The 64,200-nt window shown below is 42.4% G+C and overlaps 1 protein-coding gene across 1 annotated transcript; it reads left to right on the forward strand.

Moving 5' to 3' along the window:
* The first annotated feature begins 17,195 nt into the window (after window positions 1–17,195).
* On the forward strand, window positions 17,196–58,634 carry RAB20 (RAB20, member RAS oncogene family). Its single transcript, XM_050951570.1, has 2 exons — window positions 17,196–17,528; window positions 57,461–58,634. The coding sequence occupies exons 1-2, from the start codon at window positions 17,360–17,362 to the stop codon at window positions 57,991–57,993; spliced, it is 702 nt and encodes a 233-aa protein (XP_050807527.1). The 5' UTR covers window positions 17,196–17,359; the 3' UTR covers window positions 57,994–58,634.
* The last annotated feature ends 5,566 nt before the right edge of the window (window positions 58,635–64,200 follow it).

Here is a 64,200-nt window from a genome sequence, read left to right on the forward strand (position 1 = left end):
TTCCTTTACCTGGGATAGATACAGAAAAGCCTGCATTTTATGTATCTTTTATCATTCAAATTGATTTGTAAAACCTCCTATTATTCTGAAGCAATTTTCATAGTGCTCTCTTTCTCCATGCTAATCCTTTACAGAACAATCCTATTTAACAGCTACTTTCCATGGGAGTGACATAAGGCTACCACTCATGTCCATGGCCATTCATACTGATTAATGAGCCTTTGGACCAAACATGACACTGACTTTACATCCTCAGCAATTTCACTGACTTCAGTGAGGTTCGAATAAGTGTAAGTCTGCCTAGAATTGGGTTCAATTTTTTTAATGCTTTGAAGATGTAAAGTCCCACATAAATGCTAAATATTATTAATTATTATTAAATGGAAAAAGAAAATTGATAAGCAACTAGAGTCCTGTTTCCCTGCCCCACCCCCGCCTTTGCATTCCAAATGGAAGAAAGAATACAAACTTCAAATAGTCTTGTCAGCGCTGTCGCCAGCACAGAAGCAAGCAAGGCAATTATCTCAGCAACTTATTTTTTAATAAGGGCAACACATTCATAACAGGTTTCCTTTCAGGACATCTTTCCAGGCTTCCAAGACATCCAGTAGCATCAGCACCCTGGAATGGTGTCAAAACAGTAGCATGTTTCACAGCAACTCAGAAGTAAATTGTTATGAAAAAATAGCATGAGCAATCATGACTTGAAGTTGCATCAAATTTTCTCACGGAGGAGCTACATAAAGGATATTTTTACTATAATGGGGGGAAAATGTGGAATTCCTGTTTCAGCAAGGGATCAGCTGTAAATGTTTGGCTACTTTTGTCTTAACAGATTTTTTAAAGTGGGTTTTCACCTTAAACTTAGAAAAAGATCATATATGTATAGGTATAAAGGGAACATTTTTTAACTGGTTAAGGGCCAGATTCTGCCACACTTACTCAAGCTGAGTAGCACTTTACTCTGTAAATAGCTCACTGATGTCAATATGGCTACTTGTGGAGTAAAGTACTAGTATACATGAGCAATAGTGGAAGAACTGGTTAAGAAAGAAAGGGTAAAAGCAAAGCAGAGAGGTTTTCTAAAATTTGTTACCAGTGCAGTTCTACATCCTCAAACTGAAAAGGAAGAAAGAGAGAGAAATATGTTCCTGGGAACATTTTTGTTTAATATGCTGCAATTTGGACGACTCAAAAAAACAGGACATTCCGAATGTAACATCATCATGTAGACCACTCTGCATGTATCACAGTATCACAACAGGTCAGATGCAACGATGTTAGTCTTACATTATGCTTGGAATTAGTACAATAAACCTCAGGTTTTTTAGCAGGTTTTTTCTAATGTGTGTGTATGTATGTACAGTTTCTCTCTGCCTGTCTAGTATATTCTTTTGGCAATTAATCCAAGTGGTACTGATTAGTCTTTGTTCAAAATCTGAAATACCACTTCTCTTCTTCTGAAATACCACTCATCTTCCAGAACTCTGTATATAATATGGACAGTAACTAGGAATTTCTCTTCCACATTTCAGGGGGAAAAATATAAGGATTTGTGTATGGCAGAACTAAAACCACTGTAACATATTACAGTCACAGGATCATTGTATTTGCTTTGAAGATAAATCTAGAATAAGGCATGAAAAATTTCCACCATCTTTTTCTCATCTGAGGACTAGGCCTACTAGTTCAAGTCAAAAGTACCAATTCTGCGACCACTTCCCAAAAGCCAAGCCTATTTCATTGATGTTTGCACAATTGCACTCCCTCCTAAATCATTCACCCTCACCAATAAATCAGTTATGCCCCCTCTCACACATCATTAAGCCACCACCACTACCTCTGTTTACTCCAATAACTCAGTTATACCTCCTCAATTAAATTCTGCACCTTGTTTAGGGACCACTACTATCTGGTGCAGAGATGGTCCAAAGGCAGACTCATTAATAGCCCTGGATTTTTCAGGAAAAAGGCATTGTGATCAACTGTAAGTCACTGTGGTCAGTTTACATTTTGAAGGTTCTAAAGTTGTCTTTGAATTGAAAAGGGACAGACATTTCTTTTATTTAAAAATGAAAATTATCATTGACATTTACAGGGTTCTGAAATGCCGAGGGCACATAGCTGCTGGCTTGGCATATTGCAGACATGGACAATGCTTGTTGGAGGGAATGAAGGAGAAAATAATGGGGATCTGAATGAATTTTCCTACCCTGAAAAAAACACTGGAAGTGTGGCCAGTCTAGGCACACTGCTACATGCAGACCACAATTGGATTCCTGTCTGGACTTCAGCTCTTACTCCTAGCCCAGGACTAACCTGTGTGATTCAGCAGAGACCTTTCCGGTTGATAAGGAACAATATTGAGAAGCTTGGCTCCACAGGAATTTCCTCAGCTGGAAAGATGATGGTTGCAGCTCCAGAGCCTTGATCGAGATTTAAAATTGGAAAAAAGAAAAAAGAATAGTTCCTCAAGGTTTTGACAGGAATGATTTCAGGAGGGGGGCAGGGCTACTTGAAAGTGCAGTTCTACTTTGAAAAATGACTCTGTAAACATGGCATCTTAGGATATGTCTACACTACGGGATTATTCCGATTTTACAGAAACCATTTTTCTGGAAACAGATTAAAGTCGAATGCACACGGCCACACTAAGCACATTAATTCGGTGGTGTGCGTCCATGTACCAAGGCTAGCGCCAATTTCCGGAGCTTTGCACTGTGGGTAGCTATTCCATAGCTATCTCATAGTTCCCGCAGTCTCCCCCGCCCATTGGAATTCTGGGTTGAGATCCCAATGCAAAAACAGTGTCGCAAGTGATTCTGGGTAAATGTCGTCACTCAATCCTCCCTCCGTGAAAGCAACGGCAGACAATCATTTTGCGCCCTTTTCCCTGGATTGCCAGGGCAGACGCCATAGCATAGCAACCATGGAGCCCAGTCAGCCTTTTTTCCCTCTCACCGTATGTCTACTGGATGTTACTAACAGACGCGGTACTGCAGCGCTACACAGCAGCATCCCCTTGCCTTTTGCAAGTTAGCAAAGACAGTTACCAATCACACTGTACTGTCTGCTGCTTTGCAAGTTGACAATGACAGTTACCAGTTATACTGTACTGTCTGCTGCTGTCATGGGTGCTCCTGGCCGGCCTCGGTGAGGTTGGCCAGGGGCGCATGGACAAAAATGGGACTGACTCCCCAGGTCATTCCTTTCTTTAAGTTTTGTCTAAAGGGAGAATCAGTCCTGCCTAGACTATCAGGCAAGCCTACTAAAGAACCAGAGAGGCAAATGGCCGCTCCGCATCAGAGCCCCAGACATCCCGCAGAAATGATGAGCTGCATGCCATTCTAGGGGGTGCCCCTGCAACACCACCACCTGTTACCTCCCTTCTCCCCTACCCTCCTGGGCTACCGTGGCAGTTATCCCCCCATTTGTGTGATGAAGTAATAAAGAATGCATGAATTTGAAACAACACTGACTTTACTGCCTCTGCAAGCAGAGATCAAAGGGGGGAGGGGAGGGCAGCCTCCAGCTACTATGATATTCCAGGCAGGACTGAATCTCCATTAGACAGCACTTAAAGAAGAGAATGACCTGGAAGTCATTCCCATTTTTGCCCAGGCGCCCCTGGCCGACCTCACCGAGGCCAGCCAGGAGCACTCACAGGATGAGAGTGATGGATATCAGTCATAATGTACCGTCTGCTGTCCGCAAGGCAAGGGAAGGGGATACTGCTGTGTAGCGCTGCAGCTCCGCGTCTGCCAGTAGCATCCAGTAGACATACGGTGACATTGAAAAAAGGCAAGAAAGGATTTTTTTCCCTTTGCTTTCAGGCGGGGGAGTGGGCGACAACATATACCCTGAACCACCCGTGACAATGTTTTTGACCCTTCAGGCTTTAGGAGCTCAGCCAAGAATTCAAACGGTTTTCAGAAAGTGCGGGAACTGTGGGATAGCTATGGTCGTCAGTCGCCCCTCCCTCCGTGAGTGTCCATTTCATTCTTTGGCTTTCTGGTATGCCTGTGTCAGCTCCTTAAGTTTCAGCACTGTGTTGAGTCCCTGTTGTGGCCTCTGTCCATTATAGCCTGGGAGATTTTTTTTCAAACGTTTTGGCATTTTGTCTATTGGAAGGGAGTTCTGATAGAACAGATCCATCTCCCCATACAAAGATCAGATTCAGTATCTCCTGTACGGTCCATGTAGGAACTCTTTTTTGATTCTGGGGACTGCATGGTCACCTGTGCTGATCAGCATTCCACACTGGGCATATAGGAAATGAAATTCAAAAATTCGCAGGACTGTCTACCTAGCCAGTGCATCCGAGCTCAGATTGCTGTCCAGAGCAGTCACAATGGTGCACTGTGGGATAGGTCCCGGAGGCCAATACCATTGAATTGCGGCCACACTAACCCTAATTCGAAATGGCAATACCGATTTCAGTGCTACTCCCCTCGTCGGGGAGGAGTACAGGTATCGATATTATGAGCCCTTTATATCGAATTAAAGTGCTTCGTTGTGCGGACGGGTGCAGTGTTAATTTGGTTTAATGCTGCTAAATTAGAAATAAACTCATAGTGTAGACCAGGCCTTAGATTTCCAGGTTTATTTTCTCTTAATGATTTAGAGAGTGAATTTACAAATAAAATTATGGTTTGTCTAACTGCCAGTCTTGCACACTCAACCTGGGATTTAAAAGTCAAGCTGTGTTCTTTCTGGCTCATGCACCAGCAATGAAGCTTCTGCCATCAGAACTTAAGCCCAAACCTGCAATCAGATTCACGTGGTTGAACTCCTATATGCAACTAGAGCTCATGGGACTTGGCATAGGGGCAAAGATTTGCTGATAATGGCCCCAGTTGCAGGATTAGGATGTTAGTTAACCATTCTCCTGATGATATGTGAGCCAGGTCAGACTCTAGCTTACTCTCATATAATTAAATATGCTCTGCAGTGCCAGCAGGAGTAAAAAAAAAAAAAAAAAAAAAAAAAAAAAAAAAAAAAAAAAAATGTAGTGTAGGCACCAATCCTGCAACTTCTGTGAAGGCTGCTGTATCCACACAGAACCCAATAACTTCAGTGAACATCCATACAAAAATATTGAAAACATGTTTAAACTTTAACACCAATGGAAGCTGGAAAATTCACACGAAAGGCAGCTGTGTGGACCTTAACATATCCCATTGTACCTAACAAACACAGAGTCATCTGACATTCCTTTAAATACCATGAAAACTAGATGAGATAAGGAGGAAGCAAGAGCCCTACGAATTTCTTTGTTTTTGTTGTTTGTCAGGCTCCTAAAATGTGATTGCAGTTGCACGGGGGGGCTGGGGGGTGTCTCTGTAAAGCTCAATCTTCCTTACTGAGGCCATGTCTGCACTGCACTTTTGTTAGTAAAACTTTTGCCAGTCAGGGGTGTCAAAAATCCTTCCCGACCGACAAAAAGTTTTACCAACAAAAAGCGCCGCTGTGGACAGCACTTTGTTGGTGGGAGACACTCTCCTGACACCATTCGTTGGGGGTGGTTTTACTGTATCAGCAGGAGAGCTTTCTCCAGCCGACAAAGAGCAGCTACGTAGCATACGTTACAGCGGCATGGCTGAAGCAGAACAGCTGTGCCACTGTAAGGTGTGCAGTGTAGATATAGCCGTAGAGAGACGAGGTGGGGAAGGCAATATCTTTCATTGGATCAACTTCTGTTGGTGAGAGAGACAAGCTTTTGGGTTTACATAGAGCTCTTCTTCAGGTCACGCCACCCACCTTGTCTCTCTAATATCCTGGGACCCAAATGGCTTACAACAGCACTGCTTACTTAATTAACAGAACTGCTACTCTGTGTATTGAGTCATATCTGCTTACTTTAGTGATTAAGACACTGATCCAGCAATTTCTTTGATGTTGGTAGACTGCTCCATACCCCCAGAGCGCCATAAATTCTATGCAGCTGTTCTTCTGTGGTTCTTTTGCAGCCTAAATACTTTCTTTTAACATCTTTTTTTGGTAGTAATTACAGCAATCAGCCAAGAAAAGGTAGCAAAGAGCTGACTCGCTCATATACCGCAATTGTGGATGCAGCATAAGAAGCAGTGTTACTAACTCTTGTGATTTGACCACATCTCTGGATTTTTGGTGAATTTCTTATAGTCCCAGCTCCTGAAATCAAGAGAATGCTTGACAATTTCAGCTTTCACTTAAAAATGTAAGTTTTTAGTCCTCTTAGTTGTGAAAATGTGAAGCGAGTATACCCAAAAGGTTCAGGAATCAAATGTCAATAAAAAGAACTCCACATTTATTAAATCTATGATTTTTGTCAGCCAGTCACGTGATTTGGGGAGGGCCTGACATGATTTTTGAATGCTTGGGGCTGGCAGTACTGAGAACTTTAATAAAACAGGAAAAGTAGAGCAATTTGTACACAATGGGCAGGTATGTTGTGGGGAGAGAGTTGAGCCAGCAGCCCATTTATGACATCACTCCCTTGCTGTTTTTAGGGCCTGATCCAGCACCCATTGGATTCAGTAGGTGTCTTTCCATTTGCCTCTATGAATGACACAGTGATAAAATTAATTTTTTTTATTTAATATAAAATAGTTAGTTAAGCAATCGGGCATTACAATAGAATCACACACTGTACTGATATTCGCATTCTAAGATGAAATGATATTTGTAGGGATGATCAGTCCCTAAATGAACAGAGTGGGTATAACCCTTTCTCTAATGTTTCCTTGATGATGGATGGGTGTGTCTAATCTAAAATTAGCATGCCAGTCTTTTTATAATCTCATATAACAACACTCCTTAATTAACAATAAATCTACCTTTTCACCATCATTAAATATTTTCTACTTTTTCACTGGCTGTTTAAGATTAAACATCATCTTAATTAACATCTGCAGAAATATCATGCCAAGAACTATCAATACAGACCACATTTTCGTAAACATTAAAAACATATTTAAAACAATTGTAAAAAACAGGACCAAAACAGGTTTACAATATGACCTGGGATTTATGTCCTCACTTATCTCTCTAACTTGCTTCTGAGTTGTCTTACTTTACTTCACTCATATTTTACCAGGCCTCACTTGACTATTGTCAAGCCTATTTTTAGGAATTAAAATTTTGGGCCTACTTACATTACAACACATTTCTATATAACATAAGCAAGCCTCACCTTTATAGGCTACAGTCTCCACCTTTGACCAAAAAGTCAATTGCTATACAAAGAGAGACAGGACATTTGCGGAGACTTGTTTAGTAATGAACTTGTGAAGGGGTTTTCATGTTAAAGATTCAACAGTGAAATTCTTAAGTGCTTTGGGAGCCCTCCAGTTGCAAGGTTGCCAATTCTCACAATATTTGTTGTTTTTCTTAAAGACCCAGCTCCTGGAGTCGAGTGATTTTGTGGGAGTCTCAGCTCTCATTAAAAAGAAAAAAAGTAAACTTGTATTCTTCGTGGTAGCGAAAAAAAGTTTGAAAATGTAATAGAGGTGCAGAAGTATACCCTAAAGATTCAGATTTTGAAACCAGAAGGCAAATGTAAAGAACCTAACATTTATTATTTTAAAAATCATGATTTTTAAGCTAATCTTATGATTTTTGAGCACTCTGGGTTGGCCACATGGCAGATGAAAGGTGCTCTACATAAATATAAGATCCACACTGGCAGTACAATGCTTATCATAGAATCACAGAACGTCAGGGTTGGAAAGGACCTCAGGATGTCATCTAGTCCAACTTTCCCCAACTAAATCATGTGCAACCATACATTAATAAACTAGTGTGTGCAAAGACCATATTGATGGGACTGAGCAAAACCCTAAAAAAGCAATCCGATATGTGCATAGACCATATGCACTGATTATCCTTATGGTAAAGGAGCCAGGATACACTCCCCTTGTAAACCAACTCATATCTGACATTTCTTGGGTCCGGATCACTACTGTGTAACTCCTCTCCCCAGATACAGGTCACCCACGACCTTGGGAAACTCTGTATTACAATAGCTTAGTTCCTTGAGTTTCTACATCTGAGAGCAATTTACAGGCTCTTGTTGTCTTCCAAAGTTTTTTCAGATGAGCTCGGTAATTGTTTTAATGGTCCTTATTTTGTTACACAGCATCCTGAGGTGCTGGGCATAGGGAGTAGAAGGGCAAACACACTGTGCTCTGCATGATGAACCTGATTTCCTGAAATCAACAGGAACTGAAGGTACTTAACACTTCACAGGATCGAGTCTTGTTTACCTGAGCAATGCTACCACACATTACTGTTTTTGTGGGGGACTTCCTTTTCCCCACGGTTACCACTTACCTCCACTGTTGTGTGTCCTCATAACCATCTTCATATAAAGCCAGCCATCCCTTCCCACGCCTACTCCATTGTTAATGGCTGATGATCACAGTGGAGTGAGAATGCTTTTAAATGACAGTAAAGGATGGAGAGTATAAAGTAACATATACTGCCTCAATCAGCCTGGAGTGCTAGTATCAAGGTCCAGCTGAACTGGATATTGGATTAGAGGGACCTACAATCTAATTTCATAGTGCCAAGGCTGTGGTTGGCATGATACGTGTGAAACATCTAAAGAGCTGAGTTACAGGGACTATTCACTGCCACTAAAAATTTGTTGATATCACTTCTCCCTGATCTGCCTGAATTGCGGTGTCAGGTTGAAATACATGGTCAGAAGTGCTGAGATATAGGTACACCTCTACCCCAATATAACGCTGTCCTCGGGAGCCAAAAAATCTTACCGCGTTATAGGTGAAACCACATTATATCGAACTTGCTTTGATCCACTGGAGTGTGCAGCCCCCTTGGAGCACTGCTTTACCACGTTATATCCGAATTCGTGTTATATTGGGTCGCGTTATGTCTGGGTAGAGGTGTATCAGTTTCACACAACCACAGAAGCTTCTTGCAGTTACAACATTTAACTGCTTGGCAGTATGCGATCTCTCCACCCAACATGGATATCAAAGGCATAGTATCATAGTTATATTGCCTATTATATTTTAATTTATTTGTTAACACAAAACATAAAATCCCCACTGTGGTTTCAAATGGCTATGGTGTTCCAACCACTTTCTGCTCTAACTTCTGAGCAGCACTGTAAAAAGTCTGTGTTAAACATCTGCACTACCCTACCCCAGAGGCATCTGCATTTCAGCAGTAGGTAAGTATCAGAGGGGTAGCGTTGTTAGTCTGGATCTGTAAAAGCAGCAAAGAGTCCTGTGGCACCTTATAGACTAACAGAAAATATTGGAGCACGAGCTTTCGTGGGTGCATGCATCCGACGAAGTGGGTATTCACCCACGAAAGCTCATGCTCCAATACATCTGCTAGTCTAAAAGGTGCCACAGGACTCTCTACAGCAGTAGGTACAAAGATCTCCATGTGCAGCAGAATCTTACTAATGCACAAAAAATATTCTCACAAAAAACCCCAAAACACATTGATTTCATTCCACTTAGCAGTCATGATTTAACAGCAGAGACATCAGTTAATCAGGACTCATGACTCTTACTTTTCAGTAGTTCTCATTATATAGGCAGTAAGTGAATAGAATAACATGCATGAGTAAGGATATGTGCTGCGGACCCCTTTACACATTCAAGATCTCAGAGTACAGGATCCTTGGGGAAGGCACCTTTGTTTTCTTACCTGTCTGCAAATAGCCTGTCACTTCAATGATATACAACTGTATTTTGTATACTGTGGTTTGAATAAAGGCAACACAAAAAGGACTTACTCAGTATGTACAAAACTAACAGTGGGTGGTATATTTTAAAGGGAACAGGTCCAGTTACAATCTAGTCCAACATTATTTGTCATTATTTAGCAAAAAAAAGGAGACGGAAGGAAGAAATCTGAAAAAGTGTGAAAGTTACTGTACAGGTTAAAAAGCATCCGTCCATGCAGACCTCAGTGATCTGAAGAGAGAAAAATTGGGGAATAAGGGGGATGACAGAGAAAGAAAGGAAGCAAAAGAGATTAAGACACAGCAAAGAAGGCAAATGTGAGAGAAGAATGGAAGAGTGAAAGGATACAAAATAATAGCAATACAGTACTCGGGTCCTACTTACCCCGGCTCTGCCAATGAATGACTCACAGTAAGTCATTTCCCTACTCTGCACCTCAGTTTCCCAATATGTAACACAGGAATGCTGACTTACATACTAGGGTGGGCATTAAGGTTTCACAGACCGCCTAATACAAATTAAAGGTTCTACTATACATAGACAGTAATGAGTAAGACTACAGTTTAGTCAAGGGTATTTTTAGTAAAAGTCATGGACAGGACACAGGAAATAAACCATTACCTGTCCATGATTTATACTAAAAATGCCTATGATTAAATCTTGGGAGTAGGGTGCTGGGGGGAGACACTGGGGAGCCACTTCTGGGTGTGTGTGTGTGCCGGGGCCACTGGAACCAGCTGCCGGCGGCCATAGCCCATGATTGGTCTGACCGGCGTGGACCGTGGCAGCTTTGGCTGGCTGGCTGGGGACCATGGCCCGGGGCCATGGACTGCAGCTGTTCCAGCTGGCCAGAGTTAGCTGCCCGGGGCTGCATCTGCTCTGGCTGGCCAGCTGGGCAGGGACTGCTGCCTGGGGCCATGGATCACGGCTGCTCCAGTCAGCTGGGTGGGGTCCTCTGCCGGGGGCTGCGGACCATGGCTGCTCTGGCCTGCCACCCAGAGACCACTGTTGGCGTGGGGGCTGCGGATTGTGGCTGCTCTGATTGTCCCGAGACTGCTGCCAGGGGCTCCTGGAGAAGTGGCCAGTCTGGCTGTCCCCAGGGCCACCTGAGCAGCTGGCCCCAGGGCCAGCTACTTGGGCAGCCCTGGGGTCAGCCACACTGGCCCCTGCAGAAGTCACGGAGGTCACAGAAAGTCATGGAATCCATGACTTCCATGACCTCTGTGACAGACATGGAGCCCTAGTAATGAGCCCTAGTAATGTAACTAGGAGAATGATCCTTGTTCCTTGACAGAACAAGGAGCAATGGTCTCAAGTTGCAGTGGGGGAGGTTTAGGTTGACTGTTAGGAAATTTTTTTTCACTGGGAGGGTGGTGAAGCACTGGAATGGGTTACCTAGGGAGGTGGTGGAATCTCCTTCCTTAGAGGTTTAAGGTCAGGCTTGACAAAGCCCTGGCTGGGAGGATTTAGTTGGGGATTGGTCCTGCTTTGAGCAGGAGGTTGGACTAGACGACCTCCTGAGGTCCCTTCCAACCCTGATATTCTATGTTCCCACTATCGTGGGGAACTTTCCTGGCTTATGCACTAACCCGGCAGAATTGGCTAAGGAAAGGATCTGAGTCCTCATTCCCGCTCCCTTTACCCAGAAGCCTGTCTGACCTTGAGGGCTCCCCTTCCACTCTCCTGTGTGGCAGAGTTCTTGTAATACCCAAAAGGCTGGGCTCAGGATTCTTGAGGGTTTGACCCCCCACTCTTGTTGTGGTCACTTAGGACAGGGGTACTCTCTCTGCTCTGGATGCTTCCCTGACCCACTGATCGTTGCATATAGTTCAAAGCAAATATGATTTATTAAACAGCAACTAATTAAAAAAACAAGGAAAAATGGGAAAGGTTAAAGGAAAAGAAACAACTCTGCTCTCTGGACATGTGTGAACCACAAATAGCCGTCTCTGGAATATAAGGGAAGTTCAGTCTTTTCCTCACACACTCTTGGTCTCCTGCCCAGGCCCTGGCTGTGCTCCAGGGATGCAGCGAGTCAGACACTTGCTCTGGCAGTGGCCACATGCCCTTAGGCTCCAGGGAGCAGGATGACTTCTTCCAATGTCAGCTCCCCTCCCCTCCCCTCCCCGTCAGACAGGGTTACGATCCCTCTCCAAGTCTGGACTGCAAGGCCTCTTGTCTGGTGGCATCTCCCTGACCTGGGCTCGCTGCCCAGGGTCCCCTCAATGTCCTTAGCTCAGGGGCTATCTACCCAATGGGACTCTGGGCTCAGTCAAGAAGATGCAGTTCTCAATCTGTGGATTTGAGTCTCCAGGGATAACATGCTTGTTAACAGCAAAAACGTTTTAAAATAAATAAATAAATAAAATATGGAGATGAGAAATAACAGCCCTCAACCCTATTGTCCCTCTTAAAATTTGTATACAAAGAGTCAACCCCTTACCTCTCTCTGAAAGTGCAAAGTTTCTAAAAGTTCAGTGAACAGAAGATTGTTGTGGGCAGAATAGATCTGGATAAGAAGTCTGGAGATAAATGTGAGAAGAGAGGGACAGGAAGTAGAAACAAAAGCAAAACTATTTGAGCAGCATATTCCAGAAGTATTGAGGTCTTTCTGAGCGTAGCCTTCATTGATTTGAGAACTACCATACCATTCTCTTACTAGAAGGGAAAACCTATAATGGCAGCAGGCTGTAAAAGAGACCCAGTTTGGGAATAAGAACCATTCAAGAAATATATGTTTGCTGATGATGTTTTAAAGAAATTCACACTAGTAACTGGTGGAAGTCACTTAAGCACTTGGATTCAGAAACTTGACTATAAGGTGGATAGGTGGATGAACCGTTGGACAATATATGCTAGGTGGACGGTTAGGATAGACTGTAAGGTGGATAGACTGTTGGACTACAAGATGAATAGAAAGCTGGCTAGATTGTTGGGCTCAATGGTTAGAGATCAATGGCTCTATGTCTAGTTGGCAACCAGTAATCAAGTGGAGTGCTCCTGGGGCCGGTTTTGTTCAACATCTTTATTAATGAGCTGAATGATGGGATGAATTGCACCCTCAGCAAGTTCGCAGATGGCACTAAACTAGGGGAAGAGGTACATATGCTGCAGGGTAGGGATAGGATCCAGAGTGACCTAGACAAAGTGGGGGATTAGGTCAAAAGAAATCTGATAAGGTTCAACAAGGACAAGTACAGAGGCCTGCACGTAGGAAGGAAGAATCCCATGCACTGCTACAGGCTTGGGACCAACTGGCTAAGCAAAAAAGGACTTGGTGATTACAGTGGACGAGAAGCTCAATATGAGTCAAAAATGTGCCCTTGTTGTCAAGAAGGCTAATGGCATATTGGGCTGCATTAGTAGGAGCACTGCCAGCAGATTGAGGGAAGTGATTATTCCCCTCTATTCGGCACTGGTGAGGCCACATCTGGAGTATTGCATCCAGTTTTGGGCCCCGCACTACAGAAAGGATGTGGACAAATTGGAGACAGTCCAGTGGAGGACAACCAAAATGATTAGGGGGATGGGGCACATGACTTATGAGGAGAGGCTGAGGGAATTGGGGTTATTTGGTCTGCAGAAGAGAAGAGTGAGGGTAGATTTGACAGCAGCCTTCAACTACCTGAAGGGAGGTTCCAAAGAGGATGGAGCTAGGCTGTTCTCAGTGGTGGCAGATGACAGAACAAGGAGCAATGGTCTCAAGTTGCAGTGGGGGAGGTTTAGGTTGGATATTAGGAAACACTATTTCACTAGGAGGGTGGTGAGGCACTGGAATGGGTTACCAAGGGAGGTGGTGGAATCTCCTTCCTTAGAGGTTTTTAAGGCCCAGCTTGACAAAGCCCTGGCTGGGATGATTTAGCTGGTGTTGGTCCCGCTTCGAGCAGGAGATTGGACAAGATAACCTCCTGAGGTCTCTTCCAAATCTATTATTCTATGATTCTATGAAGTGATAATCCCACTTTTAACAGCAGTAGCTTCTTCTGCTGGTGTAGAAGGAATATTTTCCTCCTTTGTACTAATTCATTCCAAATGGAGAAATTGTTTGGGACTTGAAAAAGCGGGAAAGCTTGTTTTTCCTTTTCCAGATTATGAACAAACAGGAAAATGAAGGTGAAGATGATTGAGTTAGCTGCAGAAGCCAATATTTTAAGTTTCTTATGTTGACCTGACTGATATAGTCAATTTAATTTGTTCTTAGATATTTCATTTAACTCTTTTAGTTAAAAACAATTTCAAAAAACTTTAATGTTTAACTAAATTTAAAAATTCATACGCTTGTTTTGTTAAAATATTATATGTTTGCTGTTGAAGAAAAAAGTCCAGAATATATAATGTTGTTGGTTTAGTTAAATAAAACAATTTAAATGTCTGTCTGGTGATGTTCTCCTCCTAATACAGCATAGCAAGAAAATCTTCCAAATATTAATGATTAACCTGTTGAACTGGAGATAGTTCACCTCTCAATGACTTCATAAATATCTGCTTCAATTACCTTTGGTAAATGAAATAACCAAACCACCATTCATTTTCTGATAGATCTGTAAAACTAACCTGAAAAGTTTTCAAAATAAATCACTTTAAAAATGTATCATGTGTACCTTCTAAAAATGAAACCTACATCTACCTCTGAGTTGTGAAGAATATGTATTAAGGTTATAACAACCAACAAGAATGCACTTTTATATAGAAATCCATGATTAAATCAAGTCTTACTGACTTAGTGATTTAAATCAAATCCACCCTGCCGCCTGCCCTATCAATCAGGCTGACCTGGAGCTTTGGCCTCTCCCCATTGCTCCTGGGGACTGTCAATCTCAGAGTCCTAATTTCTCATCAGTCCTTTTTTCTTTTGCTCCTGGAAAATGACCAACCAAAAAACTCCACTAAGTAAAGGCCAACAGTACCCTTATATTTGGGCAAGTTTGTGAGGAAGGTGCTCTATGTCCAAATGCATTTTCCAGAAGACACAAGACCCACAAACCAGAGCTTTGGAGTGGAGCCCGGAGCTGGAGTGCAGAGCAGCTCCAGAGCTGTGGAGCTGCAGGTTTTTTGCCTGGAGCTGGAGCTGAGGCAGAGCACAGCTCCAAAGCGCTTCCACAAACAGTTCAGTCCTCCTGCAAACAACATGAGAACTGAAGGGCCTCAGCTGTGTAAATCAGTGTCCAACTCCGGGGTTGTTGAAAATGGTTCAACTGCTAGTGGAGATGGGACAAAACCATTCTGAGCACTATTATGGAAAGCTCAATTGAGACCCTGTTCCACTAGTTCTGACTGGTGTTTCTGTGTATTAACACTGGAAATAGTTTTGTCATGTCCACACTAGCAGCTGAACCATGTTCAGGGGGGATCCTACTGCTGACAACCAGGCAGCTGTGGGTCATTTCCTTGTGTAGACAGACCCTATGTCTTTCTGAAAGAATCCAGATCATACAGAATGATGCCATAGAATTGTAACAAAGTATTAAAGTTCCTGTCTCAGCCTGAATCCTTGCTTATTTCATTATTTCAGATATAAGAAGTATAAAGGCAAGCTTTCCAAACAACTCATTAGTTTGCCATTGTGTATTCTGACTAGCTGGCAGATTCCTGTTAATCCATCACTAATACAAAATTAATAGCATGCTGCCTTGCACACTTTCCTTCTAGGTTGATTTAAAAAAATTCTCTGATTCCATTCTTCCCACACTTTCACCTTGGGGCTACCAGACAAAAAGCAACCACATTATGCTCCTTGGAAAAAGCACTTTGATTCATTGAATTACCCTTTCCAAAGACTAGAGCTGATAGAATCTGGGCAGGAAATGGGAACCAGGCGGGAAGGTTATTTTCTTTATAGCAACCTCTACTTCCATAATAATCAAAATGAAAACAAAAATCCCTTGCATATTTCACACACAGCCTCGAGTTACATTCCACATTAAGGACCTCCTGAATAAGTTTTTAATGTTCTTTAGCCCACCCTCCCTCTTCCTTAGGAATTGGTATGTCCGAGGGACACGTGTCTTCAGATTTTCAGTATTAGGGATGTAGCTAATGCATCTCGGGGGGAGTGGGGGGAACTGCAAGACTTAGAGTCTGGGGGCAGCATAAGCAAAGTTCCTTGGCAGTGATTTAAAAAAAACAAACAACCAGCCACAGAGCTATTTCCTTTTTAATAGGAAAGGTAAGTGAAAAGTCAAAACTTTCTGTAAATGTGAAATCGAATCTTCTAGCTAGAAGAATGCTAGCAATTTTCAACAAGAAACATGTGACTGTGTATGTGGGATCCCTTGCTATTAAAGGGGTGATTGTTTTGCTTTGTGTTAGGGAGAGAAAAATTAGCAACTAGCAAGTTACCTTTAAAAAATATTGTTGCTTCCTCCCACCCATGATTTAAAAAAAACCAAACATACCCTAAGATTCAAGACAATATTTATGATCTTTTGAAATGTGCTTTTGAAATTGCTTAACCCTAGGACTGCAAGAGAGATCATCAAAGATGATGAGCCAACCCCGTGGGTAAATTAGTGTAATGTAATTCCACTAATTTAAATGGTGCTAAGCCAATTTACACCAGCTGAGATCTGGCTAAATAGCTCTGAAAATTTAAAATTTGCTACTTGGAGGCCCATCTAAGAGTAACACAAAAATCTATTATTTAAATAAGGCAGAAGGCACCTCTTAAACTGATACCCACAACTCCTCCTGGAAATTCCTAATTCAAGCTAACTCTCTTTAGTTTCCACACTGTAGAGAAACAACAGGAGGAGGAATTTGGATAGGGTTAGCCTGATTTCCACTTTGCTAGCTGAAGTCTCGTGGCCTTTGAATTCAGAGCATGAATGAAAGGAAAAAGTTCCTCAGTTGTGTGAGCACAAGAAAAGGTCTGAAGCAGGTTACCCTCCCCCCTTTCTAATTTTAGCCTTTATTATTTAATGACTTAATGTGTGTAAAGCCTCTGAAAACCTCAGGGACAGATCTTATTAATTAAATGCCCCCATACTGTTTTTTCTACCCCTGCCTCAGCTCAGCACACAAGATAGCTTACTGCGTAGCTAATCGATACTTCTTTTCAGGCTCATTATTCAATGTGTGGCCTTATTTACTGCCCATCATCCAAACTCTGGCCTGAGCACAGAACTGTCAACTTCTTCATGGGTCTTTCTAGGGTGAACGTCCCAAGACACAGTGACCAGCGGAACACAGAGATCTACCTAGAAGGGGGCTAGAATCTGAAGTAGACTCCACGTACCGCCGCTGGGTATTGCTCCCTGTTTGGCTTCAGTGTCAGAGCCTCCTACTGCAGCCACCGTGGCGGGGTAGCCGAGGGGCCGCGGCAGAACCGGAGGAGGAGTAAATCTGGGCTGCGGGTAGCCCCACGTGGCTGGCTCGGCTGGATCCCTGCTCCGGCTCCTACTGCCTTCCTCTTCCGTCCTGCCCGGAGCCTGTCGGCGGGGGCAAGGCGAGGCGGGAGCCTCTTAACTTTCAGCTGCCCGGGCGGGGCGAGCCCGCCCCCTCGCTCGCGGCACCGCTCGGCCAGGCAGGGATCGGCCAGGCCAGCTGGCCGCAGGAGCTCGGAGAAGGAGAAGGGGCGGCCCGGGATGCGGGCGCAGAGTCGAGGCTGCTGAGCTGCGGGCCGTGCGCGGCGCTGCGCGGCGGAGGCTCCCCGCAGGATGAAGCCCGACGGGAAGGTGGTGCTGCTGGGGGACATGAACGTGGGCAAGACCTCCCTGCTGCACCGCTACATGGAGAGGCGCTTCCAGGACACGATCAGCACGGTCGGGGGCGCCTTCTACCTCAAGCAGTGGGGGCCCTACAACATCTCCATCTGGGACACGGCAGGTAACCCCCTTTCTGCGGGGCGGAGACGGCCGCGGGGGCCTGAGCGGAGTTAGGCTGCGCTGGGGAGCCCCGGCAGCCTGGCGACTCCGGGCTCTTGCAGTCTGTTGTGTGAACCAAACGGAAAAGTGAATCTCCCCCCCCCCCCGACACACTTTTTGGGGAGGGGGGGCATGGACTAGTGGCGGTGCGGGCGACTGGCAAGCAGCAGCACAACGTGTGTAGCCGGAGTTAGCTCAGCTCCGGCTGCGTTCAGGGACAAACGCCGGGGTGGCGTGGAGGTGGGTGCTGGTGCTGGTGGGTTGTGTTTCCGCAGAGCGCCCTTTGCTGGGATGGGAGAGCAGCGGCATTAAAGTCTGCCTGTGGTCAGTATTTGCAGGCTACCCGGCTGCTCCCGCACACCTGAGCTGGGCTGTCACATGCACAGTCAGAGGGGGAACTTTTTCATGCCGTTAAGTAAATGGGTCGATGGCTTAGTTGCATGAGTAGCTGTTTTACGTGTTATGTTGTTGTAACTTTAAAAACCACCTTAAAGGGGGCGGGGACATGTCTGTAACACAGTCTAGTACAGCAGTTTTCAAACTGTGAGTCGGGGCCCCAAGCAATTCCACTTTAATGGCATCACCAGGGCTGGCGTTAGACTTGCTGGGCCAAAGCCCAAGGGCTTCAGCTCTAGTTACAGGCCCCCCACTTTGGGTTGGTGCCCCCACCGAGGGCAGTGGGGCTTGGGTTTGGCTTTGGCTTTGTCCCGCCTCCCCCACCTGGGGCGGCAGGGCTCTGGCAGGCTCAGGGTTAGGTCCCCTCTCCTGGGGTCATGCAGTAATTTTTGTTGTCAGAAGGGGGTTGTGATGCAATGAAGTTTGAGAACCCCTGAGGTAGTAATTATTCTCCACTAAGTTCCAAGACTCCAAATGGGGGCACAACAGTGGGGAGAGGAACTGCTGTGTGCATTCTGTTGCCATGTTTAGTATGGTAGGACCCCTCCCCTGCTCCTGTGGTTTTGTAACAGGAATTATTTTTTCCTATATGTCTGATGTCTAGTCCATTTGGGCACTAAGGTAATATAAAAACTTAAAATAAGAAGTAAATCTAAAATGAGATGTATTTGTGATTGATTTATATGCATTTGTAAGGTGCTCGTTACTGATATTTTGGGCACTTTTTACAAAATTTAGATGAAAATTAGAGGGGGTGGTGAATATGCCCCATCTCCTCACTTTTGTCTAGCTGTAGTAGTGGTCAGAACACTTTTTTCCTGAAAGACCAGTGCCAGACACTTATCCATCCACCGTAAAAATTATGAAGACATTAAAATATTCGTAGCTAGTTAGAAGCTGGAGCAAATGTTTATGTTCTGCAGCATTCTTTCCAGGATCAGATATATGCACCCTACAGATAATAGTGGAGAGCTCTGGTTTGAAAAATGACACTCAAGTTCAGTGAACATTCTTGTATGTTTAATATTGAATCATTCTTCAGAACAGCTTGTGCAGGATTCAAGAACTTCTCACAATATCATCACTGAAGCAAGACCAAGGTTTTATATTTAACTGAATAGTGTCCAAGGAGGGAAAAAAATGAAAACCTCTAGTACTGTTCATGCTTGTAAAACTTTCCCAGAAATGGAGAACTACAATAGCATGCAATACCCTAGTTTCCATTTGGTGATGCTTAGGCATTAACAGGAAAGTCTAATGACTTTCTGCATGTTTCATCAATACCAGTGCAATGAATATACTGTCCAGTTGACATAGACTTGATTATTTCATCTAGTCCATCTAAAGTGGCTTTTGCTGAACTGTGTGTGAAGAGGAAACTACTGAAGTTTCTTAAGGAAAAATATTTATTTGGATAAGTGATCAAACAGAGTCTGATTTGTTTTCTACATTTGTGTTTCTAATTTTATGCAGCAAAATGCAGTTAAACAAAGATTATTTCCATACCAATAGCACGTATTTCAAGCTCCTTATCTCTCCTTTCTGGAGTTTACTCTTCTCCCCTGCCTTTCCTCCCTCCCCTACTCTCCCCCAAACCCCCCCACCCAAACAAAAAAAACCTTACGAAACTTAAGAGCCAGTTACTGAACTGACTTTCTTAATGTAGTAGTGGGGAGTATGTGGTGTTGGAGGTAGCTGATTGTCTCTGCTTTGACAGACGCATGTAAATACAGGTAATTGATAAGTGGGATTTGTTTCAACAGAAGAAATACTAGTTGTATTATAGCTTCAGTAAGGCTGGTCTCCAGTTATTTTTCTCAGTTGTCTTCTGCTTCCTTATCCTTGAGAGGAAATCTTTATTTAAAGAGATGAGAGTCAAATTTAATACCAGGAAGAAAAAGAAAATTGAGGGAATAGTAGGTAAAGGTGAAAGGATCCTCTTGGCCAGAGTTTCTCAAACAGGGGTCGCCGCTTGTGTAGGGAAAGCCCCTGGAAGCCACGATCTGCTGGACCTGTGGATGGGGCAGGTAAACATACCAGCTCGACCCACCGGGGGCTTTCCTTACACAAGCGGCGACCCCTGTTTGAGAAACCCTGCTCTTGGCAGTATCACGGCTCATGGCAAAAGTGGGAATTTCACACTTACACCTCATGTTAATATTTGAGTGCAAATAATGTACTGCATGTACCTATAGAATCTGTACCCTATCCCAGGGTTCTCAAAACAAATTTTTGGTGGCCTCAGAGTGTGGCCACCAACTCTTGCTGGTGGTCACTCTGACAATTTTTCCTAAAATACTTAATTAATTTTAGGAAAAACAAATAAATATACACATGTCTATGTCGAAATCATTTTAATTTATTTATGCAGGATTTTTTTTTCAGACTCAGTAGTAAAAGTGATGTGTAGTTATCTCTATTCATTATTGGACCTAAACAGAATAGAAACACAAATAAGGTGTTTTGCATGTTTTGTTTTTTTGGTTGATTTTGTTTTTTAGATGTGCTAGCTAGTAAATCTGCTACTGTAAAAAGTGATTTTGTATATTTGTTAATATCACTTTTCACAGGAGACTGACTCAGCCCGGACAAGCTGGGGGGACAAATTAAGCCCTAGGTGGGGAGGGAGGCAGGGAAGACCAGGAGCAATGTAGGAATGAGCCCAGGGCTGGAGTTTGAAGCCCTGCAGCTGGGGGATGGAGTCTGCCGCCACATGGCTAACGCCTGCCACCCACCACCACCACCCAGGGCCGAAACCTGAGCCCCACTGCCCCAAGGAAGGTGGGGAGCTCACACTGGTTGCCTGCTCCTACAGTGTTTGTGGCTCCAGGAGGGGGCAGGGACTAGCCACTGCTGGTGGCCTTGGGGAGGGACAGCTGCTTTGCTCCACTTCCCCCACATTGCAACCTAGGAGGCTGTGGCCACAAGAAAAGCCCCTTGTGGCCACATGTGAGAAACGCTGGACTATCCTAATATGTAGTTTAAAAAAACAAACTAACCAACCCAAGGAAGCTTTGAATTATGGAACAAGAGGGATGAGAAAGTAAATTGACTGATCACTCTGACTGCAAGAGTAACACAGATTTGAAAAGTACATACTGCTCCTACATCAAGTTAATCACTGATCTCTTGAGTCACTTAAAATATGTTTCATGTTGATCAGGCAAGCCTGCGCATCCTGCATTGTTACTAAAGCATACTTTGGCACAGAACTAATCATATATCTGTTTCCAGGAAAGAGTTGAATTTTCATGCCAGACAACAACTGATAACAGAACATTGAGTCAAACATCTAAAATGCGACACTATCAGTCTTATAGCACCTTCACAGCCTACTGAGTACAGGTACCTTGTTTTACTTGGAATCTTTAAAAGCTGTTGGCTAGAAATTTTGAAACTCTTTGAAAAATTCCAAGAATCAAAGGAAATTTTACTAAAAAATACACCAGTTCTTACCTCCTCTTGCTGTACTCAATAATCTCTTTGGCAGGTTCAGCCTGAGAGGTCATGGACCTAATTCAGCAGTTTCATAGACTTTAAGGTCAGAAGGTACCACAATGATCATCTAGTCTGACCTGCTGCACATTGCAGGCCACAGAAGCTTTTCCACCCACTCCTGTAATAGACCCATAATCTCTGGCTGAGTTACTGAAGTCCTCAAATCGTGTTTTAAAGACTTCACATTACAGAGAAACCACAATTTACATTTCAAGTGACCAAGGTCCCATGCTGTAGAGGAAGGGGAAACCTCTTTGCCAATCTGACTAGTGGGAAAATTCCTTTCCAACCCCAAATACAGTGATCTGTTAGACCCTGAGCATGTGGGCAAGACCCAGCAGCTAGAAACCTGGGAAAGAATTCTCTCTAGTAACTCAGAGCCCTCCCTATCTAGTGCCCTGTGTCTGGCCATTGAGGAGTCTTGCTACTGGCAGTTGCTAATGGGCCACATGCCATTGTATGCAGTCCCATCATACCATCCCCTCCATAATCTTATCAAGCTCAGTCTTGAAGCCAGTTAGGTTTCTTTGTCCCCACTGCTTTCCTTGGAAGGCTGTCCCAGAACTTCTAACCGTCAGAGAAGTGAAATCATCTAATTTCCAAGCCTGAAACCTGTCAATGGCCAGTTTATATCCATTTGTTTTTCTGTCCACATTGATGCTTAACTTAAATAATTCCTCTCTCTCCCTGGTATTTAGCCCTCTGATGCATTTTTAGAGAGCAATCCTATCTCCCCTCAGCTTTCTTTTGGTTAGGCTAAACACGCCAAGCTCTTTGACTCTCCTCTCATAAGGTAACTTTTCCATTCCTTGGATCGTCCTAGTAGCCCTTCTTGGCTCCTGTTCTAGTTTGAGATGGTCTTTCTTCAATGTGGAATACCAGAATTGCACACAGTATTCCAGATAAGGTCTCACCAATGCCCTGTATAATGGTACTAATACTACCCTATTTCTATTGGAAATACCTCGCCTGCCTGATGATAATGCAGTACTAGGATGCCTTTGTAACGGCCACATCATATTGGTGGCTCATAGTTATCCTATGATCAACCAATATACCCAAGTCTTTCTGCTCCTCTGTCTCTTCCAACTGATAAGTCTACAGTTCCCTAAATGCATGACTTTGCACTATTAAATTTCATCCTGTTTCTGTTTTCAAAGTCCTCCAGATCTTCTTGTATGATATTCTGGTCCTCCTCCATATTGGTAATACCTCCCAACTTTGTCATCTGCAAATTTTATTAGCACAGTCTTCCTTTTTGTGCTAAGGTCAGTAAAAAAAAATGATTGGTCCTAAGACTGATCCCTGAGGAACTCCACTAGTAACCTCCCTCCAGCCTCACGGTTAATCTTTCAGTATGTCCTGTTGTAGTCTCCCCTTTAACCAGTTCCTTATCCACCTTTCAATTCTCATATTAATCCCTATCTTATCCGAAGTAACTAATATTTTCCCATGTGGAACTGTATCAAATGCTTTGCTGAAACCCAGATGGAGTTGTCTTAAAAATCAGTTATCTTCTCAAGGAGAAGATCAGGTTGGTCTGGCTAGTGCGATGTATTTTTTGTAAACAGTTAGTCGGTCCCTATGCTTACCCTTAAGTGTTGTGCTGAATGATGATAAACTTAAGTACGTGCATAAATACTCTGCTAACAGCAGGTCAGGTCTTTCCGGGTGAGGCCCTGCTGCTCCAATCCCTCTCCAGTCCTTTGCACTCTCATTCTGACCTCAAAAAGATCAATTGCTAAGTTGAGTCCACACCTCTTATGTTTTTCTCTGTGCATGCACTTTAAGATGGGAGAACAGAAACTGAAAGAGAGCTTCAATTTTTCCTTTTTTTTTTTTTCATGTAGGATTTTTCAAAGCAAATAGTAAACTTAACCTGTTTCTGTTGAACTCGGATGGCTGCTAAAATAATTAGGCTTTGCTCTATGTAGGTAATGGAATATTTGAGTCTTAACAATACTAAAATGTCAAAGCACAAAATTACTTTACTATTAAAACCTAACTCCATGCATTACTTTTTAAAAAGACTGTTTAACTCATGAGAATTTTCTTCCTGAAGCTACTAACTAAAGTGTGAACTGTGTGTCTACAAAGTACTGCACTATTTAAAAGATAATAAATTGCTGGATTGGAACCTTATTTTCAAAACACGTAGGCCCAGATTTTTAAAAGTATTTAGGCACTGCAGTGCTCAGTAACATCTAACTGATTTAGGAGCCTAGGACCTTTTTAGAATGAGATTTAGGCTGCTAAACTAGGTCAGCATTGGAATGTTGAGTGCTGCAATTCCTTAAATACCTTTAAAAATCTGGGCTTTAAGCATATAGTCTATTGAGACCTCCTTGGTAGTTGGGGGGAGGGGCTGGAGCGGGAAATCAAAACCAAGCAACAGAGGTGAGATCCTCAGCAAAAGGATCTTTCTTTGACAAAATGGCTGTAGAATCAAAAGCTGGGGAATGAAGGATGTTTATGTAAAAAAATATAATATACATTTTTTTCTGGCAGCTGACATCAGTCAGGGAATAAAACAAGATCTTCTTGCTGTGAGTAAGCTGTGTGCTTGTTTGAGTTAGAGCCAATAGCCTTTCATCTTCTGCAGACTGGAGTTCAAATGCAGATTGAAATTCTGGTGGCCTTACAGGAGCCTGGCTTGGTGAAATGGAAAATTACCATCTGGTTTGTGCAATTAGTGTTTTAGAGGCTGCTAATTTCTTTGGGAAGTTTTGTCTCTATGCTAAGCTTAAATGACTTGCATTTGTACTGTTGACAGATTAAAGGAAAGTTCAGCAACAACAAAACTTCTCAGTGACTAGCTGTCTCTTCTAGATGTTTCCTCTAATGCTGGCTCCTTGTCAAAGTAACAGACTTGCAAGTTAATGGAAAGTATTTTACAAACTGTATTTGCTGAGGCAATAATAGTATTTTACAAAGGGAGCTGGCTAATTAATTTACCACCAGACAGTCATGTGTTTGCACAGGAATGACAAGGCGTGATGGTTAGAACTGCCCCTCCCCCAACCGTAAGCTGAGCTGTTTCTGCATGAGAACAGACTCCCCTGCAGCAAAAAATAATCAGCTATGAACCAGTTGTAATGCTTTCCTTCAGCTTCTGCAGATTTCTTCCATGATCGAGAGGGGGAATCATAAACATGCCCTCAATTGCAATGTATCCTCTTTCTTTTGGCAATAAAGCTGACTTTCCTCTGCAGAACGAGCTCACTGCATGTGAGCGCTCTCTCTTATGATGATCATGGGGATGGGAATTGGAGGCAAGAACAGGAAGTTTGCTTTTAAAAAAAAAATCCACAGAAACATGGTTTTTCTATGATTTATAAATCTTCTCATTTCAGAGATTTTTCTGCCCGGGCACAGTACAGACAGCGGGCTGGTCTATGCTACCACTGAAGATGCTGTAACTTACATCACTCAGGGGTGTGAAAAAGACGCCCCCCCAAGCAATGCAAGTTACATCGACTTAAGTGCTGTCCACAATGCTGCTATATCTGCAGGAAACACTTAAGGAATGGGATGGAAAATACTGTGTGATCTGCTGATCACCACATCTCAAGAGAGAAATTTCAGAATTAAAGGTGGTTCACAGCAAAGTATCCAAAAATGATTAGGGGCATGGAAGTTGTCTTCTATGAATAGATAGGAAACTTTTGCTTTCCCTGTCCCGTAACTTGAGGGCATTCAGTTAAATTAAAAGCTTGCAAATTCAGAACTGATGAAAGGAAATACTTTTGCATACTGTGTGTAATTAGAACGTGGAAACAAATTACAGCAGAAAGGTGTTGAGGCCAAGAATTTAGAAAGATCCAAAAAGGATTGGACGTTTGCATGGATAATGAGACTGTCCAGTTAATGCTAACACATTTTGTAAGCAATGCTAAACCTCATGTTTAAGAGTTTACGAGATCAGGAGGAGAGGTAATGTGGGGGCCATGTTACCCCACATCTGCCTACTTTGTGATTCTTACACTTTCCTATGAAGTATCTGGAATTGGTTACTGTGAGAGACAGGAGACTGCTTTAGATAGATCAGGGATCGGCAACCTCTGGCATGCGGCTTGCCAGGGTAAGTGCCCTGGTGGGCTGGGCCAGTTTGTTTACCTGCTATGTTGGCAGGTTCGGCCGATGGCGGCTCCCACTGCCTGCGGTTTGCCGTCCCAGGCCAGTGGAGTCAGCAGGTAGTGGCGCAGGCTGAGGGATGTGCTGACTGCAGCTTCCTGCCACCCCTATTGGCGTAGAACAGTGAACTGCGGCCAGTGGGAGCCGTGATCGGCTGAACCTGCCAACATGACAGGTAAACAAACTGGCCCGGCCCGCCAGGGTGCTTACCCTGGCAAGCTGCATGCCAGAGATTGCCGACCCCTGAGATAGATCATCTTGGATCCAGTATGGCAATTCCTGTTTTCCCAGCTCTGGATTTAAACTCTTTCCCAACTTTGAGTTTAAATCTATACTTGGTCTGAGGTATTTAAGAATACAGTGTTAAAAAAACCTACCAAACAAACAAAAAAGCCCCAGCACTGTTCTAGCATACACTCACTGAACTATTATGTTATTTCTCATGTATCTCTCTGACTTGTTCATGACTGAAACTTTCCAGAACCAGTAAGTCAATATTTCACAAAGGGGAACAGCTTAGTGGCTGCACACAGCTCAGCTTAGGTAATTGAAGACTTCTTGCTGGCTTTTTAATTTTGAGAGGAGGCAGGAGGAGATTTGTGGAGATACTATGAGACAATTATAGGGGTTAATTTTGTTTGAGATGTCCTCAAGAGAGAGGGGAAAAATACAGTTGTTCAATCTTTGGAGAACAATGTTTTAATTTGGAAACCTGCTGTTGAGTATAGATGAGTTTGAAAAAGTCTGAGGTTAACCTTGGATTGAGTGAAGATGTATAGTTCAAGACTTATTCTTTTTCTGTTTGAGTACCAAGCTGGGGTTGAGGAAGGCCTGGAAAAAATAGCATAGGGAAGCGGGTGCTATGTCTGCACTGTGCCCTTCCCCAAAATGAATAAAGTATTGAAAGAATGTGACTAATCTCACAATTTATAAATGGTCAATCAAATTTCAACTTGGTGTTTAATAATCTTGTACGCTTTCAGTAGTTAGTGGTGAATGATAAAGGGACTGTGTGTGTGTGTTGTGGGTTTGTTTGGTGTGGTCTCTTTTTTGTTTTTAACTATAGTGAAAACTTTTTGGTGGGGACAGGACTTGCGGGAGAGAAACAGATGGACTGTGAGATGTGCAATAAAGTATGGAGCCTTTCATTGCTAAAAGAACAGGAGTACTTGTGGCACCTTACAGGGTAACAAATTTATTTGAGCATAAGCTTTCGTGGGCTACAGCCCACTTCTTTGGATGCATAGAATGGATTGAGGGGAGATATATACACATACAGAGAGCATGAAAAGGTGGGAGTTGTTTTACCAACTCTGAGAGGCCAATTAAGTAAGAGAAAAAATCTTTTGAAGTGATAATCAAGATAGCCCAGGACAGACAGTTTGATAAGAAGTGTGAGAATACTTACTATCTTGATTATCACTTACTTAATTGGCCTCTCAGAGTTGGTAAAACAACTCCCACCTTTTCATGCTCTCTGTATGTGTATATATATCTCCTCAATATATGTTCCATTCTATGCATCCGAAGAAGTGGGCTGTAGCCCACGAAAGCTTTATGCTCAAATAAATTTGTTAGTCTCTAAGGTGTCACAAGTACTCCTGTTCTTTTTGCAGATACAGACTAACACGGCTGCTACTCTGAAACCTTTCATTTCAAAGTCACTGATTTATAATTTAGCTAAGTTTCATCACAAGCAGAACCTGATTGTTTCAGTAACTGTCCAATAGCCAATATGAAAAGGGTAAAAAATTGGCACCCTTGTTGGCATTCTCAGGAAGTGTGTCAAAGACTGATTTACCCTCCTTGGTAAGGTTGATATGTATTAATCGGGCAGTGTGGGGAAGCTTACACAGCTGTTGCCTGTACTGTATTTGTTCTGTTCAGGAATGCAAAATGTCAGCCTGCTGGAGCACCTTTCACAAAGATAAAACTCAGTTAAAATGTCTGTTGTAGCTTTGTAAGAAATTACCAGCTGTTGAGTGATATTTTTCTTTTGTTCCTGTGCGAACAATGCTTTTTCTACTTTAATATTCTCTCCATTCTTCTGTGTAGAAAACAGTGTATAGAACAGTGAATTTAGCAGTTAATCTGTAGCATAAAGAAGAGTATGTAAACCTGACTTCTCATTTTGTGTGCCCAATAGTCATTTTAATTTTCTAAGTTTTATGCTAATTGGATACCAATTCAAGAATGGATCCCAGATATTTACCTAAATGACTTGGCTATCCTATATATTCCCGTTGAACTAAAAGCAAAGTGTGGTGCATTCATTTTTATGTTCAACGGACGTGGTATTTTCCAGCAGTAGTTTCTTAGAGTACTCAGGAAAAACAAGTACTCTTCTTATTGCACATTGTATACTGTTCATGGTCAATGAGCCTCCCTCTTGAGGACAGCTCACTAATACAGTAATTAGTTAGTCTCCTAGGTGAGCTGATGTTTCATTCACTGCAAGTGCCACATCTCTGCAAGTTTTACCAAGTGATTGATGTATGTTGTAAGAAATTGAAACAAGCCCTTAAACGTAGTTTATGCAACAACCACTAACTGCCACTTTTCTAAACTTCTCCTTTTAAGTCACTTAAAGGCTTGATGCAGGATGATATCACACCCTAGAGCCTTATGAACTTTCAAGCAATTCTAGCTGTGCCAGCATTTCACTTTCAGTTGAAATTGTAAACTTAGTAATTCCACACTGGACTAGTGCAATATATTAAACAAGACATTCTTTATATGGAGTTTCACAGGAAAAGGCATTGATTCAACAATAGAGAAAAATGTAGTATTTGCTCTCATTAAAGATGATGTTGGGAATGAAAGGATCCTGGTTTTTTTTCCCCTGAGTCCCAGTGGCCACCTGTCTTTTCAGGGAGTGCTGAATGGGACCCTATTGGGATTTGATCAAAGCTTTTCCTATAGATCGTATGTTAAGGTTCTTTCTCCCACTGCTGTGGTTGTAAGATTCATCTGCAGTGACTGAACGCTTGCAAATCTGGGAAGCAGGACTTGGACCAGGTGATTAACTTTAGGTCTTGCATGTGGCACAGCAGAGCTGGCCAAAGGAAGTGGTTTTTTGTTTTTTAACTTGAGTGAACTTTAGCACACATGCAATTTGGCACTCTTCACCATAGGCGCTGCCAGACTGAAGTTTTTAATAGCAGGACAAACTAGGCAGTGGGCATGCAAGCTTTTCCTACCCTGGCCCATCAGTATTTCTCTCCTGTTTTGGAAAAAGCAACTCTAGAGGTGAAAGTATTGAGTCTCCATGTCTCGTTTGAAGTTTGGGCTCTCTCTGCCTGAATGACAGGATGGATCACTCAATAAATTACCCTGTTCTTTTCACTCCCTCTGAAGCATCTGGCACTAGCCACTGTTGGAAAGCAGGATACTGGGCGAGATGGGCCATATATTCTTATTACAATATAGCCAAATGTGGTGGTGAGTCTTACAATGTAGACATCTGTCTCTTAAGTATTGGACTGAAACCACAACTTGCTTCACATAGGCCATCAAATGTCTTGTGTGTGAAGAACTTCGACTGCTACTAATTTAGACCACATTCTAACTAGTGACCTGAACATGGGCTCCAATATATGTGTCTTTGACATAAATGTAAACTAGGATGCACTCAACAAGTCTGAGTGCTTCGCTTTGATTTTACATTCTTTTTGCAGATAAAAGACTGCATGTTAGTCTATACTGCAAATTAATGTTACGGCTCTGTGAGAATTTTTATAGGACCCTATACAGGAACAGAAATTTAGAATCCATTAATTTCATATCACTAAAACAGGCTAAAGACGGTACAAATACATTACAGTGAACCAAAATTTCTATACTTCTGGGGTCTGTTTCTTTTGTTTTCTTTCTTAGTCTAGAAAGGGTCATGTCTGTGAAACGCAAGTACCCATCTTGGATTTTTCATGAGCTTTTCCATCTTGAAAACACCCCATTAGTGTCTTGCACCACATCAGGTTTTCAGACAGATTCCTTCCTCTTCCAAAGTTTTGCCAGCCCATAGCTTGATGCTATCAGAAGATGAGAGCAGCTTTGTATAATGAAGTGGATAAGATTCTATCAGAGAGACCCAAAAGCACTTCCAATGGATGGATTAATATATCCATTTAGAAGGAAAAAAACCCATTGGGACTTAAAATGTAACCAGTATTCCTGTGTTTTGGGACTGACTTTCCTACCAAATATGGATAGTATGCCTTTCATACTGTATGCTGTCCAGCAGTCATCCAACACACTCTTGTACAGTTTTCCCAAAAATAGTGATGTAAGGTACTGCTGAAATAGTAAGTTACGTTTTTATTTTGCTGTTAACATGTCTCTCCAGTATTTGAGTTCTGCATTATGTGTGGCAATGTGTCAATAATTAATAAGTAAAATAAAATCCAAGCTATTTCATTTCACTAAATCATTGTGTCTGAAATAAAGGTCTGGGTTGGTGAGAACTGCCTATGAATGCCTACCCTCAAAGTTGTTGTTATAGGACTCAGTGAAGCATGCTGATAGCAGGAGCAAGGGAAATTAATCTGTAGGTCACCTTGAACAAGGGAACTCTTTAATTGTGTTGTTCAGTAATAGCCTTCAAAATGGAATGTAAATGTGTATCTGACTTATGCTATATAATAGCTGTTCACTTGGACAGTATCCAAGGTTCACAGTTACTTAAACTTGTCTTGTCAAATCCACTATCCTTCAATATAGAGAAATTAAGCCATGTGTGGGCTTTGTGTCTGGACTGACTAGACCAAAACACAGCTGGAGCAGGTAAGATCTCCTGGCCTAGGGTTAGGAATGGAGCAGGTGAGGCTCCCTGCCTAGGGCCATAGGTCTGCTGGCTGTTCTGCTCAGGCTGCTTGATGAAAGAAATCTCAGGATCAGTGCTGCGAATTTTTCCTCTTTCTATGGTTGGTTAAAAGTGCTCAAACCAACCAATAAGGAAGACTCTTTTTGAATTGACAATTTGCTATTTTATGACTGTCAGGGATTGAATGAAGCAGTTGCTGTCTCTTCAAAGACAAATTAGGTTAGAATAAATTATTTGTATATCTGTCAGGACTCCTGATTCAGAGTCATCACGTGGCATTTTTTAAAAATGGTTTACTTTGTCTTGGATCCATTTGGGCATCTTCATAAATTAATGGCTCCAAGGTTTTACCCCACTTTACTGGTTTGTGTTGGCCTCCAAAAATAAAAAATAGAGACTTATTCCCTTCACTCTACTTATGTCCCTGTTGCAAGGCTGCAGATAATATTTCAAGACTCATTAAGGACTGTTTAAAATAGACCCAAAAGGGAAACCAACTTATGCCTTATTTCTCTGACCGTAACAGCAGAGTTTCGTTTTACAAGTCATAGTCTAGTTGTAACCTTAGAGAAGAGTCACTTGCAGCTGTTATCTGCTCAGCCAGCCCATCAGCCTGTGCTCAGTATTGAACATCACTTTCTTATATTAAAGAAGAAGTCTGTATTAGAAGCTAACTTGCAAGACTCACTTCTTGGTTTTTAATATTACCAGGACTGGTCACTTGTGACACCAACTACCATGCTGCCATCAACTGAGAGAAATCTCTCCAGCTGTTCCTGGCAGATCTAACCTCTCGGGTTGTCTGGTGATTAATCAGTAGGGGAAGAGGAAGAACTATGGTTTGTTAGTATTTTTAGGGGGGGTTTTTTGTTTGTTTTTTTTGTGGTGGTGGTTTATTCTTCTGTATTTGTACTGGTACCAGTATTTGCTGACCAGCTTTCTTGCCTCCTGGCTCTTTATGGTCTAATTCCTTGATAACTTTTAAAAGAAGCAGTTCAATTTGAAACACTGCCTTCCCACTCCTGTAAAAATGGAAAGTGACTGCCCTGCTGAATACTTCCTTTGTTACTTCAAATGGTGTGCACCTGTTGGTGTAGCAATGTACTTTATTTCACCTTGTTTGCTTTGGGATGTAATTCATACCCTTCAATTGAACATGACGAATTTTTGGAATGTAAACTCTTTAGGATTGCCTTCCTATGTGCGTACAATACCCAGTGCATAGGAACCTGATCCTCATACTAAATATTTAATTTTGCCATGCGCAAGGGTGGGGGAAGTTTGATAGTGTCACTGCTGTGTTAAAGAAGCATGGCAAAGGGAAGCCCAAAATGGACTTTATGTGCTCACGTGGCTTTAAAATTCAGTGATGCAAGCCAATTTCTGATAGATGAAGGTTGAAAAATAGTGCATTGTAAGAGTGGATGCTGCCTCTCATGCCTCAGTGCCATGGCACATGTATTCTATTCTTTCAGTGACATCTCCGAAGATTGTGTGTGTGCGTTTTAAATACCTAGTACTGATCCTCAGATGCCTATTCCCTTGTCTAGGGAGGACTAATATAGATCAGACGCGTAGGTAGGAACATTACAGGATATATGTACACGTTAGTGCTCATTTCCTTAGTTTCCAGTATTGGTACTGATTGTAGGAGAGTAAGTATTACCCATACAGGGATGGTGGAAAATAAAGCCGGATATTACAAGAAAATGAATTGGTGGTGGGTGTGTAAGTTGAAAGAGGAAACTGTTCTATTCAAGTTCTTTTACGGCAGTGCTTACCATAGTATTTGAGTGAGTTCTAGAAAGCACATTAAACAGTGTGGCTAGGCCCCTTGTGTGGCTCTCTTCCTCTTCCCAAGGGGAAATTGTGTGGGGATTTTTAAAATCTATTTATATTATACAGTACAGTATATACATGCTGTTATGAAAGCAAAGGGAAGGTCATAGAAATATACCTTGTGTGTGGAGTGGAAGGTGATGTTTGTAGTGGTTCTGAGACCCTGCAAGAGTTGGTTGAACAGTCTTGGACTGGCTCCTGAGAAAGCTCTGTGTCCTGCACAGGTGAATTTCATCCTTGTGCCTGAGGAGCAGAGTTGGTGACTACAGACCTCATCCCAGAACTTCTAGGTGATCTTTAGGTATCCTGGACCCAAACTGTTGAGTGCTTTGAATATAAGAACGGAGACTTTGAAATTGACCCTGTATTCTAGAGAGAGCTAGTATAGAGAGGACAGACAGGTCTGATGGGCTTACTGTAGGGCTCCAATGGGCTTCTGTTTCTGTGAGACTCACTACTTCATTCTTGACTAATTGGAGTTCCCTGAGAGCCGATTGCCTCATGAGTGTAGTCCGGTCAGAGGGTGGCAAAGTTGTGTGGTACTTGATTGTCTACCAGGGTGGGATGCAATCTCCTAGCCAGCCGTAGATGGTAGACTGCATTGATTGCAGATGCTGCTATGTGAAAGCTTAGCATCAATAAGGACTCCAGGAGTACTCCTAAGCTCAACTGACTTGTTGTTGTGCATCTTCAAACGATGGAGAGTATGCTGTGGCTGCAAACTCCTCCAATGCCTTCCGCTACTAATTAGCACAACCTCTTTCATGCTTTGGTTCAGCTTCAGCCAGCTGTTCTTCACCAGAAACTGATCTCAGCCAGTCATGGGAACAGCTTAGTGGTGGTGGTGATGTTTGTTATGAAGGATAGACAGAGCTGTGGGTCATCTGCATATTGTTGCCACTCAGGTCCATGATAACTCTCTAGTTTTCCTAGTGGATATGTGTAGGGGTTGATCAGTTCTGGAGACACTAAAGAAGTCACCCTGAATGCAGTGGTCTTGTAGTCATGTTGGTCACAGGAAATTAGAGAGACAAGATGGGTGAGGTGATATCTTTTATTGCACCAAGCTCTGTTGGTGAGAGAGAGGGAAGCTTTCACACTTCACGGAGCTCTTCTTCAGGTCTGGGAACCTACTCAGAAAGTCACAGTTAAATACAAGGTGGAACAGATTGTTCAGCATAAGTAGTTAACACTTATTTCAAGAGATGATTCATAATGAAATGGCAACAAAAATCAAATGTTGCTCTTTAATTTCTAGAATGCAGTCTCTTCTTAGTGTTCTTGCCAGGCTGATAAAAATACCTGTATATGAATAACTCAATGTGTTAGAATATGTTAGAAACAAGATTAGCAGGCCCGGCTCCAGGGCGGCCCATGGAAGGGGGTGGCACGTCCGGCTCTTCGGTGGCAGGTCCCTCAGTCCCTCCCGGAGGGTAGGACCTGCCGCCAAATTGCCACTGAAGAATGAAGTGGCGGCAGTAGAGTGCTGATTGCAGCTTTTTAATTTTTTTTTTGCCGCTTGGTGGCAAAAAACCTGGAGCTGGCCTTGAAGATTAGTATCTCATTTAATGGATTTCATCTCAGAAGCTTGAAAGGTGTTTCACCCATGGTAAAAAAAATTAGCTGGTGCTTAGCACCCACTGGCAGCCAAGTTTTTCCCCCACCCCAAGTGCCTCCAGTCTGCCAGCAGCCCCGTAGATCAACTCCTCCCTCCCAGCGCCTCCTGCCCACCGTGATCAGCTGTTCTGCGGTGTGCAGGAGGTGCTAGGAGGGAGGGGGAGAAGAGGGGATGGGGTGCACTCAGAGAAAGGAGAGGAACTGGGCGGGAAGAGATGGAGTGGGGGCTTGGAGGAAGGAGTAGAGTGTGGGCAGGGCCTCGGGCTAAGTAGGTGTCGAGTGCACCAGTGAGGAAAGTTGGAAGCCAGCACCTGTGCCTAAAAAGCAGAGGATTTAATCCAGATGCTGAAAATTAAAACTAAAATAGGAAGGATTCTTAATCTGTGAGGCAGCTGATGTTAACTAGTTTGCTAAATCTTTTAACTGTAGTAACATGAGAGCAGTAACAAGGTCATTTCTGTTATACTCACTATCTAGAGGGAGGGATTTCAGAATGACTATTGATTAAAAGAAGAAATGATGTCTTGTAAAGTAACTGCCCTCAACTAAAATTAACAATGTCAGTATCTGTGTGGGTGATTGAGAAGGCAAAGTTCACATTGCTGTTGAACTGATCTCAAGATAAACTTGCAACCTAAGTAGAAGTAAGAATTTATAAATTTAAAAGCAGACAAAATAAGTGAAGCAGATCTTCCATATTGAGCAACTTGAATGGAAACAAGTTAGCCCAGGAAGGTTTTGTTAATAGGATCTTTGCTGCTACTGATCATCAGAAGTGTCTGTCCTTCTCTAAAGCAGACCAAAAGATAATTTGAGGTAGAAATACGCCCCCTTGGCTGACACCCTGCGAACAAAGGGCTACGAGGTTTACCCCGACGCCTTGATTGTCATGGCACTGGGTGCCTGGGACCCCTGTAATGAACATGTACATAGGGCCTGTGGGGTGGACCGTTGCTATGCGCGGCTCATGAGTTGTTTGATGGTCTTGGACACTATTCGATAGTCTAGGGACATTTACACAGAGCACATCACCGGCCACCGCCAATACCAGGAGTGAGCCGGCGTGGCTTCGTGCACCCACGGGAGGGAGGAGACCTATAAACCCCCCCTACTGAACTATATCCCTTGAGCCCTGAACCCACTGAACTGGATTCCACCATGTGAGGGTCATCCTGTCCCCATTACCTGGCCTGCTTACTTATACCCATGACTGCATGTAACCCACTGTATGAGTGATGTACCCTCACTGCTTCCTTCCTGTATCTTGATCCCACCCACCGTACACCTCGCATTGGGAACATTGCAGACTGTATATATTATGTGCTAACCAATATCCAAATACCAGCATCCCCCTATACTCTGTATGTTACCCCCGATGACCAATAACTGACGCTTCAAACTCTCTGTATCATCTTTATTTAAATATTCTCTAATAAACTTTTAAATCTGTTTCCAAGCACATGTTTACACTATTGCTAAGGAAAGCAAACTTTAAAAACCTAGTATATTAATTAAAAGAACATTTCCTCTTCTTGGATTGTTGGCTTCTCTTCAAAGAATTGGATCAATATTCCAGAGGGCATTGAGTGTTTATGGTTAAAGCATGAGTAGGAACAACACAGAGTTGACTTAAGTGTCTTATACAGACTATGATTTCATTAGTCTAAAGTAGGGCTGTCAAGCGATTAAAAAGATTAATCACATTGTTAAACAATAATAGAGTACCATTTATTTAAATATTTTTGGATGTTTTCTACATTTTCAAATATATTGATTTCAATTACAACACAGAATACAATGTGTGCAGTGCTCATTTTGTATTTGATTACAAGTATTTGCACTGTAAATATAACAAAAGAAATTGTATTTTTCAATTGGCCTAGTACAAGTATTGTAGTGCAATCTCTTTATCATGCAAGTTGAACTTACAAATGTAGAATTATGTACAAAAAAAGCTGCATTCAAAAGTAATATAAAATTTTAGAGCCTGCAAGTCCATTCCGTCCTACTGCTTTTCCAGCCAATTGCTCAGACAAACAAATTTTGTTTAAATTTCCAAGAGGTAATGCTGCTCGCTTCTTATTTATGATATTACCTAAAAGTGAGAACAGGCATTCTCATGGCACTGTTGTAGCCAGGATCGCAAGATATTTACGTGCAAGATGCGCTAAATAGTCATATGTCTCTTAATGCTTCAACAAGCATTCCAGAGGACATGCTGATGACGGGTTCTGCTCGATAACAATCCAAAGCAATGCGGATCGGCGCATGTTCATTTTCATCATCTGAGTCAGATGCTACCAACAGAAGGTTGGTTTTCTTTTCTGGTGGTTCAAGTTCTGGAGTTTCTGCATTGGAGTGTTGCTCTTTTAAGACTTCTGAAAGCATGCGCCACACCTCGTCCCTCTCAGATATTGGAAGGCACTTTAGATTCTTAAACTGTAGCTATCTTTAGAAATCTCACGTTGGTATCTTTGCGTTTTGTCAAATCTGCAGTGAAAATGTTCTTAAAATGAACAACATGTGCTGGGTCATCATCCGAGACTGCTATAACATGAAATATATGGCAGAATGCGGGTAAAACAGAGCAGGGGACATACAATTCTCCCTCAAGGAGTTGAGTCACACATTTAATTAATGCATTGTTTTTTTAATGAGCATCATCAGCATGGAAGCATGTCTTCTGGAATGGTGGCCGAAGCATGAAGGGGCATACAAATGTTTAGCATATGTGGCATGTAAATACCTTGCAATGCTGGCTACAAAAGTGCCATGCAAATGCCTGTTCTTACTTTTTGGTGACATTGTAAATAAGAGTCAGGCAGCATTCTCTCCTGTAAATGTAAACAAACTTGTTTGTCTTAGCGATTGGCTGAATAAGAAGTAGACCTGAGTGGACTTGTAGTCTTTAAAGTTTTATATTGTTTTCTTTTTGAGTGCAGTTATATTAAAAAAAAAAAATTGAAAAAATCTACATTAGTAAGTTGCACTTTCATGACAACGAGATTGCAATACAATATTTACATGAGGTGAATTGAAAAATACTATTATTTTTTACAGTGCAAATATTTATAATAAAAAATGTACACTTTGATTTCAGTTACAACACAGAATACAATATATATGAAAATATAGACAAACATCCAAATTATTTAATACATTTCAATTAGTATTCTATTGTTTAACAGTGTGATTAAAACTGCGATTAATAGCGATTAATTTTTTAAATCATGATTAAGTTTTTTGAGTTAATCATGTGAGTTAACTGCGATTAATCGACAGCCCTAGTCTAAAGGTAGAAGTATGACTCTGTATCTAGCTTCTTTGTATGTGAACCAAACAGTCAATATTTGAGTGTTTAATCAAATTCCCTGTTACAATAAATTATTGGGTTCTGCCTGAAGTTGCAGCTCTGATCAGAAATAAGTTCTGCTGTTTCATCCATACTGCTTTAAACAGCAGTCTATTTCAAACCATGTGTATCATGTTAATCGGGCTAATGATTCTGTGGATTTAGGCACAACTTGTTTAAGCAGTCAGTCTTCTGTCAAAGAACAGACTTAGGTAGTTTTTGCTTTACAGCAGTTAAAATATAAGCATCAGTATAAATTTATTTTGCAATTATTTGTTTCAGAGACTTTCTTAACCATAATCTCATGTTATCAACCTATCTGAAATCCCTACTGTGCTAGATTTTTAAATCAACTGAATGCCTTGCATAAATCAGTTCTCTCTCTTTTTTTTTTTTAAATTTGATCTAGAATCAACATCTGTGCAATGTTTCTTATAAAGGCCCAGTGGTGTAATCTTTTTTAAAAAGCATAAGAATGCTCTGTGAAGTTGGAATCCTGTCATTTCATTCTACACCAGTTGCTTTAATCAGACTTCAGTGTTAAGACAACATTTTTTCATTCATCTGAAACCTCACTGTGGGTCATGGAGGTGGGCTATGTAAATATTAGACTTTGTCTCAGTTTGTACTGTAAATAAACTGCAAATAGAACTGTCCTCCCTGCTGCCAGAGTTGTAGGTTTAAGGTTTTCACTCTCAATTGGCTATTGCTATATTTTCCAATACCTGGGGAGTCCTTGAGCTTCTAGAAGGAAAGGGAAACCTGAGTCTGAAGTCTCTGAGATGCTTCCTTCCATTTTAGAACCTGCTTTTACATCTAAGGCAGCAGCCCATGAAAGCGTCTTAGTCAAAATGGGTAGCTTGGGGCAATGTACACACATTCCCTTGCTAAATGAAAGTGACTCTGTTAGAATGGTGTAAGGGTCAGTTGGAACTTTGGCAGCAAATGCAGTTTTCTACAGTTCTATCCTAAGTCTTCACTGGCTGGAAAGATGCCACGTAGGGAGAAAGCAGGAATATTTGCTGAATAGTAGGTCGTATTAATTATAAGGTATGACAGGAGGTAAAGACTCATCACAAGGCATATATGGAAAAAGTGGAAATGGAAATTCAAGTTTTGATGGGAACTTTGACTTTTTTAACTCAGTGGTATGTGTGTGTTTAATAGCTCAGAACTTAATATTTCATTAATGTAACCTTAAGCCTACCTTTCCACTCTTGAACAGGAAATTATTTTGGTGTGTTCAGCAGAATATTTGGCTGATACTTCGGATAATGCGGAAAAACCTCTTCTTGGGTCAGACTCCTTGGTGAGCCGTGCTATTCATAGTCTTCTCAGAATAGCAGTTCTCTTGTGTGTCTGTAACCACACTTGATGTTCATCCTCTTTATCTCTTCTCTATCCGTGGCCACAGTTTCTCTTAGCACACTTTATGGAGGATATTTACAGTTCCTTTGCCCAATGAGTGGGATCCCCTGGGTTTGTTTTTGGCCCAGTGCTATTCAATATGTTGATCACTGAACTGGAGGAAAACACAAATTCATTGCTGGTAAAATTTGCAGATTACACAAACTAGTGGAGCTGTAAATAATAATTGGTTGATTCTACCAAGTGATCTGGATCTCATGGTAAACTGGGCTCCTTTGGGCAACATGCTTTTTTAAAAATGCAAGGTTGTACATCTAGGAACCAAAACTGTAGGTCACACTTACAGACCCTCATCCTGTAATTTGGAAAGCAGTGACTTAGAAAAGGATGTCAGGGTCATGGTGAATAACAAGCTGAACAATGCTCTCTTAGCCACTACGCCACACTGAGAGCACAATGTTATTCTTGGAAGTATAAGCAAGAGTTTATACAGTAGAAGTAGGGTGGTGTTAATAGCCCTGCATATGGTGCTAGGGAGACCAGTGTTGGAGTACTGTGTCTAGTTTTGGTGCCAGCATTCGTAAGAGGATGTTGACAAATTGGAGCAGGTTCAGAAAAGAGCTGCAAGAATGTTTGTCAGTCTGGAAAATCTGCTTTACGTGAATGGAGAGACCAAAGGATCTCAATCCCATTTATTTTAATGAAGAAAAGTTTAAGAAGTGACTTGATCATGGTCTAGAATTACCTCCATGGGAAGAAAACTTCTGATAATAGACAGTTATTTAAGTTCAATAATAAAGGCATATGGAGCTTGAGTTGGTGAAATCTGAAGCTCGACAAACTCAGATCAGAAATAAGGGGCATGTTTTTAACAATGAGAGCAATTAACCCTTAGAACAGTTTACCTAAGGATGTGGTAGATTCTCCATCACTTAGTCTTTAAATCAAGATTGGATATCCTTGTAAAAGATAAGCTCTAGCTCAACCTCAGGATATGGGTTTTGATGTACAAGCCATGTAGTGAAATTTTATACCCTGGAGGTCAGATTAGATTATCATAATGGTCCTTTTGGGCCTTAATCTATGAACCTATTCTTATTAATCAGCTGTTGTTCTCCATTGACTCAACTTTCTGGAAGGTGATTAGGTTCTTTCTCTAGGAATGTCCAACATGTCTTGCCTTTTGAATGAAACAAGTCTTTACCACCAATTCCAGGGTGATAATAGAGACAGTAGTTAAGCAGGATAATTTAGGTAGAGAAATATGATAAATAAATTAGTACAAATGAAGGAATATAACTTCTGATGATGTATATCAGAAATTGTTAGACTCCAGGGACCAAGAGATTAGTACAGTGGAAGGGAAGCCACTCCTAAAGACTGTGTTAACTAGTCTTAAAGACTGACTATCTCCTCTAAACATTGAGGCTATCAACATTACAGTATGTATGTTGAGAGGGATTACTTGTAAATGCAAGAAATGTAAAGAACATCAGGATATCTAGTGAAGAAATAATGTGGAAAACACATAATGATTATTCAAATAGGCCCCACTGAAGAACATTTTCATTGGACTTGACTGGGAGGGTAGACTAAAAATGTTCTGGGATTACTTTGAATTATTCTACAGTTGAATAATTCAAGATATGAAAATATCTTGAACTGTATTTGCTAAACCTGAGTCAAGAGTGTTTTTGTACCCCAGAGAGAGATTTGCTGAACTGCTGTAAGATTTAACTGTAATTAAGCTTTTCTATGTATACACTGCAATGTGGTTAACTCTTTTCTAGTTTGCCATCGTAAATGGTATCCTTGTACACCCTGTGAACTATCTGTGTGTTTGAGTCTTTATATATTTCAATTTTTGATAGCTACTGTGCTGTGACATTGCACACCTTGAAGGTGGTGCTAATGCCGGGGTTGGCAACCTCTGGCACGCGGCTCGCCAGGGTAAGCACCCTGGCGGGCTGGGCCAGTTTGTTTATCTGCCACGTTGGCAGGTTCAGCTGATTGCGGCTCCCTCTGGCCATGGTTCGCAGTCTCAGGCCAGTAGGGGTGGCGGGAAGCGGTGCAGGCGAGGTAAACAAACCGGCCCGGCCCGCCAGGGTGCTCACCCTGGTGAGCCACATGCCAGAGGTTGCCGACCCCTGTGCTAATGGATTGATCTATTAGCAGATTCTAGCTAGGGGTGTGTGTGTGTGTGTGTGTGTGTGTGTGTGTGTGTGTGTGTGCGCGCGCACGCCCACGCTTTAATTTAGCAGTCTCGTGGTTTAAAAAATAGCGAACCCAGTTACTGTCTGGAGAAACAAAACCAATTTTAAACAAATTCACATTGTGTTAACAATTACTCTTTTTAAAAAGCTAAGCTGTGTGTTCAAAATTTATGCGATCTCAGTTGTAATGTTCTTAAATATAGACTTGATCTAGGTGTTTGTGTCTTGATAGTTCTTTCTCTGGAACAGCAGAATACTGTTATGGATCAGTTCATAGGGGGCGTCTGCCAGCATGTGTCCTTAAAGAAAATCATTCCTTAGTGAATCTGAGACATGACTGCGGCCCTGTAGCAATATATCTTAAAGCAACTGCTCAGTAAACCAGATCTTTCAGAAAGTAAGTGGAGAAAGAAAAATAACTGATACTTGGAGGCTTTGGGGCTGCACTGTCGGTTGCATGACAGCCCTAGCATGTGCTATGCAGATGTAATATTTTTAATTAACTGTGAAAAAAGGTTTTTGTGCTTTCTTCAGAAACAAAATAAACTAGGATGGTCGAATTTGGCCTTGAGCTCATATGTCACTATCCATGTCTACTAGTGTGTGGCATATGGCTCTTAGTACAGCATATCCACATTAATTTTGCATATGGCTCAGCACTAGCAGTTTCAGGAATTAATCCATTCAAATTGGTTATTTTATACAAACCTTTTGTATTAATTTTGCCAAAATATGACTTGTTATGCACTTCTTCTTGAGTGGTTGTTTTATAGCAATTGGTAAACAGATGTTAGTTGTGCCAATTGATTAAACTATCTCACCCAAGTGTACACAGCTGTTTGACAATAGAGTGTTTGGCCTCTGAAAAGGCAGAAGGACCACTGAGGCAACATTGGTAGGACTGTCTGATAGTCCCCTGTACACAAAAGGGCAGAATACGATTCTATCTTATCAATAAAACACAGTTCAGTTGTGGCCATAATAAAAATGTTTGTTGTTTTTTAAACTGAAGAAAAAGGAAGCAAAGCTAAGGACACTTGCTGTCATCCACTTTTTGGTGTTGCTTTGCAATGAACCTTGTTTTGCTTTATTTTTCTTTTAAAAACCATAAACTGAGAATAAACAGCCATGCTTCTATGAGGAATTACATAGGGACACTTCTGTTTTTTGTGTGACTTTGCTCTAATTCTGTTATATTTAGACTGAAGAAGAAGTCTCATGATACTTCTGTTAAGGGGGAGCTTTATTTATTTACTTAAAGTTCCAGCCAATTCCTTCACTCACCCAAATCCATACAAAGTACAGAATCTTCTCCCTCCTCCCTATTTGACAATTTGTAACCTATCATACAAATCTTATTGGTAACATGTCAATCATTTAGCTTAGTAACATTATATTGGGCCTTTAGAATCAGAATATATTAGTCTCAGCTATATTAGAATTTTCCAAGTTCACTAAGTAAACTCTTTCCTCTTCCTTTGTGTTTTGTCTCTTCTGTCTAGTAGTTATATGGTTGGTGTCTCCTGTCTCCAACTCATGAGATACCAAGTCATGAAAGTAGGAAGTGCTTTTCTTCCAGTTGTTTGCTACTAGTGCATTCTGTTTCTCACCATAAATAAATATTTTGTCAAAACAAATTGAAGTTAAACTAAAGGAACTTTGGGTAGCGTACATTTTGTTGGTGGTTGAATCTGTTGCCTAATTTTTTATTAACCAATATTCTTAAGTGATGCCATCTTTCTCCCCATAATTTTGCCAGCAGATATCTCTGTAGAGGTGTATATTTTCCTCTCCTTCCTCCTGCCTCAGATATTACTGATTGAGGTGTCTTGCAGTATTTTCTTGGAAGTTGTCAGGCATTATAGCTATATTTTTGCCATTCTCCCTTTGATGTTCTCCGTGAAAAATAAACACACATACGTACAAAGTACCTCATATGAAGGGTCTCTAAAAATGTGTAGATGTTAGAAATTTTTTTTAATGGTTCTATAACTAAGGGATTTGTACATACCAGCTCCCTTTTAGAATTCAGCTAATTAGAATTTAGTGTAATCTGTAAATATTGAAAGAATAAATGAGAATTCTTAAATTTATAAATTTATATTTAACCTATGTATAACTTCTCAAGCATCTCCTCCCGCCCTCACCCTCCCTGGAGCTGGGAAAACCTATTAAGACTTTTCTAGTCTTCCATTTCTTAAAACTACCCAGTTTTGAATTCAGGTTACAATCTAAGACCCTCGTACTCCAAAGATACCTGCTTACATTTTCTTAGGTAGCCCCAAGGAGGTCCTGGAATTCTTCAAGAGTAAAGTTAAGCACGTCCATAAATGTTTTTAGGATCAGTTACCTAAATTTCCTTCTGTGGAGACTTAAAAGATGGGGAAAGAATTAAGTTTACTGAATGTCTTAGTCCAAATGTAAAAAGCTGTGCTAATATATATGCACTGTGCTAGATGTATTGAAAGTTTTGGAGTCTCTGTAAATTTAGCCATGGCTAATGTCTGTCTTTTTTAATCTTTGGCGTGTTTTCTTCCAGAGTGTAGTGACTGTTTTGGGTCTTCACTGTGAACAATAATCACTTCAAGGGTGACCTGCAAAGAATTGTTATAAAACTGGATTTATGCCATCTTTTTGCAGTAGTGGTTTGGTTTTGGTTTGGTTATTTTTCTTCCTTTGTTTTTAGCCTGCTTGTTTTTAACTTGGGAATATCTTGATTTTTTTGGAGGAACAGAGTGGGAGGTATTTTTGTTGTAAGTCCTTTCCACCTTTAACTGAATGGCCAAGAGTACTGAGTCATTAAAATTAGGAATTAGAACTCTAAATGCTGCTTGTGATGCCCTCGTGTATACTACCTTTCCAGTCACATTCTTCCAGGGTAGGCAGAACCTAAATGTCTGATATATAAAACTGTTTCAGGCCTTTTAGAAATACTAAAGAAGCAGAAACAGGGCATAAGCCCAATTCTCCCCTCCACCCCCCATAACATTTAAGCAAACGTGCCCAGTAGTAGGCCTTTATTTGGTAAAACCAACCTCTCCTCTGTCTTATTTTTTCCCTAATGCGTGTACCTTTTATTATGCTTTTTATTTTACCATATTAATTAATTTGACATGGGACATTTGTATTAACTCTGAGATGGGAACCAGCAGAGTTTTTTGGGGGGGGAAATGATAATCTCAGCAGGTTAATCAGTTCACTGTATCTATGCTGCTCAACTAAGAGCTGGTATGTTCTAAAATGACATAGAGTTTGTCTACACAGCACCTCAAAGCACATTACAGGAGAGTGATTTGTAAAGAGCGCTAACATATTATATTCTGTAAGTGCCCCGTGTAGACCCTGCTGCACACTCTAAATGGTACCTAGTTTGAGTTAACATAATTCTGTTAACACAAACTAGATACCTTTTTAGAGCATTATCCAAAAGATTATCTGTTGCATAAAGATGTTTATACAGGTGCTCCCTGGGTTATGCAAGACCCAACTTACACACATTCGCACTTACAGAAAAAGTTCCATAAGCCAGAAATAGGATTTTCGAGTTGCGGAAATTTTTGCATAACGTATGGGTATATGTTTCCAACTTATGCAAAATTTGAGTTATGCAAGGCTTTCCGGAACGGAACGATTGCGTAAGTCAGGGGGGCATCTGTAATAGTTTCTGTGTTCTTTCTTTTGAGAGGAGAGAGTATTTGACTTCCTGAATTCCTAACTTGTGCAGGGGAGGGATTCAGCTGATGTAGATTCACTGCATTAATATAAAGGCCCCTAATTTTATGCCCATAGCTGCTAGTATGATACAAGTTTTGCTCAAACCCACTTCCATGAGTAGATTCTAGTGGGTGGATGGATTGGTGGTGGGTTTTGCGACTTCTCTTCAACTTCTGTGATGGTTGTTTAAGATGGGGGCGCGGGAGTTCTACTGCTAGACCTCTCATCGTCACTTCCCTTGCATTCTTTAAAGTTCATTGGAATACTACCTTTCTCATATTATTGATTAGTGGTCTAAATAATTACGTCTGGGTCATGCCATGTGGACAGTTCAGTCTGTAGCTTTCTGTTAAGGGCTTTTTTTGGTTCAAATAAACCATTACTTCAGTTGGAGCATGATGTGACCGTGTGATATTACCTATGTGGTGTTTGTAGTCTGTCAAAGGAGATGATATTAGATTTAATTATTATTACTATTTCAGAAAGTTTAAGTGAATTCATTTTTTATTCAGTTGCCTCTGTTTCAGTCCCACAGTCCTCGTGCTTATAGAGAGAAACAATGTCCTGGGTTTGTATCACTCTTGTTTAGCATCTGCAATAAGAAGCTTTAGACTCTAGAGTTCCAGACTCCTTCAGAGTGTTTTGTTTTAAAAAGTGTTTTTGACTTTGGTTAGGGCCATAGACTGTTTGTAACTTTCCTGCCATCAAAATCTCCTTTTAGGATAAGATATAGGTGTGTTTGACTTGGTTTATCAAGTGAAAGCTAGTGTGTTTGGAAGAGAAGTTGGTTGAGAGATAATGGCGTGTTACTCTTCAATGCTGGAGACTGTTTTTTCCTTGAGGCCGCTTTTTCTTGTCCCTGTTTCAAAGTGTTTCCTATGGGCAGATATGTAATAGGGTTGCCTTTAGTTTTGTGTTGACTTTTTGTGTCTCTTAATCATATTTAGTCCTTTTGAGTTAAACTTCATATCTTCCACTGTAGGTTTTTACCTCCTTTCACATAGATGAAAGTAAACTCTTTTCGGTAGTAAGATAAGTTTTTAATACTGAATTCTAATGCAACCAAAGTACACTTTGCTATATTAATTTGAATTGATTTAAAACAAAGAAAATGTTTTCTGAAACCACTTCATAATGACTAGAGTCACTGAGTAATAAGTAACTTCTTGATTTAATAGGATTTCAAAATGCCAGAACTTCCCACACAATGGAAATTCCATCTTCTGCCCAGTTCTAATTATACTATATAATAATTCAGCTAACTGTTGATTCATTCGTCTTCACTCATTCTTTTCCCCCTTCTCCTCTCATTTTAACCCTTCTGTGTTGTCTTTTACATATTTCTGTCTCCAAACTACCAAAACTGTGTACCTCTCCTTGCCATTGTAGACTTCCCACCTTCTTGTGGCTGGTCTATGGAAGTGGAAGAGAACCCTTAGAATAAATAAACTCCCACCTTTGATAGGCAACTAAACACCTCTGACCTCTTTGAAGTCAATGGCAGAACTCCTAGTGATGTCAGTGAGGCCAAGATTTAATCCTCTGAGTTATGCTGGGGGGAGGGAATGTGGGGGTGAAGACTATCAAAGAACAGCGTCTATATTTCTTGTGTTCTTATGCAGACAAAAATCAATCCCCTCATTTGTTTCCCCATGGTGTCACTAACACCTTTTATTATTTCACTGGTTGGCCTCACACTATTAATGAACAACATTCTGTTGAATTATAGAAGATTAGGGTTGGAAGAGACCTCAGGAGGTCATCTAGTCCAGTGGTTCCCAAACTTTAACGACGTGTGAACCCCTTTCACTAAAATGTCAAGTCTCGCGAACCCCCTCCTAAAAATGAATATTTCCAGGGATTTTCTCCTTTACCTGAGTATAAATGATAAAAGCAGTGATCTTGGAAATATTAAATTTGTTTTTATAACATGCTTATTATGCACTATTAATTATTATTTATCATTACAGTATTTTTATTACATTATGAAAACAGCAACACTCTTCCAAGATCTCACTTTCCTATCTTGTATCACTTTGAATAAGCCTGTTATAAGACAAGGCTCCTATGTTTCATCAAGTAGTATCAGATGTGAAAGAAGCCAGCTCAAAGAGTTCCTCCTACACAAGCATTCAGGTCTTGAGCAGTCCAGGCAAACAACGAACGATACAACAAAGCTTAAACTTGTTCTTCATAATCATTTTAAAAACACCAAAAAATATCCACCTTCCTTTCCATTACTTATAAGGAGTCTTGAAGTTTAAATCTCCTCGATGTGATAGATATGCTTTCTTTGATCTGCTTAGTTCTTGAAAGTCCAGGTGCTCTAGGCTGCTGGCCCCATGCTGCCTGGGGTGCCTAGGGACAACTCTGTCCGCCACTAGAGAATTTTTCCCTGAGAACCCCCTGTAACATTTCGAGAACCCCAGTTTGGGAACCACTGATCTAGTCCAACCCCCTGCTCAAAGCAGGTCCAACCTCAACTAAATCATCCCAGCCAGGGCTTTGTCAATCCAGGCCTTAAAAACCTCTAAGGATGGAGATTCCACCACCTCCCTAGATAACTCATTCCAGTGCTTCACCATCCTCCTAGTGAAATAGTTTTTCCCGATATCCAATCTAGACCTCCCCTACTGCAACTTGAGACCATTGCTCCTTGTTTTGTCAACTGCCACCACTGAGAACAGCCTAGTTCCATCCTTTTTGGAACCTCCCTTCAGGTAGTTGAAGGCTGCTATCAAATCCCCCTTCACTCTTCTTTTCTGCAGACTAAATAAGCCCAGCTCCTTCAGCCTGTCCTCATAAGTCATGTGCCCCAGCTCCCTAATAATTTTGGTTGTCCTGTGCTGGACCCAATTTGTCCACATCCTTTCTGTAGTGGGGGTCCCAAAACTGGATGCAATACTCCAGATGTGGCCTCACCAGTGTTGAATAGAGGGGAATAATCACTTTCCTCGATCTTCTGGCAATGCTTCTACTAATGCAGCCGAACATGCCGTTAGCCTTCTTGACAACAAGGGCACATTGTTGACTCATATTGAGCTTCTCGTCCACTGCCTTTTCTGCGGAACTGCCGCTTAGCCGGTTGGTCCCCAGCCTGTTGTAGTGCATGGGATTCTTCCGTCTTAAGTACAGGACTCTGCACTTGTCCTTTTTTAATCTTATCTGATTTCTTTTAGCCCAATCATCCAATTTGTCTAGGTCACTCTGGACCCTATCCCTACCCTCCAGCATATCAACCTCTCCCCCCAGCTTAGTGTCATCCGCAGACTTGCTGAGGGTGCAATCCATCCCATCATCCAGATCATTAATAAAGATGTTGAACAAAACAGGCCCCAGGACCAACCTCTGGGGCACTCCGCTTGATACTGGCTGCAAAATGGACAGTGAGCCATTGATGATCACTACCCATTGAGCCCGACAATCTAGCCAGCTTTCTATCCAATCCATACTTCTTTTAACTTGCTGGTAAGAATACTGTGGGAGGCTGTATCAAAAGCTTTTCTAAAGCCAAGGTATATCATATCCACCACTTCTCCATATCCACAGAGCCAGTTATCTCCTCATAAAAGGCAATCAGGTTGGTCAGGCATGATGTGACCTTGGTGAATCCATACTGACTGTTCCTGATCACCTTTCTCTCCTCCAGGTGCTTCAAAATGGATTCCTTGAGGACTTTTTCTGTGAGTTTTCTGGGTACTGAGGTGAGGCTGACCAGTCTGTAGTTCTCTGAATTCTCCTTCTTCCCTTTTTTAAAGGTGAGCACTACATTAGCCTTTTTCCAGTCATCCAGGACCTCCCCGGATCGCCATGAGTTTTCAGAGATAATGGCCAATGGCTCTGTAATCGCGTTCGCCATCTCCTTTAGCACCCTTGGATGCATTAGATCTGGACCCATGGACTTGTGCATATCCAGCTTTTCTAAATAGTCCTTAACCTGGTCTTTCACCACTGAGGGCTGCTCGCCTCCTCCCTATACTGTGCTGCTCAGTGCAGCAGTCTGGGAGCTGACCTTGTCTGTGAAGAGTGAGGCAAAAAAAACATTGAGTACTTTGGCTTTTTCTACATTATCTGTCACTAGGTTGCCTCCCTCATTCACTTTCCCGGACCACCTTCTTGTTGCTAACATACTGTGATAGACCCAGGCCAGTTGGGAACAGCAGAGTAGTAGAAAGGAGATATACTGGCCACTGGATAAGCAGTTTTCTGTTCCCTGAGTGACCAGAGCAGGGGCTGCGCCAGACTAATGAGAATACCTGACTCCAGTTAACCTGCTAAGAGTCATGTGAAGCTGTTAAGCACCTGACTCTAATTAAGGCCCCTCTGATACTATAAAAGGGCTCACTCCAGTCAGGCCAGAGGGAGCTAGGGAGCCAGAAAAGAGGAAGTGCGTGTGAGGAGCTGGAGGCAAGAGGCGCAAGAAGCTGAGAGTGAGTAGGCATACTGCTGGAGGACTGAGAAGTGTAAGCGTTATCAGACATCGGGAGGAAGGTCCAGTGGTGAGGATAAAGAAGATGTTGGGAGGAGGCCATGGGGAAGTAGCCCAGGGAGTTGTAGCTGTCGCGCAACTGTACCAGGAGGCACTCTAGACAGCTGCAGTCCACAGGGCCCTGTGCTGGAACCCAGAGTAGAGGGTGGGTCCGGATTCCCCCCAAACCTCCCAACTCCTGATCAAACACAGGAGAAATGGACCTGGACTATGGCTTCTACCAGAGGGGAAGGTCTCTGGCCTGTTTTCCTGACCCACAGGGTGAATCTGTGAGGTGAGAAAATCCGCCAATAAGTGCGGGACCCACCAGGGTAGAGGAGGAACTTTGTCACAATACCCATAGAAACCCTTCTTGGTACCCTTCATATCCCTTGCTAGCCGCAACTCCAGTTGTGTTTTGGCCTTCCTGATTACACTCTGGCATGCTTGAGCAATATCTTTATACTCCTCCCTAGTCATCTGTCCAAGTTTCCACATCTTGTAAGCTTCCTTTTTGTGTTTAAGCTCACTGAAGATTTTTCTGTTAAGCCAAGCTGGTTGCCTGCCATATTTGCTATTCTTTCTGCACATTGGGATGGTTTGTTCCTGCGCCCTCAGTAAGGTTTCTTTAAAATACAGCCAGCTCTCCTGGACTCCTTTCCCCTTCCTGTGACTTTGCACTCTATATGATTTTATGAAAATATGCTAATATAACTGGAATATGCTTCATGCAAAAGGTCTCTTGTAAGGTATTGTTACAAAGCTTATAGTCTACTGAGTGTGATCATCCTATTTGTATAAATGTACCACTCTTGTATCTGAACCTAGAAATATGAAATATAACTTGGAGGGCCTATTGTAATTATGCAAAGTATGGGCCATTAATAGTGGCTTGGAATCTTGATTAATCAGGACAATTGACTGCAGATGGCTCTGTTTTACCTGTAAGTCTTCTTATATACCTGTGCTGGCAAGTGGGCAATGAAGTCTTACAGTGACATGTGATCATCTCACCTGAACTGGAATCCATCTTTAACCTGGAGCTTTTCCACTGAGGTGGGGGGGGGACGACCCAGAAGGACAAAAGATTCCCGCCTTATGCAAAAGATATATAAAAGAGTGGAACAGAGAAAAGAGGAGAGCCATCATGAGGAATCCCCCAGCTACCACCTGAGTTGGAACAAGGGCTGTACCAGGGGACATAGGCAGCGAGTTACATTCTTTTGTGGTGCCTGGGCTTGAGGAATATTCAAGGCTAGGGGTCCTGCTCCACCAATATTTGGAGCTGGGTCTCTCCCCCGGCCCTGCCTGGAGCGGGCCCTGGCCCCTGCCTGCCACCCCTCCCCCCGCATCCCTGCCTGAAAGAAAGCGGCGTGCGCCTCTCCTGTGCCTGCTTGTGCTGCCAATGTAGTACATTTCAACGCGGAACGGTCTCCCGGCATCAACTGCTGTCTGCTGCCCCACGGTCCTAGTGCCCCCCATCCACTAATGGCAGGGCAGGCTGCCCTTACTGTGCCCTTCCGCCCTAGCCCTGAGCCTCTCCAATGCCCCAAGCCCCCTATCCCCAGTCCTCATCCCCCACACCCTAATCCTCTGCCCAAGCCCTGAGCCCCCTCCTGCATCATGAACCCCTCACCCTCCTGCACCCTAATCTTCTGCTCCAGCTCTGAGCCCCTCCTGCATCATGAACCTCTCATCCTCAGCCCCACAGCCCTCACCCCAAACCTCTGTCCTAGCCCTGAGCCCCCTCCCACGCCCTAAACCCTCAACCCTCACCCCTGTACTCCGTCCCAGAGTCTGCACCCCTACCCCCTCCTGCACACCCACTCTCTGCCCCAGTCCAGAGCTGCACCTGGCACCCAACTCTATCCCAGAACCTGCACCTCAGACCTCCTCCCCCACCCAAACTCCCTCCCAGAGCCTTAGGCAGGTGGGGGGTGGAGGTTGGAGGGGGGGCGAGTTCTCGGCACCACCAAAATTTCTACAAACCTGCCACCCATGCCAGGGGAAAGGATTGCGTCCAGTCTGTGAAAGAAATGTATTGAAACATCTTTCAGGGTGAGCTATTATCTGTACTCAATTGTATTACTGTATTCGGCTTAGATTTGCGTGTTTTATTTTATTTTGCTTGGTAACTCACTTTGTTCTGTCTGTTACTACTTAGAACCACTTAAATCCTACTTTCTGTATTTAATAAAATCACTTTTTACTTATTAATTAACCCAGAGTATGTATTAATACCTGGGGCGGGGGAGGTGGGGCGAGGAGGAACAGCTGGGCATAGCTCTTAGTGTTATGGGGAGGTGGGACGAGGGAGAACAGCTGGGCATAGCTCTTAGTGTTATAGAGGGTGAACAATTCATGAGTTTACAATGTATAAGCTTTATACAGGGTAAAATAGATTTATTTGGGTTTAGACCCCATTGGGAGTTGAGCATCTGAGTGTTAAAGGCAGGAACACTTCTGTGAGCTGCTTTCAGTTAAGTCTGCAGCTTTAGGGCAAGTAATTCAGACCCTGGGTCTGTGTTGGAGCAGACAGGAGTGTCTGGCTCAGCAAGGCAGGGTGCTGGGGTCCCGAGCTGGCAGGGGAAGCTGGGGCAGAAGTAGTCTTGGCACATCAGGTGGCAGCTCCCAGGGGGTTTCTGTGATTCAACTCGTCATAGTCTCCACATTAGCCTCCCATGGGATCCTGCCCATCAGTTCCCTGAGGGAGTCAATATCTGCTTTTCTGAAGTCCAGGGTCGGTATTCTGCTGCTCTCCTTTCTTTCTTTTGTCAGGATCCTGAACTCGACCATCTCATGATCTCTGCTGCACAGGTTGCCACCCACTTCTACTTCCCCTATCAATTCTTCCTTGCTTGTGAGCAGCAGGACGAGAGGAGCATGGCCCCTTGTTGGTTTCTCCAGCATTTGCACTGGGAAGTTGTCCCCAACACTCTCCAAACACTTCCTGGATTGTCTGTGCCCTGCTGTATTGCTCTCCCAGCAGATGTCAGGGTGATTGAAGTTCCCCATGAGAAGCTGAGCTTTAGTTATGTTGATATATCTTTACTTATCTATAAAGTCTTTTATGATCTGTCTAATGTTGCCGTTTGAAGCTCAGTCTCACTGCAGCAGAATTCTTAGGGGATTTCCCCCCCCCTCCCCCCGTTTCTTTGATGAGCTTGGCTAGATGCCAGGGGCTTGCTACAAGTGTGCTGCAGCTTTCTCCTTGAGAATCAGATTCTTCCTCTTTCATTCACTTAGGACACAAGGTACTTCTTGCTTCTCACAGATCTGAGAATTAAGATTCTGATAAAAGAATTGTGTCTGAAGAGAGAACTCTAGTGATATTTTATGTTCCATTTTCTTAATTCCTCTCTAATGTACCATCTGTGTCTCCTTTGTTTCAGAATTGCAGTGGAAAAGTCTTGGACAATCAGTATATGAAAGACAAGTCAGCTACATAGATCCTTTCTTTAGAAAGTGTCCAGACCTCTTTCTTGTGTGTTTTAAAAATAGTGCTTTTTGACTATAATGTATCTGTTCTTCCTCCTCCTACTGAAAAGTTACAAAACCCTATATGCTTTCCTCAATTATTATTTCTTCATGGGTGTCCAGATTAAAGACTTCCTTTCCTAAAACTGACACCAGCATGGTGTTACTTTTCTCAAGGTTTTCTGGAAGACTTTTCTTCTTGGGTTGTGTGCCCCCTCTCTCTCTCTCTCTCTCTCTCTCTCTCTCTCTCTCTCTCTCTTTCTTTTGTTTTGCATTCCCCCCCCCCCCCAGTTTTGCAACAACCTTTTAACTTGCTCTATCGGAGTATAATTGCTCTGGAAGTTCCTTGGAGACCCGCCTCTTATGGATACACAATTTCTGTGACTTGAATTTTTGTTTTTGTTTTCATTTCTGATGATTCTGGATATTATCAGAGAAATATGTTTTATATAAAAAACGGGTTTGCCATTAGTTTAACCTACCGCTTGAAAAGCTGTGTGTTTGGGTAGGTGATTTGTTACTTTCCCTAAGCTCTTGGTCACAGACGGTTGATGTTTATTTCTGTGAAAAACTGGCTTTTACAATAGTGGTAGTAGGGTGGGTTTTTTTTTTTGTTTTTGTTGGAGCTGGGAGCCCATCAATGGTATCTTGTAGTCACAAGTCAGATTTGTTTGATTAAATTCTTTGTCTGTACTCTATTTCTCAGATCAGGATTGGTTTAATTTAAATAGTTAATTTTGCAGAAATGTGGCAAATGTCAGGAAGCAACAGATGGCACAACCCAACTAGAAATCAGACATTTTTGCAGCATGTTTAAGTAGATTATGTTGTGAGCTGACTTGCTTTATGTGTGGGGGAGAGGGTCTATTTTCCATTCCATAGGCATATTTAATGCAAAGAAGGAGAAAAGCAAAGTTATAGTCAACTTGCCAGTTCCATTCTGAGTTCTAATTGAAGATTGGCTGCAATCAACTTCTGGAATGTAACTAAGAATTTCATGGTTCATGTTCTGCTGTACAAGAGAACAGATTAGATTTGCTTATGTATGCCATGGAACAAATACCTGTATTGTTTCAGTGCTGAATAGTTGGTGCTAACAATTTTGAGACTGGATTTTCTGGTTTAGATAGATGAAGTGGGAAAAACAGAACTATTTGTGTCTTCCAGGCCACATCGTAATATAAGGGTTCTAATGAAAATGATGTGATTTATTTTAAAGCAGGGGTCGGCAACCTCTGGCGGGCCGGGCCGGTTTGTTTACCTGCCACGTCGGCAAGTTTGGCCGATTGCGGCTCCCACTGACTGTGGTTCGCCGTCTCAGGCCAATGGGGGCTGTGGGAAGCTGAGGGATCTGCTGGTTGCGGCTTCCCGCTGCCCCCATTGGCCTGGAGTGGCGAACTGCGGCCAGTGGGAGCCGCAATCAGCCGAACCTGCAGATGCGTCAGGTAAACAAACCAGCACCCTGGCGAGCCGCGTGCCAGAGGTTGCCGACTGCTGTTTTAAAGTATGAAAAGCAAAACTGGAAATCTAGATCTCTGCAGATATTTCCAGTCTAAACATACTCCAATTGGTCTGTCTTTCAAATACATGTGCACAAAGAATTGCACAACGCACCTCTAAGCATGGATTTGCTGCTTCTGAAGATTAAAATCTTGTGAAATACCTTCATTTGTTTTCCTAAATTGGCACATATGGCCTTGTAATCTGGGACATGAAAATATTAATCTGTTGGCAGTGATCATCTCTTTGTAAAGTTCACATCCCTGAAGGACTGTGGACTTGATTCAAGACCTTTAAAAAGGGATTAGGTGAAGTAATGTTTTAGCTGGGAATCCTTCTGTCAGACAAGCTTCCCATCAAAGTATCTGGCTGCTGCTTCTTTTCGTTTGTTTAGGTGTTTGAATTGGATAGTTCTGGAAGTCATCTAAACTTAACCAGCTCAGTTAATAGAACAGGAGTACCTGTGGCACCTTAGGGTACGTCTTCACTACCTGCCATATCGGCGGGTAGCAATCGATTGCTCGGGGATCGATATATCGCGTCTCATCTAGACGCGATATATTGATCCCCGAAGCGCTTATATCGATTCCATAACTCCACCAACCCGAACGGAGTTGCGGAATCGACGGGGGAGCCGCGGACATCGATCCCGCGCTGTGAGGACGGTGAGTAATTTGATCTTAGATACTTCGACTTCAGCTACGTTATTCACGTAGCTGAAGTTGCGTATCTAAGATCAATTTTCCCCCGTAGTGTAGACCAGCCTTTAGAGACTAATAAAGTACTCTTGTTCTTTTTGGGGATACAGACTAACACAGCTGCTACTCTGGAGCCCAGTTAGTGACTTCATAAATCATTCTTTTTCACTTAAAATATCTTATTGGTAACACTTGTATTGCCTGACATTGACTGAAGCTACACATCTCAACTGTGCTTAATTTTTATATCTTCAATAAAATCTTAGTTTGCTTTCTCTGGACTTCTATTCAACATCCTGACTTTTTTTTCCTTTCTGTCGGGCCCAAGTACACTGTAGGATCTTCCTGGAAAGTTTAGACTATATCTGAGATCTGAAATGATAATGTGAGCATGGAAGATATTCTGTCTGTCTGTTTAATGGAGGGTCCTGCTTTTGAGGATGGTACCAGTAGAATTGGTAGGTCATATTATACATAAATCAATGTTGGAAAAAGCTAGGATTGAGATGACATCCCTTTCTTGCTTGCGAGCCTTGGTTGGCATGTCTTTTTTTTTTAATCCTTGATTGATAAATAGATGCACAAGGTTGTTTATCCACGATTCCATTTTGTAGCAATTTAAGTTAATGCCTAGATACTACATTGAGTCAAATGTTTTGTACACGTCTGTAAAGCAGTCTAATATCTGCCTTTGTACTTTTTACATGATTATGCATCTAGGGGATTAAATAATGGGTCTAATTCACTCCAGCTTCTTGGAAGAGTTGACAGTAGTAGAAAGCTTGCCCAAGATGAGCGACTTTTCAAAATCAGTAGCCCCTCCCCCTGCCCCAATTTTGCTTTTCTGGGCTGCTAGTGCACACTTTGGGAACACCTAGATGCAGGGAGTGAAGTCACACGGGCCTGCAGCTCTCCCAGTCTAGGAGCTATCATCTTCATGAAAGCAGGTTCTGCTTTCTAGGGACTCGGCATGGCTAGGGCAGCTGATTCAATATAGCTAATAGACTTGATGGCCAGAAGTGGCCATCATGACTATCTAGTCTGACTTCCTGCACATTGCAGGCCACAGAACCTCACCCATCCCCTCCTGTTTAATAGACCTATAACCTCTGGTTGAGTTACTGAAGTCCTCAAATCATGGTTTAAAGACTTCAAGTTATAGAGAATCCACCATTTACACTAGTTTAAACCTGCAAGTGACCCATGCCCCATGCTGCAGAGGAAAGTGTCACATCTGGTGCAAATAGCATCATCTGTCCCACCCAGGGTAAACTTGAGTTTCTCTCTCTGTCTCCCACATGCTGAACCTGATCCTGTGTTACCAGGATCCTGACACGTTTATGGAGAGGAAAACTCTAGGAAGTGATCTCTGCTCTTGTGATCTCTTTGTTCACCCCTCTATTCAACCCTCCTGGTTTTAAGAGGAGTTGAGGCATGGGAGCATGGAGGTGGGTGTTACAAGGCTTTGGAATTCACCCACTGTGTCTCTTGTTGTATCTAAACCAGTGACCCTGAAACTTGTCACCTGTTTGGGCTTACTGATTTTGAATAAAATCTGGTATCTTCTAAGGCTCAATAGAAAAACCTGCCATGAAATTCTATATTTATACATGCATTTTGAGTAGGCTGTAGTTCTCCGTAAATCAGTGGCAATATTTTTACTTCCGATTTTCTGACTGCTGTTTCCCTTAGTACAATATTCTCAAGAGGCTACTGGTAGACTGCTGTTTTCCTTCCCTCCACTATAGAAAAGTTCAATGAATAATGCAACCATCACATTTTAACTCAAAACAAATATAAAAAAAGGGTGTAGGGCCGGGGGCCAGGGCTGCTCTTTCCAGTGGGCCAGGTAGAAATTTAAAAACAGCTACACACTGAGTGAGGAGGAGACAATGTTCTTTCCTACTGGTTACTGAGATCATATTAAAACTGTGCTACTTGGTGATGGCTATAGGCAGCAAACTGAATGGGGTAATAGTGATAAAACTGGGGCAGGCATCTAGATCCTATAGTGATAGGTGTCTTGCAGATTTTATAGTGTGTTTATGAATGGCACCTTAGTATATAGGTTCTGCTATAGCAGGTGTTAAAAGCTCTTGTCTTGTTAAGATAACTGTTGGAATACTCACTGACCTGAGAGCTGTGGAGATGTACAATAAGATTAATTTTGTTTTGCACAGTTCTTCTAAAGTCACTGACTTCAGAGGCCAGAATTTCAGAACTGCATGTATTCAGAAAGCTTGTGTGCCTGGGCTGAATTTTACACTCAGTCAATTATAACTGAGTATGAAGTCATGGTACCTGCAAACATAAATAGTCAATTAGATGCAACTGACCTATTACACATACAGAGCCTAGCTCTGATGCTGTGTCCTTTTGATTTTTGCTTTTGAAGCTTGCTTGTGATAGTATGAGGTTGTTGTTAATTTCATTCACAGTTCATTATAACTGATTACACAACTTGACTGAACTAATATGCACACATTTTTGCTTTTACAACTTGCATACAGTTTCTGAAAACATAGCATCAAAAGCCTTGTTTAATAGCCCATTAGTAAAAGTCACCAGTGCATAAGGCAAGTAACCTTCGGACTTGGCAATTTGTTTTCACTGCAATATTATTGCACTTATTAGCAAAAGTATAGAAAAGTTGGGAAGATACTGTAAATGGTAGGTTTACCCCCTTGAGTGCTGCGTCCTTTTGATTTTTGTTTTTGAAACTTGCTTGTGAAACTAAGCTCTTTGTTATTAATGGTTTAGTTCAATTTGTTCATTTTTTTTTTTTTAATCTTTGCCAGGACGAGAGCAATTTCATGGCCTTGGTTCTATGTACTGTAGAGGAGCAGCTGCTGTGATCCTTACATATGATGTAAACAACTTGCAAAGCCTGATAGAACTGGAAGATAGATTCTTGGCGCTGACCGACACTGCTAGCACCGACTGTATCTTTGCTATTGTTGGAAACAAAGTTGACCTCACAAATGAATATGCCTTATTACTAGAAACAGAAGAGGAAAATAGACCTGAAAAGCCTGTCACCGGTTGCATCTCTACCAAGGTCCAAAAACAAGTCCACCTGGATGATGCTGTTGCACTCTACAAAAAGATATTGAAATACAAAATGTTGGATGAGAAGGATGTTCCAGCAGCTGAGAAAATGTGCTTTGAGACCAGCGCAAAAACAGGCTATAAGGTGGACTACCTCTTTGAAACCATATTTGATATGGTAGTACCAATAATTTTACGACAGCAAGCTGAGGGGCCACTACAAACTGTAGAAATAACCAATTACAAGTCAGCAAAAAGGACAAAATCTGGTTGTTGTGCCTAAAACATTGTTGATGTGGGGTGTGAGGGGATTATGTCTGTATGTGGTGCTAGTGATCATGAAGTTAGAGATGCTTACAGTTTGAGCAGAAAGGGAAAATCAAGGAATACATGATCTAGAATGAAGTATGCAGAACAACTAATCTTTTGAAAATTAAAGGCTTTTGAAAAGTCTAATCTAATTTATTTATAAAAACAAAAATCTGAATTGAATCATGCGAGAAGCCTTGTAAATTTCATAGGGCCCTTGGGGTGGAGGAGAGATCATAATGAATGTGCGGAAGTGGGAATCTATGCTATGGTACTGTTTCCATACAGATCGGTACTGACAATCAGTTAAGCACTCTCAAAGGAGTCCTGCTTTATTTTTTAGAATGCATTATATTCTCCACATTTAGTATGCAACATCTAAACTGTCACTGGATGTAACTTTCACTTTTGTAGTGGATGTGACTTTCACTTTAAAAAATCATTCATTTTCTTCTGGGGAATATTTAGATGCTTGGTACTTTTTTAAGCTTTACACATTATTTTTTTTCCAGAATATAAATTATATAGAAAAGTCACTAATCAAGCAATTCAATTATCCTTTTGTACCAGATACCGCAATATAAGATGTACTATTAAAGTTACTATGGAAATGAATTGTTCATTGAGGATTTATTAATGTACATTCTGCTACCTTAGCAATCATGCCTTCTCTACATTAACCAGGGACAACACTGTCCTGTGCTACTTATAGCTAAAAACTGCAAAGGGGGTAGGAAAAAATATATTGGCACTTACACTCCCACATAAAGTATTTGATACACTTCCATGTTCCTACCCCCTCTCAGCTGGGGTCAGGAAAAATTGCAGTTCTAATTTTGGCAGGGCGTGATTTCACCATCCAAGTTCCACAACCAGGAGGGAAGTGAAGATCTGAGTTTTCTGATGTGAAAAAAGCAGATAACTGTTTTTGGAGGGAGTGGGAGGTGACCTTTATACATCCTAAAGGAGCAGTAAAGTGCACTGACAGGTTCTTTTTTTTTTGGTCGTCATTGCAGTTAAGAGAACTAGTAAGTTTTTAATACTATTCTTAGAGTGCTGTAACACCGTCAAGAACAGTGACGAGTGTAGTCATCAAGTATCTCATACAGATACATGATAAACAGGGATAGGCAGGGCCGCACAGAGGATTTTGGAGGCCCAGTAACATCTGGAACCAAGGCTCCCGCCCTTCTAAAAACTTACAAATGAGAGGGGCCCTGGGGGTGGTGGAGGGGCATTCACCCCACAGTAGCCTGTCCTGGGGCTGGGCTCAACTCCCCACTCAGGCTGTTGCAACCTGATGTGCAGGGTCGCAGTGCCACTTAGATTTGGTTTGTCCACCACTGTGTCATGACAGAGGGGCCTCTGGGCTAAACCTGAGTGGTGCTGTGCCAGGTTGCAATGCTAGCCTGTTTGAGAGCTGTCTCATATAGGGGGGCCAATGGCAAACTGCTCCACCCCCGAGCAACTCTGAAAATAGGCAATAACAAATGTAGACCCCAATCCTTGAAGGTAGGGGTGTGTGTGTGTGTGTGTGTGTGTGTGTGTGTGTGTGTGTGTGTGTGTGTGTGTGTGTGTGTGACTCCCATGGATTTCCACAGGAGTGCTGCACATGGAGCAGTTGTATAATCAGTCCCCCAAACAGATATTTGGATACCTACCCACTCACCCACACCAAACCAAGGTTATCTAACACAGAGACAATTTCTGAGTCACTAAGTGTTAAAAGCCGTTACCTGATAGTAATTAAACTGTAAATGTCTGTCCTGCTGAGTAACGTTTTGCAAAGGGGCTGACCTGAAATTTCAAAGCCAGCTTCCATTACTCCGATTACAATGATTTAAAGTCTATGACACACACAATGAGATGAAATACAGTGGCTACATTGAACATCTCGACTGTTTTAAAAGTTCTAGTCCTTGGGTCTGCTGGTCTCCTCCATTACATGTTTTGGAAGTATTTGTCAAACTAGCAGAAACATTCAGTACAGCCCTAGTATATTAAAACCTAGCGCATTTTTTTGCTTACCCAGGAAATCAAGTGATTCTCTGCTGTGTCTCCCCCTCTGCTCTTCCCCTCCCCCCACCCAACACTGATCACTTGGTGCTGCTTCAGGCTGAAGAGCAGACTGTAGGACTTTGCTGGTCTCCACAACATCCAGAATCAAGAGGGTGGCTGAAAGCTCCCCCTCCTAAGGCTGCACAATCCGCAGTGCGCTGCCTGAACTCTCAAAGCAGAGCTAGCGTCTAGTAGGTAACTGTGAAGTCAGACTTGCAGGAGGTAAGTGAAGGTGGAAACACTTTAATTGTACATTTTAAATATACCACGTTATGTTAATAGTCTAACACTTTTTGGGGCTGTCTGTATTTGGTTCATTTGAGATCTTGAGCAACACACAAAAATCTTTCCCAAAAGCTTTAACTGCTCAAACCCACCCTCACTCGCCTCTTGTGTTGAGTCTGCTCTGACAAGGGTTAGTCAAAATCAGTCTTGGATTTCAGGTCTGCTCCATGTGTGGAGTCAGCATTTCACTTGGTGACTGTAGGGAACATAAACAATCACTTAGCGCTAAAAGCAGTTTCTCAGTATTGCTGGCTGGATTCTTTAAGCTCCAGCTGGCTGTCCCTGCACAAACCCGCAGCAGACAGTAGGGTAGCAGAGGTGTAAGCGAGGCTCATTAGTCATGCCCGACCCTTATTACCGTTGGTGAGAGATGAGAAGCAAAGAGGAGGCTGACTTGCAGGGCTAGTTGTTTTATGGGGGAGGGGGCAGAGCACCACTTGTTAATTTGAGCCCATTTGATCTGAAGGTGATGAGGCACAAACCTGAAATCCTAATGTGGTTTTTTAAACCCTCTCTGGTTTAGAGTAGAATTGGACTTTAAAGCAAAGTTCAGAGTTTTTTTAAATTAATTGTTGTGGTAACGGCTTCAATGTTCTTGGGTGCTGAGGCTTTAAGTTCCTGTCAATACTTAACTGCAGTGTTGAGGGATCAGCACTATTCAAAATAAGCTCAGTTCTGTAATGCAGATGGCCCCAGCTTCATTACAACTGTGTCTTCCTCAAGCCCTTTTCATGACTGAGGAGATGCAGTTCAACCTTCTCCACTTCCAGTCAGAAACATTTGGTTTAACAGCAAGAACTCATGTTACATCCTGTCCCCCAATAAGGTACATTTTAATGTTTCTGTGATCGAACATTTTGGGTTTGTGTTTAAGTGCTCTAGCAGTTGTCAATGCCCCGGTTTCAGGGGGACCCCAATATCTTTGCCTTAATGGACTATATTTTGCTTGTTGAGGGTGAGGAATAGTGAAGCTGTAGCACAGCGACTAGCAGAAGAAGAATTGGTGCTAGTGACCACCAGCAGTGTTGTGCAAGTAAATGCTTTAATTCCTTTTTGTGTCCTGAACAAAGCCTTTAACTGATACGCTTGCTGTGAAATAGCATGAGTGCACCTGAGGACTGTGACAAAACTGCTCAGGCTGAGTTCCAGATCAGGTTTGGATTCTGCAGGCTTACAATGGCAAACCGCGCCTGTCTATCTTCTTTCTTCCTCCTCTGCTATCAACAACTCATGGAACATGTTGTGCTAAATGTCTTCTGAAAACCATTTGTCCTTGTTTGATGGAAGCACAGTACTGTTAATCACTTTTCAGAAGTGACTTTGGTTTGGAGGGGAAGTTGTGAAGAAATTGAACCATCTAGTAGAATTATTGCACTCGTTTCCAAGTAGCAGACCTGTAGGCAGGGGCCACCACCATATGGGTACTGTAGTAAGATATGCTTTAGACAAATAACATAGTTATCAGTAGCTAGTCTCTATTTCTCTCCATACAGTCACTGAGACTCTGTCTTCACAATATGGTTAGTTTAAGTTACTTCTCTGGAGGTAGCCTAGCTCGGGTGAGAGTAGCCACACTGCAAAATAATAGTTGAGCTGCTGTGTCCACAGTGGTGCTGCACTTATGTGTTTTGTTAAGACCTCTGGGGGCAATGCTCATGCTTCTTTGCACTACAGTAAGCTGATCCATTCCCATTCTATAAATTCTTCCCAGTGAATTACAGGAGAACTTGTCTGTCCTGGGCACGTGTGGAGGAGACGTGTAAGAACACACTGGAGGTCTGAGGCAGTCAAGAGGCACTAGCCTGCATCCACACTGCAGAGTGGTGGTGGTAGTGGCTGCATTTTGTTCAACTGAGTGTGTGTTAGCCTATACCCTCCTGACAGGCTAGCCAACTTGAGTTACAACTTAACTCTGCAGTGGAGACAAACCCTCAGAAGTCTACTATATTCAAATCAGATCTTTGGCTCCAAGACCGAAGTCTGTGTTTGGTGAGCAAAGCAGCAGCCCCCATTTGCTCTCCTAGCAGCAGAGCGAACTACTTTATGCACAAGGAAGTCACATTTATTGCTTAAAATCTGCTAAAAGTTAATTCTCCCTATCTGCCAGTAACATATTTACGAGATAATTGAACTCAGCAGATCTGGGGAACACAGCCAAGCTTTCAACATATTTGTTTTAAGCGAAGGTTTCTTAATCTGTAATAAAAGACAGGCTTGTAGAGTGAAGTCATTTCTACTACACTCATCAGAAAGACTAGATTATATTATAAAAATTATGTAGAAAAATTGAAAGCTGTCAAAGACATTTGAGTTGTATACCTATGGCTGATGGGAGCCTCTGTATTTGAACATTCTTCCGTTGGGTGGTTTGTAGCATCTTAAACCCCTGGGTGATTGCTGAAACTCAAACTTTGAGGTACCTTAGCTGCTTCAAGTATCCTGAAGACTTTAAGTGTGCAGAAGTTGAAGTTTCCTTAACACAAACCAAGAAAACTAAATACAAAATCTAGCATTCATGCAATGGTGGGGCTTAAAAATCAAGTACGCAGAACTGAGGATGCATAACCGTTCAAGGTCTATATGTTCACTTTTGGATTCCTTGAAATGTGCACTTGACTTCTCAATTTTAACGTGGTTATACAAATATTTGCATTTAACAGACTTATTAAGCATAGAACAGGGGTTGGCAACCTTTCAGCAGTGGTGTGCTGAGTCTTCATTTATTCACTCTAATTTAAGGTTTTGCATGCCGGTAATACATTTGAATGGTTTTTAGAAGGTCTCTCTCTAAGTCTATAATATTATAACCAAACTACTGTTATATGTAAAGTAAACAAGGTTTTCAAAATGTTTCAGAAGCTTTATTTAAAATTAAATTAAAATGCAGATCTTACTAGTTCAGTGTGATCCTTGCCCTTGCTTTTCCTTGCTGAGTTTTCCAATGTCTAGTGGCACCTATTTAGATACTTTAAGCTGCACACAGGCTTCTGAGTTATAAGTTGATAACCAGCTGGCAGGAGGTCAGCGGCTGGAACCCCAGATCGGCAGCTGAGGTGAGTGGAGCGGGTGGCTGGTAGGGCTGAGCAGGGCTGGAAGCCTGGACCCTGTCTGCCAGGGGGCCTGCGCTGGAACTCCAACCGGAAGCAAGGTGAGTGGGGCAGCGGTGGGGACTTTGGCTGGTAAGGGGCCAGCGGCCAAAACCCCAGAGCAGCGGCAGGCTGAGCAGGTCAGTCTGCCTAGCTCTGGGGTTTCAGCAGTGGGCTGAGTGTCTCTGCCAGCCCCCATCTGGGGTTTCAGCTGCTGGCTCCTGCCAGCTGGATTCTCAGCCCGCTGCCAGCCTGGGGTTCCTTCCCCCAGGCCAGCAGCAGGTGCTGAGTGGGACTGCAGCGGGGGGACCCTGGCTGTCAAAGGGCCAGCAGCAGGAATCCCAGAGCGGCAGCAGGCTGAGCAGATCAGCCTGCCACTGCTCTAGGGTTTCCACCATCAGCTCCTTGCCAACCAGGGTCTCAGAGCGTGGGGTTCCTTCCCCGAGGCCAGCAGCAGGTGCTGAATGGGACCAGGGGCGGTACCCTGGCTGGCAAGGGGCCAGCAGTGGGAACCTCAGTGGCGGCGGGCTGAACGGCTCAGTCCGCCCCATGTGCCATCAAAAATCAGCTCATGTGCCATAGGTTGCCGACCCCTGGCATAGAATATCTCAAACTGGAGGAAATTAATATGCGGTGGTTTCTAGCCATCAGAAGAATGAAACTCTGGAACGGCCTCCCAGTAGGAGTTGTCAGAGCAAACAGTTTAATTAGTTTTAGAGAGAGTAGGTGAATTTGAGTGCAAGTGTAAGATG

Source organism: Gopherus flavomarginatus, chromosome 1 (genome assembly GCF_025201925.1).
Source record: "Gopherus flavomarginatus isolate rGopFla2 chromosome 1, rGopFla2.mat.asm, whole genome shotgun sequence".
Classification (NCBI taxonomy): Eukaryota; Metazoa; Chordata; order Testudines; family Testudinidae; genus Gopherus; species Gopherus flavomarginatus.

Coding starts and splice junctions, on each gene's coding strand:
- RAB20 (XM_050951570.1), top strand. CDS start 17,360: ATGAAGCCCGACGGGAAGGTGGTGCTGCTGGGGGACATGAACGTGGGC. Junction 17,529..57,460: donor CTCCATCTGGGACACGGCAG/GTAACCCCCTTT, acceptor AATCTTTGCCAG/GACGAGAGCAATTTCATGGC.